Genomic DNA, 72,089 nt, shown 5'->3' on the forward strand with positions numbered 1-72,089 from the left:
CATAAACTTTATTTACAAAATGATTAGGTTAAAACAAAGTGAATATATGTATTTAAAGTATTTAAGAAAACACTTAAAACATACTATTTTAAACCTAATAAAAAATATATGAAATAAATAATATTTTTATGATTTTTTTATTTATTCACAAAATAGGTATATTAAATGATAAGTGTGTGAAAAATGAAGTGAAAATAAATTAATTTGATAGGTTAAATAAATATGTGAAGTTTGTGAGAAAATGAAAGAAATTGTGTGTTAAAAAAAAAGTTTTGGCCCTTGGAGGGTTTGAACCCACGCCCTCTAGGTCACACACTCAAAACAAACACCACTGAGCCAACGCGCGTGTGGTGATAGTAACTTGCATTCATTTGGTTATGTTTCAAAACAACTAGTAAATCATTGAAAAAATAAAAGAATCAAAAAGTCTGGGGCGAGGGGGATTCGAACCCCAGACTTGAGGCATGATGAGACTAAGGGCGTATGGGAGGCCACTAGGGCAAGTTTGTTCAGTCGTTTAAGGAACGCATACCATTCAAAATAAAATAAACTTTGGCCCCAGATTCAAATTCTGCGCGCCATGGCCATAGTCATCTTCTTCCTCGAGCTCAAAGATTTTTTAAAATCCTAACTCTCTGGTTTCTCAACTAAATGACATGATGTAAACATCAATCTTGTTCTAAATTTCCTCACGAATCCAGATATATAACTAACATTTATTTATATGAACTATAGCTACCTAATTTCTCAGAAAACTCTAAGAACATATAAACCCTAAATTTGAAATTAAATGACAAACAAGATGAATAAATGCAAGATGATAGAGGGTTTTCAATCCTCTGATGATGCTAAACAAGATAGAATCGAGCTTTAACTCAGTGAGTGCTTAAATTAAAGAGGTGAAGTTCAGAAACTTACCTCTGAAAATGGAGGTCGTGAGGATGATTGAGAGCACCTGGGTTTGAATGAATGATCTCAATAGCTTCCTTGAGACTCAATGATGCTAACTGAATGCTTATTGGAGCTTGAATCCTCCTGAATTGCTCTATGGACCTCCCTCGATTTCAGCTTCAAGTGAACATGGAGGTTGTTGAATTTGGAGTTACAGATGAGCTGCAGCCATCTGGTTAGCTTCACTATGACCTGAGGAGTGTGCCTGGATGATTGGCTTGACTTGAAACCTCCTGAATCACTCTATGGACCTCCAACTGCAAATGCTCCAAAGTGAGAGCAACAATGGTGTTCCTCTACTTACAGAAGTGATCCAGGTGCTTGGATCACCTCAAATGACCTCCCTTGAGATGTTAGAATGCTCACTTTCCAAAGATAAGCTCTGGTTTGAAGAAATCGATTCTTCTTGCCAAAGAACTTTGAAAAACAATGAACATGAGAAGAGAAAGAGAAAGCAAGGAATATGGTTGCTTTGGTGTGTTTTCTGAATGAGAATGAGGCCTCTATTTATAGGCAAATGTCTCAGTACTGATTGGGAGAGTGAGCTTGCTTAGTGAAGCAAGTTTGGTTTCTTAGCCATGAAGGAATTCAAAGAATATTCCAAGTGCAATGATGAGCTCTTTGATACCACTCCCTAGCCATCGGTTTTGCTTGATCTTAGGGGACCAAATGGCTGCAGAAATGAGCTCCAATTGGTTGGGAGAAGATTCCTTTGATGAATCACCAATTTGTCATAAATTCAAAAATGCAATCATTACATAATCACATGCCTTTGTTTTTGGGAATCTTCTCTAATCCTTATGCAATGATGGAAATTGATGTATGGTATGGTTTCAGATGCATTAGAGGTCGTGTAGCATCACTTAGTGAAGCAAAATGCACAAAATTGCAAAGTTTCAAATTGTACATGACCTATAATTTTACTTCATGAGGCCAACTTTGAACAAGCATAACTCCTAGCTCAAATTGAATTTGGAGAAGGTTGAACACAATTTGGAAAGCCCTAAACATCTACTTCAAATCATTAGTTTGGAGTTTCTTCAGAATCCTTTGGCAAATTTGTGAAAAATGAGGCCAAAGTTGGAAGAAAACTAGGTTAAAACACTTAGAAAAATTTCTAAGTGTTTCTGACCTAAAACTCCAAAATTTCCAAAACTCTTAAATGATTGATCTTTTGAAAAAAGTTCCTTTGTAAGATGTTGTTTTATTTGGCAAGATCTACAACTTTCATGTTGGAAGTTTTTTGAGTTGTGTAGGTGAAATTTTGAGTTCTCACCATGCCTTAAAAAACCCTAATTCCCGACTTTTTGCTCCTTGATGAATTTCTTTGAATTTCTTTGGTCAATTGACTTCATTATCCATATATTGTTGATATTGATCCTTAAAAGTCATGGTTTGACCAAAAATCTCAAAAGTCAATGATGATCCTTCACAGTTGACTTTTCCCTGACAAAGTGAATTTTTGGGCTTTTGTGAAGAAACAAGATCTTCTCCTCAAATGAATGATGTAAATGGATTATATTGAGGTAGTAGAGATTCTTGAATCATGTCTTGAGTTTTGGATCCATGCCCTGATTAAAAGTCAACCATCTTGGTGAATTAGGTCAAAACCCTAATTTGTCGACCATGTGAAAATAATGACTGTAGACTTTGAATTGAGGTGTGATGTCCAGTGGATCTTGTCATATGGGTTATTTGAAGATGATTGATGTCTTTGAATGATCCCCTGGGGCTTTTTAGGGTTTCCCAAAGGTGATCCCTGGTTTTAGTCCTTGATAGACCCCAAACCCTAGTCTGTTGATCTGAGTAATCATGTACTTAGATAACTGGGTGTCTTAATCAATCATAGGTGTAATAATGAGGGTTTTGAGTCTTATGCTTGTATTAGAGACTAATCCTCCTATTGATTGATCCTTTGCCTGAGTTTTCTTGTCTTTGAACACCCTCGATTGAATGTCAGGCTGCTCTGGGTACTTGCTTTGACTTGATGAAAATCCTGAAGATATGTCATCTCAGGGGGGTCAAAAATTAGGGTATGACACAAAGGTTGTCTAAGATCCTCCCACCGTTTTTGTCTAGAACTTTTGAATATGGGACTTGCCTCCATCATAGCCACTACTTCCACTTTTTTTTCATCAACAACTTCCTCTTTATCGCAAACAGACGAGCTCAACACTCTTTCCAAAGGTAATTGTTGTATTTTCAAAGAATTCTCATTAGTACAGATTTGATCAATCACCTCAATATGTTGACTAGTTGCTATATCATCCTTGTACTTCATGGTGTTGCGCACATCAATCTTTAGCTCTTCATCATAAACTTTCAGAGTCATTGTGCCTTCTTCAATGTCTATCAAACATCGCCCTGTCTCTAGAAATGGCCTTCCTAAAATAATAGGGATCTCCTCATCTTCCGGCATCTCTAGAATTACAAAATCCACTAGGAACACGAATTTGTCAATTTTCACAAGCACGTCTTCTACTATCCCATAAGGTCTTTTAACAGAGTGGTCAGCAAACTAGAGTGTCATTCTTGTATCTTGTACGTTACCTATCCCCAATCTCTTGTAGATTGGCAACGGCATAAGGCTCACACTTGCTCCCAAATAAATTAGAGCTTTCTTGAATGACCTATCCCCAATTGTACAAGGAATAGTCACGGAACCTCGATCTTTCTTCTTCACCGGAATCTTCATACCCTGCAAAATAGCACTACACGTTTCGGTTAAAATAATAGGGTCACGATCGATGGTTCTTTTCTTGGCGATGATGTCCTTCATAAATTTTGCATAAGTAGGAATTTGTTCTAATGCCTCCAAGAATGGAATATTAATCTCCAGCTTCTTGAACATCTCCAAGAACTTTTCAAAATTCTTCTCATGTTGCCCTTTTTTCTTGTTCCTTATCGGAAAAGGAAGTTTTACTGCCGGCTTTTGTTTTTGTTCAACCACCTTCTCTTTTGGTGTTGGTTCCATCACCACCACTTCCTCAGCTTCTACCTCATTTTCTCTTATCTCTAAGTCTACCTCCAACAATGGTTCCTATTCCTCGTCATTATTTTCAACTACACCTTTCCCTTTTCCGCTCCTAGTAACAATAGCGCTCACATTATTATGATCTTTAGGATTGGTAACTGTGGCACTTGGTAACGCGCCCGGCTGTTGAGAGTTTGCTAACTGCTGTGCTATCTGACTCATTTGAATCTCTAGATTTTTAATGGAGGAACCCGTATTCCGGAAATTACTCCTTGTTTCTTCTTGAAACTGAGAGCTTTGAGCTGCCATTTTTTCGATGGCAATCTCCCAATCTGCTTTTCTGGGGGCCTGTTACTGAGGTTGTTGATAATGTTGTTGAGGAGGTCTATACTGTTGCTGCGACTGTTGACCTCGATATGGAATAACCCCTTGTTTAGGAGCACTCCCTGGTTGGTCCTTCCATGAAAAATTCGGATGATTTTTCCACCCCGGATTGTAGGTATTTGAGTAGGGGTTGTTTTGTTTCAAGAAGTTTATTTCCTCCACTTGCTGAGCTGTAGCAACACACTGAACAGTAAAATGAGGTCCTCCACATATTTCACACCCTACCGGTTGACTTGCTTGAGCCGGTTGAACTTGTGCTACTGTTTTTTTTCAAGACCCATCTATTTCAATCTCCGCTCAACTTTCGCAGCTACCTGATCTTCTATTTTCACAACTTGCGTTGACAATTTCATATCCACTAATCCTTCAGGTTGGCTAACACTACGGTCATATAACTCCAACTGTTCATTGGCCGCAATAGCTTCTATGATTTTTTTAACACCATTGGCTGTTGAAAAGTTGGATGAGCCACCGGATGCTGTGTCAATCAGTTGCTTAGTCTTCATTTTAAGACCATTCAGAAAATTCTGCATTTGTTCAGTGACATCCATGTTGTGAGTTGGGCATGCCACCAATAACCTCTTGAATCTCTTATAAGCATCTCCAAGTGATTCTCCTTCCTTCTGTTTAAAATTAACAATATCATACCTCTTACGGATATAAACAGCAGCAGGGAAATACTCATTCAGAAAGGTAGACTCCATTTGTTGCCATGTGGTAACACTCCCAGCAGGTAATGAGTAGAACCACTCTTCAGCGTCATCAGCTAACGTGAATGGAAACATAACCAACTTCTTGGCTTCTTCAGAGTGTCCTTCTATCTTCAGAGATGTTGTCATAGTAAGAAACCTTTGTAAATGCTTATTAGCTAGCATCTTCATTTATTCTTCCTGAAAATGGTTTCTTCTCCAGTTGTCGAATCGTTGTTGGGTGTAGCTAAAAGTGAGCAACATCGACCGGTTGATTTACAATTGTCATTCGTCCAGCTGGAGCATTTGCTCCACCATAATCACCTAACAGCCTTTCTGCGGGAGCTGCCATTGTTTCAGCCTCTGAATCTGAATGCTCAGAATGAATAGATAGGATTTCCTCGTTATAAGATTCTGAGTTTGTCAGAATGTCTTCTAACGCTTCCAATCGTTCTTGCTTTGCTTTTCGAAGTATAGCTCGTAGTGATCGTTCTAGCTCTGTGTCAAAAAGAAATTCTGCTGAGGCCTTACCTCGCATAAAAAGATTAGACGATTGTTAGTAATAAGCGAATGAAATATCAGAAATATGAAATAACAGAAAAAAATAATTTTAGTTGCAGAGCAACAAAAATTCAATTGAACTATTCTTCAACTTATAATTTGGCAGTCCCCGGCAACGGCGCCAAAAACTTGACCGGTAAAATAGCAAGTGTACTATTTTTACCAATGTAGTAATAAGTGGATTAATTTTCCCAAGTATCGAATTCGCGGACTGCGTAGGAATTATATGTTTTAGAATAGTGCCATGGAATAAAAAGTCATCGGGGTATTTGAATTTGATTATTTACTTGAAATGACAGTATAAGTAAAATAAAAGGCTTAAATGTTTTGACTAATGAAAAAGTATGAAACTAGTTAGGATAGATGTATGAATTGCTCTGTAATGAAATAATTACCAATTAACAGATTGACTTTAGAAATTCTCGACTATCGACACCGACAATTGATTTTCCCTAATTCCTTAGTGAAAAACCTCTTGAGATTAAAACCCTCTTTCAATTCCTTAACAAGATAATTTTATGTCAAGATTCTATAAGACATAGCCCGGATAATTTGATCGCTACGTATCAAACCCTTATTCCTAAGTGATTCTTAATTATAGCGTTATGATTAAAAAAGCATTGAGGTAGTTTGTCCGACAAAACCCCAACCGTAAATCAACACACATATTTTCCAATATATTGAAGCAATAAGAACTTTTAATCATAAACTGAATTTCATAAAGATAATCTGAAAATAACGATAAAGATTATTCATTACATCACATGATCCAGGGACATCAATCCCAACAAGTAAGAGTTTAGCTACTCATGGCAATTATCAAGATAACAATGATTAAATATGAAGACATTACAATTGCTTGAATCAGAATTGATCTTCAATCGCGGATGCTCTTGAAGATTTCTTCGCTCCAAGCCCTAGTGCTCTCAATCTCCTTTTTTCCCGTTCACCGACTATCCAAAAAGTGATTTTTTCTTTCCAAACGGTGACTAAATAACTCTCAGCAAATAGTCTCTTCTGAAAAGTCCATCATGCCCTCCCTTAAGTGACACATTCCAACGATTTAAAACATAACTTTTTCTGCGCACACGTCTGACACGGCCGTGTCATGGGACACGGGTGGCCGTGTCAGACCTCTGACTTATTGGTTCCAAGTTTTTTTGAAATATTTTCCTTCAGCAAGTGTGACACGGCCGTGTCACATGACACGGGTGGCCGTTGTCATACCCCAATTTTTGACCCTAAGATTACACATCATTTATCAAGAAGTTTTAACTTAGAGTTCTACTGGTGATGTTGTGCACAATTCATCTGCAAGGGAATCATCGAGCACCCAAGTTTTATTCTTGTATATATTGTTTTGCTAACCAAAATACCAAAAATATTGCCTTGTGCTTTTGTGTGTTTGTGCTTTGTAGGTACCAAGTCAAAACATCCATCAAAAGGAGCATGGGAAGCATGGGAAAATGAAGGCAAATTTCAGATTTTGAAAAGTGTTGACATCATTTGCAAGCATGGGAAGCATGACTTGGTTCTCACATTTGATTCTCTACATCATTTTATCATGAACCCTCATGTGATTGCATCAAGACCATTGGATCTCTTTTTTGGCTCCAAATCCTTTTCCCAAGCCTAATTCTATTTTCCAATCCTAACTCCAAGCCACAAAATTTCCCAAGCCTAAGTGCTATAAATTGAGGCACTCCCCTCTTCATTTTTCAAGCTTTGATAGCCAAGAAACTTATTGCAAATTCTCTCCTCACCTCTTCCAAACCCATCACTCAAAGCTCTTTTTCTTCCACACAAATTAGTGAGTCACATCTTGAACCTCACTAATTTAGAGCTAAACCTCAACATAAACACTACTTTTCTTCATCAATTGTGAGAGATCAAGGCTTGTGGTTGTGTGTTCTTGAAGAAGATTCAAAGTTTGTGAAAGATTTGGTAAAATTCTAGATCCATTCCATAATTCAAGATGTGATCCATTGTTGTTTATGCTTGATGCACCTTTGGTGCTATATTGATGTGATTTGCTTGCTTACTTGATACATTTTCGTGCACAAATTGATCCAAGATCACAAGGTGTTTGGTTTTATGTTTAAACAAGTTTTCTTCTCTTTATTTGCTGTTTTTTTGAAAATTGTGTTGTGCAAATCGATTTACATCTTGTGCAAATCGATTTACACAACTGAAAACTGCGCAGATTTTGAAAACAGAGTTATGCAAATCGATTTACACTCTGTGCAAATCGATTTACACTGGGCAGAATGCTGATTTTTGTGGTTTTTGACTTGTTTTTGGTTCTAACCCATCTTCTACTCCATTCTTTTGATATTTTCTTTGAATCACAAGTTAGAGGCCTAATTTCTCTCTAATTTCAATGGACTTAGGGCGTCGATAGGATGAGAATCCAAATCCGCAAAATTAAGTGATTGAAATTATGGATGAAAGGAGCTTTTAATGTGGTTCCATCTTTTGTTCCTTTTTATTTTGATCGATGAAAGTCTTAATACCTTGAGAATTCTTATGGAATCTTGGTAAAGACTAGATCACTCACCATTTTTCTTTTCGTGCGGTATTGTCATACCCCAATTTTTGACCCTAAGATCATACATCATTTGCATCTCAATCATTAATCAAGATCACAATCTTGAGATTTCATTTTTCGGTGTTATGTCTGCTTCGTCTTTGAGGGGAACTATCAAGCACCTAATTTTCTTTAATTTGTTTTATACTAACCCAAATACCAAAAACATTGCTTTGTTTCTTTGTAGGCTTTTGTTTTGTAGGTACCAAGCCAAGACATGCAATAAACAAGGCATTTTTCACATTTTTGACTGATGAAATCGATTTCCCTACTGGGTAAATCGATTTCCCTGCAGCAATCATCAACAAAATCACATTCTGGACAGCATGAAATCGATTTCCCTCCTGGGTAAATCGATTTCCCTAGTGTATTTTGCGCCAAATTCTCTTCTGGAATAGAGTGAAATCGATTTCACTCCTGGGGAAATCGATTTCCTTAAGGCGAAATTCAAAAAAATATAAGGAGGGAAGCTTGACATCATTTTGGCACCTTTTTCTTTGATTATTTTTGATCATTTTACCAATTTTCCACCTCATCAAAATAAACCCCATTTTACCACTTTTTACCATTTAATTGCCACTTTAATCACCAATTAAACACAAGCTAATTACCAAATGCAAAAAGACCAAACTACCACTACTCTTGCTCTCATCCTATAAATAGAGGCCACTACTCTCTCATTTCTCAAGCTTGGAGAGCCAAAAAATTGCTTGCAAATTCATTTCTCACCCTTTCCAAAACCCTCACCCAAAGTTCACTTTCATAAGATTAGTGAGATTCACATTGAATCTTGCTAATTTTGAACTAAGCCTCCTACATTTCACTCTTTTCTTTGTTTGATCATCTCCAAAATTGAAGGATCTACACACCTTGTGCTTGCTCTTGAAGCTACTCCAAAATCTTTGTTCAAGAAGTGGTAATTTGCTAGATCCATGATGTAGATCTTTATTGCTTGTGTTCAATGCATCTTTGATGCTATATTGATGATATTTGCTGGTTTTGTGATGGAAATTTCGTGCTCAAGTTGATGTGTGATCATAAGGTGTTTGTATATTTGTTCAAATCAAGTTTCATGCCTTTAAATGCTGTTTTTGCTGAAATTTACACTGAGGAAATCGATTTCCTTAAGGCTGAAATCGATTTCCTGCTGAACGTAACTTGTTTTTTTTGAAAACTGCACTATGGAAATCGATTTCCCCCTGCATGAAATCGATTTCCAGCAGGCAGAATGTGGTTTTTTGCCTTTTTTATGCTTGTTTTGGTTTCCTACTTCCTCCACTTCATTAATATCATTGGATCTTGGGTGTTGATAGGTTTGAAATGACCTAATCCATCAAGATGGATGAATGATATTAATGATAGTGTGAGTTGATTATCTTTATGCATTTTATCTTCTTCTTCTCCTTTTTTTTTCTTTTGATCGATGAAAGTCTTAATACTTTGAGAATTCTTATGGATTCTTAGTAAAGACTAGATCGTTACCTATTTTTTTTTCGTGCGGTATTGCTTCCGGAAGGCGATCTATATATCGTTCTTCTCGCATGCATTAGCACATAAAGTTTTGACCGGCCTCGTTGTAGGGTGATTTCTACATAAATCACTTGGCGATCTGCTTAACATAGCGCAATATTTCGTGTCCCGAATAAAAAGATCCAACATGGAAGAGAATTGTATGCGGTTGATTTATGACTTATGGAAATTTATCGTGTAGTCGCTATGATTTTATCAAGCTTCTGATAAGTTTCTATTGAATTTAAATCCGAGTACATCCTTCACTCACCATAGGTCTTCCTACTAACTTTGATAACATACTTGACAAGTTTCAAGATGGTTATCTTTAACATCTAACAACTAACTTTAATTTCCGCACCTTTATTATATTGCTCTTTATATTTCTCGCTTTATCGCATTATTTTATCATTTCATCATATTTACATTCCGCCATTTTCTCTTTGTCCATTTGGACGTTTATAATTCCGCTATTTTCTCTTTGTCCGCTTGGACATGTGTTTATGCTTCCGCTATTTTCCTTTTGTCCACTTGGACCATACTTTACTTTTATGCTAAAACACTAATAAACAACCAAAATCTAAAAAACACATAAGGCTCTCTTTGGACTATTGGTTACTATCCCTAGCATTTTGGAGATTCGGACTTATGGACCTAGTGCCTCTGGACTCTTATTCTGTTATTACTCTGCTGTTATTCTGTCTGTCTGGCATTGGATTGTTGTCTGTTTGTATGTGCAGGTATTTCCTTGAAAGCCCTTGATGGTTAATTCCAAGGCATTGAGATAAGGATTTTACCCGAAAAAAGCCGTTACTCTGCCCGATTTTCGTCAGAATTTTAATGTGCTTAATGCAAAGTGGTGCTAAGACAATAAGTTCATCTGGATCCCCCAAGTGTTAATGTGTTGGTATTGATAATTCCAAAGGATGGGAAATCTACCTTGACTCTTAATGTCAAGTGTTGGCTTCTTATTTCGGTTAGACCGTTCTTTTCCTTAGCTTTTATTTTACGCAATAGGATAGCCTCTTCATCTCCTCCCACTTCTTAAATTTTCAAAATCTTCTCCCTTTTTCAAAATATTCTTATGTTTGCAACCTTTTCAAAACTTTTCCTTAAAAAATATCTTTTGCCCTTAGTGGCCTTTTTCTTCAAAAGTTTAGACACCGTTAATTGTCAAAACGAGTGGTTATACCCCACGATTTTGAAATTGATTGATATAATGAGATCTTTTCCGCGTGAGAGAGCTAGTGGCATACTCGTTGATTTTATCCGAGTTGGAGCCCTTCTTTCATTTGCGATGCAAAGAACTCATTTGTTCTCATGCTCAACTTCAATGGCTGAGTATTTCTCTCCGACGACGATAAAGTGTTTATTCGTTTTAAAAACGTTTTTCCCTTTAAGCGGAACTACATTAGCTCTGACTTCTCCATTGCACCGAGGAGGTATGTAGGCCCAAAGCTAAACGCTTTGCCGAGCTTATTTTAAAAATAAAACAAACCCTTTTTTAGCACACACGACACAGATTTTCAAAAAGGTTCCTGTGGAGTACCACAGATATGAGGGGTGCTTAAAACCTTCCCCTCATATAATCAACACCCGTACCTGAGATCTCTTTCTTGTTTTAAAAACAAAACTTTGGGTTTTTCGTTCTTTTCCCTTTTCCTTTGAAAAAATAAAGCGCGGTGGCGATTTCAAACGGAATATTGATTCGAGTCAATCCCATGGCTTCGATATCAGATTTTCCCCGCTATAGGTATTGCTTTCGGAGAGTGATCTACATATCACTTCTCTCGCATGCATTAGCACATAAAGTTTTGACCGGCCTCGTTGTAGGGTGATTTCTACATAAATCACTTGGCGATCTGCTTAACATAGCGCAATATTTCGTGTCCCGAATCAAAAAGATCAAATATGGAAGAGAATTGTATGCGGTTGATTTAAGACTTATAGAGGTTTATCGTGTAGTCGCTATGATTTTATCAAGCTTCTGATAAATTTCTATTGAATTTAAATCCGAGTACATCCTTCACTCACCATCGATCTTCATTACTAACTTTGATAACATACTTGACAAGTTTCAAGATGGTTATCTTTAACATCTAACAATTGACTTTAATTTCCGCACTTTATTAAATTGCTCTTTATATTTCTCGCTTTATCGCTTTATTTTATCATTTCATCATATTTACATTCCGCCATTTTCCTTTTGTCCATTTGGACACTATGTTTATGTTTCCGCCATTTTCTTTTTGTCCACTTGGACCATACTTTACTTTTATGCTAAAACACTAATAAATAACAAAAATCTAAAAAACACCTAAGGCTCTCTTTTGGACTATTGGTTACTATCCCTAGCATTTTGGAGATTCGGACTTATGGACTTAGTGCCTCTGGACCCTTATTCTGATATTACTCTGCTGTTATTCTGTCTGTCTGGCTTTGGATTGTTGTCTGTTTATGTGTGCAGGTATTTCCTTGAAAGCCCTTGATGGTTAATTCCAAGGCATTGAGATAAGGATTTTACCCAAAAAACAGCCGTTACTCTGCCCGATTTTCGTCAGAATTTTAATGTGCTAAATGCGAAGTGGTGCTAAGATAATAAGTTCATCTGGATCCCCAAGTGGTAATGTGATGGTTTAGTATTGATATTCCAAGGGATGGGAAATCTACCTTGACTCATAATGTCAAGTGTTGGCTTCTTACTTCGGTTAGACCGTTCTTTTCCTTAGCTTTTATTTTACGCAATAGGATAGCCTCTTCATCTCCTCCCATTCTTAAATTTTCAAAATCTTCTCCCTTTTTTCAAAAACCTTCTTATGTTTGCAACCTTTTCAAAACCTTTTCTCTTAAAATATCTTTTGCCCTTAGTGGCTTTTTCTTCAAAAGTTTAGACACTGTTAATTGTCGAAACGAGTGGTTATACCCCACGATTTTGAAATTGATTGATATAATGAGATCTTTTCCGCGTGAGAGAGCTAGTGGCATGCTCGTCGATTTTATCCGAGTTGGAGCCCTTCTTTCATTAGCGATGTAAAGGACTCGTTTGTTCTCATGCTCAAGATCAATGGCTGAGTATTTCTCTCCGACGACGATAAAGTGTTTATTCGTTTTTAAATGTTTTCCCTTTTAAGCGGAACTACATTAGCTCTGACTTCTCCATTGCTTCGAGGAGGTATGTAGGCCCAAGGCTTAACGTCTTGCCGAGCTTATTTTAAAAATAAAACAAACCCTTTTTTAGCACACACACAACACAGATTTTCAAAAAGGTTCCTGTGGAGTACCACAGATATGAGGGGTGCTTTAAACCTTCCCCTCATATAATCAACACCCGAACCTGAGTTCTCTTTCTTGTTTTAAAAACAAAACTTTGGGTTTTTCGTTCTTTTCCCTTTTCCTTTGAAAAAATAAAGCGCGGTGGCGATTTCAAACGAAATATTGATTCGAGTCAATCCCATGGCTTCGATATCAGAATTTCCCCGCTACAGAAAAATGGCGACTTCACTGGGGATCCAGTTTTAAGTGTGTTAAGCCTATTTTTGTTTATCTGTGTGTTTTTACTTGTATATACTGTTGTGTGCTTTGTTTGTTTACTTTCTTTTTTTTCTTTTTGGTGCTCGATGGTTCCTCTGTGATGAGATAAAGTTCTAACCCGAACTTTGGTGAGTAACTTGAGATAGGAGGTGGTAAGACCAATAGTCGCATGTCAGGAGCAATCCTTACCATGAGCGTCATATGGTGGAACCCCAATCAGTGGAGGCCTCATGGAAGGTAGTAGAGGTTGTTACGAACCATCGTGATAACGCTATTACTTTCAATAGTGAGTGTCCGTAGAAGCTGAATGGCCTAGAACCTTTTTAACCAATCTAAGCCTTTTTAGGATGTAGTGCAGAAACAAGATCAAGTACCAATTTGAGCTTGTTGTCATGCGATACTACGCTCAGACGAGGTCTTTTTAGGCATATTATTGGCGCCCATGAGCAATTGTGCGTGCCAGTAATATCCGATAGAAGATTGAAAACTCTGGGAACCTTTGTAGAACCCGATTGGCAGGTATAAAACTCCCTAGATCACACCTTGTGGGATGGGTAGACCCATGGCTCCATGCTCGTGACGTTGAACCTTTGAACTTGGACTGTGTGACCTTTTTGTGTGATTTGTTTGATTTTGTGTGCTCTTGATTGTGGTTGATGCATAAACCATGCATTCATGCATTCATAAAAATGACCTTCACAAATGGTTTTCAAGGAACTTAGAGACTTTCTTTGTAAACATCACAGGTACCATGGATCAAAAGAGAAGCATCAAGAAGTACACTTTCAGGAATTCAAGTGCAAAGGAATTGAAAGAGCTAGCAACTTTGGTTCCTAATCTTGACAACTTCAAAAGCCGTTATGGGAAATTGATCTCTATCTTGAAGACCAAAGTGGAAAAAGGGATTCTTGAGACTCTTGTGCAGTTTTATGACCCGGTTTATCATTGTTTCACCTTTCCGGATTACCATCTTATGCCCACTTTGGAGGAGTATTCTTATTGGATTGGTTTGCCGGTTACGAATGACATACCGTTTAGTGGTCTGGAGAAAGAGCCTCAGGTTGATGAGATAGCAGAACTCCTTCAGTTGAAAATATCAGATGTGAAAGCAAACATGACCAAAAAAGGAGGAATTTGGGGGTTGACTTCTAAGTTCTTGATTGGAAAGGCTTCTATGTTGGCTAGTAAAGGAAGTATGATTGCTTTTGAGACATTTTTGGCTTTGCTCATCTATGGTTTGATACTCTTTCCCAACATTGACAATTTTGTCGATGTTAATGCTATTCGGATCTTCATGATTGGGAATCCCGTTCCTACTTTACTTGGGGATACTTATCATTCCATTCACCATAGGAATGATAAGAAAGGTGGACTTATCAATTGTTGCACTCCTTTGCTCTATAAGTGGTTTATTTCTCACTTACCTCAAGCTAAGAGTTTCTTGAACAATCCGGATGGTCTCTCGTGGTCTCAAAAGATCATGCCTCTTACTAATGGGAATATCCATTGGTACAATCCTGCTTATGACATTGGTGAGATTATTGATCGTTGTGGAGAATTCCCTAATGTACCTCTTCTTGGTATACAAGGAGGAATTACCTACAACCCCATTCTTGCAAGACGTCAATTTTGCTATCCCATGAAGGAGAGACCTGCTAGTATTCTTGTGTCAGGAATCTTCTATCTTAATCAAGATGGAAATTCGGATATGAGAAATCGGTTTGTGCGTGCTTGGCACCATGTTGATAGGAAGAGACATTTGGGAACGAAACAATGTGTTGCTCTCAAAGACTACACTGATTGGGTTCAAGCTAGAGCTCATACTTTTCAAATGCCTTATTTACTTGAGGAGCCTTCTCTACCCATTACTCCACCATTATCTGTCACTACTCCTATTGAAAGTAGTGAGAGGCATCTAGAGCTCGTGGATAAGATGAGATTGGAAAGAGATGCTTGGGAGAAGAAGTTTCATGCTTTGGAAATTGAGAATAAAAAGTTGAAGATACATTTGAAAGAAAATGATGAAATGCTTGATATCCAAGATGGTTGGTTGATGGAGAAGGATGATCAAATCCGTCATCAAGAAGAGTTGCTTCAACAACATGGAGAAAAGCGAAAGAGACAACAAGAAGATTCAGTTGCATGGAAGGAAGTTGCTGATAAGCTGATGGTCGAGAATGCTCATTTGAAGGCCTTTTATGAAGATGAGTTGGAGAAGCTCCGTAGGAAGCTGCAGAGAGGAGTTGGATCTTCATCAGAAGTGTTCCCTTCTAGTTTCTAGCTTTTCCTTTATTTTGTAATTTTGGATCTTTGAATCCTTTTGTAAGCTTTTCTTTTATTAATGAAGAATATTGTTATGTTTTATGTTTTTTGCTAATGTTTACAATCAATGTCTTAAAGTTCCTTGAAAACCAATAATAATAAAAATCATTTGCATTGCATTTCATGCATCATTCTGCATTTTTGTCTTGCTTCCAAGAGTATTCCCGAGGTCTTATTCAGTGTTCTTCATACAGAATCAAGCTGTCTCACCGGTATAATACTCGAGCTAACTGCAAGAAAAAGATGGAAGGTCTTGAACAAGAGAATCGTGAGCTACGTGAAGAGGTTGTTACTTTGAGATCTGGTGTGGATCGTCTCACTGCTCTGGTTGAGACATTGATGGCTGCTCAGAATCAGAATCAGAATCAGGTTCCTCCTCCCAATGCCCAAGCACACGGTCAGACCACTATGATTTCTGAAATTGCTGCTACAACCATTCCTGCTGTTCCTGTTGGTGCTACTCAGCAACGTATGCCTAATGGATATCCCTGGGGCATGCCTGAAGGTTATTTGTCTGTTCCTGAGATGACTCGTCCGTTGACTCCTGTTATGGTCAACACATCTCCTATTGTTCATACTGGTCCTTTTGTCCCAGAGCCCATTTATGATGCTGCTCCAAGTGAAATTCATGACAGAATGGATGGTTTCCAAGATCAGTTTGAAGAATTGCAGAAAGAGATGAAAGCCCTGCGTGGGAAAGAACTGTTTGGAAAGAATGTGCATGATCTTTGCCTTGTTCCCAATGTGAAAGTGCCTGCTAAGTTCAAGCTGCCTGAATTTGAGAAGTATAAAGGAAATTCATGTCCTCAGGCACATCTGGTGATGTATGTAAGGAAGATGTCCACTCACACTGATGATCAACGTCTGTTGATTCACAATTTCCAAGATAGTTTGACCGGAGCTGCTTCTAAGTGGTATATGGGCCTTGATAGCACCCATATTCGCACTTTCAATGACTTAGCTGGAGCGTTTGTGAAACAATACAAGTATAATGTGGACATGGCTCCTGATAGAGATCAATTGCGAGCTATGATGCAGAAAGAGAAGGAATCCTTCAAGGAATATGCTCAAAGATGGCGTGAGGTTGCCGCCCAAGTGATTCCTCCGATGGAAGAGAAAGAGATGACTAAGATTTTCCTTAAAAATCTTGGTCCGTTTTACTATGAAAAGATGATTGCAAGTGCTCCTGTAGATTTCACCGAAATGGTGGGTATGGGTGTCAGGTTGGAAGAAGCTGTGCGAGAAGGTCGTCTGGTTCGGAGTGACAATTCGTCTGGTGGTGCGAAGAAGTATGGTTCTTCATTTCAGAAGAAGAAAGAATCAGATGCTAATGCTGTTTCTCATGGGAGGAATAATCGATTCAGAAATCAATCTCAGCAAGTGGCGTCAGTTACTCCTGTTGTGAATTCAGTGCCTGTGGCTCCTGTTAATCAACAACCAGTAAGGCGGAATCCGTATCCTCAAGTTAATGTTGATCCTATCCCCATGACATACACTGAATTGTATCCCGCTCTAATCCATAAGAAACTGGTTCAACCAAGGTCACCACTTCCTGTTCCAGAGAAACTCCCTTGGTGGTACAAAGCTGATGCCACTTGTGCTTTTCATCAGAACGCTCCTGGGCATGACCTTGATAATTGTTGGCCTTTGAAGAATGAAGTTCAGAGATTGGTCCGTTCTGGAATGCTTTCTTTCCGTAATATTGGCCCTAATGTGCAGAACAATCCGTTGCCAACTCATGAAGCGTCTGCTGTGAATATGGTGCATGGATGCCCTGGGAAGTATAAGATTTATCGGGTGGAACACATCAGAGGATCATTGGTAGAGATGCATGCCACTCTGTGTGAGTATAGTCATTATGAGCATAATCATGCTGCTTGTAGGATTTGTTCAGTTAATCCTCGAGGGTGTTACGTTGTGAGAAGAGATTTACAAGAGATGATAGATCAAAGGCTCATTGAGATTCTGAGGGATAGGGATGAAGATGATGTCAATGTGATTGAACCATGCTTTGAAATCCCAGAATGTGTAGAGATTGGTTATTATGGCAAAGCTGCTGTAGAACCTCTTGTGATATGTTTGCCTGGATCTGTACCTTATAGTTCCGATAAAGCTGTACCCTACAGATACAATGCCACCATGTTGGAAGCTGGAAAAGAAGTTGAGATTAAGCCTCTGTCTTCTGTTGAGAATATAGCAGATGTTAGTAGAGTGACTAGAAGTGGACGAGTTTTTACTCAACCTCAAACAGTTTTGGATGTCCAGAGGAATCCTACTCAAGTGCCTGTGAATGATGTGACAAAAGTGAGTGTTGGATCATCTTCAGGAAAGGAGATGGATGAGATTTTGAAGCTTATCAAGATGAGTGATTATAAGATTGTGGATCAGTTGCATCGCACTCCATACAAGATCTCTATAATGGAGCTGCTGACGAGTTCTCCTGCTCATAGGGATTCTTTAATGAAGATACTTGATCAAGCCTTTGTGGATCATGATGTGACGCTGGATCAGTTTAATGGGGTTGTGAGTAATATCACTGCATGTAACAATCTGAGCTTCAGTGATGAAGATTTGCCTGAGGAAGGGAGAAATCATAATTTGGCTTTGCATATCTCTGTCAGTTGCAAAGAGGACTCAATGTCCAACGTGTTGATCGATACTGGATCATCTCTGAATGTCATGCCAAAATCTACTCTTGCTAAGCTATCTTATGGTGGCACACTAATGAGATTTAGTAATGTGATTGTCAAGGCTTTTGATGGATCGAAGAAATCAGTGGTTGGAGAGGTTGATTTGCCTATTAGTATTGGACCGTTTGTCTTCAAGATTACTTTTCAAGTGATGGACATTTTCCCTGCATACAGTTGCTTACTGGGACGCTGTCATACCCCAATTTTTGACCTAAGATACCACCTCATATCATTGCATATGCATCATTTGCATCTCTAACAAATTGCATAGCTTGTGTTTGTTACTTGTGACTCAACAGGATTTAATCAGGAAATCACTCATCAGTACAAGTAACAATCAATTAGGGTTTTGTTCTCCCTTCATCTCAAAAGAACCATCTTCATCAACAATCAACATTTGGTCCTCAGAGATTCACTTCAACAAGCTCAACAGCTTTGAATCGACTGAATTAGGGTTTTGCCTGAAGATAGCATACTCCTGACTTTTGCTCAGAATTTGACCTAATGGCTTGGGACATGATATCAAGACCTCAAGTGCATCATTTTTACCTAATCCATTGGCTCATAACATCTCCTACACAAAGATTGATCAGACAAATCCTCAGATCAGGGTTTTGAACTATCAGGGACTGAAATCAGGGATCACATTTGGGAAACCCAAAAAATCCCCAGGGAGTCAATCAAAGGTTTCAATCATCCTCAAATAATCCCTATGACAATATCCCATGGAAATTGCATCTCAATTCAAGGTCCACAGTCATCAATTTCATCAGGTCGACAATTAGGGTTTTTGACCTAATTCACTGAATAACTGACTTTTTAATCAGGACATGGTGCCACAACTCAAACCATGGCTCAATATCCTCTAATGCTTCAATATGATCCATTCATACCATTCATTTGGTGAGGATAGCCTGTTTCATTTGAAATCTCCATAAACGCGATTCGTCTGAAAAAAGTCAACTGTACAAGATTGCCATTGACTTTTTTTTGGTCAACCATGACTTTTAAAGTTTTAAATCATCAATATATGATATGAGAAGTCATTTGATCAAGAAAAATCAAGAAAATCAATCAAGAATCAAAAAGTCAAAAGTTTGACTTTCATACTTAGAAAATTTTTCTAAGTGTTTTTCATGGTTTTTTCCAAACTTTGAAAGGGAATAACTCAAAATTTCACCTACAAACTGAAAAAAACTTCCAACATGAAAGTTGTAGATTTTGATCCAATAAACAACTTTGACACATATAATTTTTTTCCATAAGATCAACCATTTAAGAGATATGGAGCTTCAAAGTTGGCATCTTTTGAAAAATTCACTTAAAACTTCATTTTTCTCAAAGTTCATGGATCTTTTTCACCCACTTCCTTAAGGATCTTGAAGAAACTTTCAACTAGGGTTTTGAAGTGTGTAACATGAGCTTTCCAAAATGTCCAAGAGCATAAAAAAATTTGAAGTGTAGCTATGGTTTTGAATTTTGCCATTAGTGAACTTTTCACTTGAAATTTCAAGTCATTTTGCCAAAGTTATGAGCCAAATTGCCAAATGGACCAAGTAATGATACATAGAGGCAATAATTGGAAGATATTTTCTGATTTGAGACAGATGGGAAAGAGATAAGAAGCATAGCCAATTTTAACCATGGTTTAGTAACTTTAACCATATGCATTTAATGGTAAGATTCCTTTCTATCCTTTAAGTGCCAAATCACCAAAGAAGAAGCAAGTTGCAAAGCTCTGAGTTCAGAATGTTTGGCCTATAAATAGAGGTGCAAATCACTCTTCAATTCACACCAAAACCTCACAATTATAGGTTTTCTCTCTTCTTTCTTGAATTGCAAGTTTCATAGTTTTCAAAGAGGTAGAAAACTCAACCTCCAAACCCTTGAAGTTATGGCCAAAGTGATGGTTCTAGCAACTCATAAACATCATATGGGATGTGTTTGAACCACTCACACACCCCAAATTACCCCAAAACTCAGATTCACTCTTCAACCTCCATATGAACACATAAAGAGCCTTATCATGCCAATCTTCATTCCAGATCATTTCTGTACAAATTAACACTTCCAACACCTCACATATATCACATATGAGCTATCCAAACACTCATCATCAACCTGAAACATCAGAATCATAGAGCTCGATTCACACTTGGGCTTAACTGCAGATCGGGTACCTCCAACTACTCCAGGTGTTTTCAATTCACTCCAAGCATCCAGACACCTTCCCTAAGGTTCATTGAAGCTGTCCAGATCAAGCAACAACATGTGTAACACCTCCTCTGCAAAATTCAATCTCCAGCTTGGCCGTTTTTGAGGTAAGTGCTCATGAACTTCAAACTCTATCATACATGCATCATAAATGAAAAACTAAGTTACCATCTTGTTTCTGCACCATCACTGAATAATAACCCTCAATCAATTGCATCATATCATGATCATACACGATTTCACAAAGATTTGTCATATTAGGGTTCTTCGTGTTCATCAGAGAATTAATCATCTTAGAGCAAAAATAAATGAAATTAAAGGGCACCATCATGTTCCTTGTGAAAAACCGAGTGAGATAGACCCTTTGATCGATCAAAACAACGCAGATTTGAAGGAATTCAAAATTCAGTTAGGGTTGTGTTCTTGGCGCCAGATTTGGTTTGGGAAATTCAAACATTGGTTTTAAAATATAATAAACTGAAGGCGTATCATTAACAAGCTGCGCGCGCAGCTCAGTTGGTTGTTGTTTTGGCTGGTGAGAGAGAGGTCACGGGTTCAACACCCTTAGGGACCAAAACCTTTTTTTAACACTATTTTTCTTTCATTTTTTTAACAAACTTCATTAATTAATTTAACTAATCAAATCAACTTATTTTTTCTTCATTTTTTGAACACTTCTTATTTAATATACATATTTTATGAATACCAAAAAAAAATCACCAAAAAATATTTATTTGATACATTTTTAAATAGGTTTAAAATGACATATTTTTAAATGTTTTTAAATACTTTTAAATACTACTTTTTCATTTGATTTTCAAACCTAATCACTTGTAAATATTTTTTGTGATCAAACCCTAATTATCTAAGTGTTAATTGAGAATAATCTTTTGTTTATCTTGATTAAATTGACTTCTTTCAAAATTCAAATCGTTTTAAAACGAGCGATCGCGATTCTTTTCAAAAACGATAAACCATTTCTTTTTGATTTTCAAAGGAAACTTTTGATTAAATCTTTTTAATTGATCAATTGATTTTCAAAACGATGTGGGGCCTCTCGAATATTAGAGAGTATAAGTCCCTTTCGTCTTTCTTTGTACAGAAAACTTTTTTCCAAAACTTTCAAACAGTTTTTTTAACAACAAATCACACATCTTTTTCAAACCATCCACCCTGTTTTATGAAAATAAAACAGGGGCCTCTCGAATATTAGAGAGTATAAGACCCACTCCTTTTTCCTTTTATACAGTTTTTTTGTACAGAAAACTCTTTCAAAACGATACTTTTCAAACTGTTTTCAAAACGACGAAACGACGCGTCTGTAAATAAAACAATCAACCATGTTTTTATAAAAATATCACGGGCCTCCATGTAGGTATAAGTCCCAAGCCCTTTTGTACATACCCACTCCAGTACATGAAATTAGGTATTTCATTGTACGCCATTTGTACATATCTCGATCAGTTGTTTTTTAACTTTGAATAACAAACCAAAAATGAAGGTTTTCTTTAAATCTTCCCAAAAATATCATGGGCCTCCATGTAGGTATAAGTCCCAAGCCCTTTTGTAAATACCTGTTTACATAGCTGTTGAATAAATTCAAGTGGACTTCTCCCCGAGTGTGAGTCCCGAGCCCTGTGTATACAAATGGATCATGCTTACAGGTATATTTCCTTCATAAACTCCGTTATATACACACACTTTGTCATATATATAATTGTTCATACCTGTTCATGTTTGTTCATACTTGTTCATGTTTGTTCATATGTATGATTGTGTTATTATACTTGTTCAACTTAGTACAACACTAGGTTCCCCATAGCCTCCTATTGGGCTTCGTGCAAAGAATCTCCCTAGTTTAGGTTAGGACATAGAGTATGGTTTCCCGGTGAAATCGCTCTAAGAGCTCAAACCAACTATACCATGCCTCCCCTTGGGCTTTGTACAAACGAGTGACCCTCCCATAGCCTCCTCTTGGGCTTACAATGCAAGGACCCTGGATTGTCCCTCCCATAGCCTCCTCTTGGGCTTACAATGCAAGGACCCTCAGATAGCCTCCTCTTGGGCTTCGTACAAGGACCCACGGGCTTCTTATAAGCATCCCCCAATATCCAAAACCAAATACCCTAGGAGATTAGACATTTTTCATCTCTATGCTAGGAGTATCTCTTATATATCATCACAAATAATCAATCAATCAAAATCAAACTTTTTTGCCACAAGGCTGGCTAATCAATCAAACTTCTTTTTGCCACAAGGCTGGCTAATCAATCAAACCTTTTTACCACCGTACTGGATGATTAATCAAAGTTTTTGTCACAAGGCTGACTTCATTGAAACTTTTGCCACGAGGCAGGCTGATTAATCAAAACTTTTTGTCACAAGGCTGACTTCATTAAAAGTTTTTGCCACAAGGCTGGTTAAACAAACAAAAAAATCAAACAGATGTATGTGATGATATAGATTAGATACATCTAGCATTTAGACGACATTTGTCTATTTTCCTTTGCTTCCACTAGCATAAGTGGGAACTACGATTGCTCTGACTTTCTCAACATCCCTTTGAGAATACGTAGGCACAAGGTCGATCCTTGGCGAGCAAAACAAAACAAAAAAACCATTCAAACCTTAGCACCCGTAGACCCGAGCTACAGATGCTCTGATTCCCTCTAAGGGATATGTATGCAGAGGATCGCGATGATCTTTGCGAGCATAATCAAACAAACACCTTAGGTCCCACCTATTTCACAAGAACCTCTCAATAACATGGAATGAAAAACAAAGCAAAGAAACCTATAGAGTACTATAGATACGTTGGGTGCTAATACCTTCCCTTCGTATAACCAACCCTCTTACCCAAGATCTCCCCCCACTTTTAGGTTATTGCAGCTTTTTTCCTTTTCCTCCTTTGGAAATAATAAAAAGTTTGGTCGGTACAAAAGAAAAATCATTTTTTATGAGCACTCGAGCCCAAAGAAGGCATCAGGTGTCTCATCCCACAAAAAAGAGGAACAAAACGGTTTTTCGCCCGCGACAGAAAAATGGCGACTTCACTGGGGACCATCTTTTTACTGTTTCCAAAGGAAGGGTTATTTCTATTTTCTTTATTTTTTCATTTCATTTTTTGTTATATGTGTGGTTCTTGTTCTGTTACTTGTGTGGTTCTGTTACAAGTGATACATTATGGACAAATCCTAACCCGGATTAAGTACACATAAGAAATTAGGTGGAGGGTATAGTCATGTGCAGGCGCACGTGAGAATCCTTCCGCTCAGTGGAGGTTCCTTGTTGGTAATATATGTTTAGCATGTTTCGTAGCGAAGACATTATTACTTTCATTGAACTGTAGAAGCTGAGAGACCGTAGAACCCCAACCCATCCTGGCCTTATTAGGTTGTGGTGCAGAAACTATTCAGGTGAAGACTTGGATTAGTTGTCATGCGGAGAACCACACTCAGACGAGTTTTTCTTGAGAATATTACTGGCTCATGAGTTTAATTGTGGAAGGCCGGTAATATCCGAAAGAAAAATGTAGACTCTGACGTATCAGTAGAACATGTCATGCAGGTGATTAACTAGATCTATCCCATTTTTGGTTCTCTGACCTCATGCTCGTGACTTTGGACCTTTGAACCTATGCGTTACCATGTTTGTGTTACCATGTATGCGTTACCATGTTTGTGTTACCATGTTTGTGTTACCATGTATGCGTTACCATGTTCGCGTTACCCTGTTTGCGTTACCATGTTTGTTTCACCATGTTTGAATATGTGGCATCCACGCATCCATGCATTCATACATTCATTAAAAAACCCATCTTTTTCCATAAAAACATGATTTTTCCAAAAAAATTTAGAGAATTTTCTTTGCAAACATTATAGGATTGAGTTATGGAAAAAAGGTATACCAAAAAGTACGGTTTCAAAGCGCCTGATGTAGAAAGACTGATAGAGTTAGCATCTTCTGTACAAGATCCTTCTAATTTTAGGAAAAGTTATGGGAAGATTTTGCCTATTTTGAACACTCATGTTGATGAAGGACTTCTCAAAACTCTGGTTCAGTTCTATGATCCCGTCTACCGTTGTTTTACCTTTCCAGACTACCAGTTGGTACCGACCTTGGAAGAATATGCCAATCTTTTGGGTATTCCTGTGTCTGACAAAATACCCTTCAATGGTTTGGAAGCCATTCCTAAGTCACACGTCATTGCAGCAAGTACCCATTTGAAAAAGTCTGAAGTAGAGAGTAATTGGACTACCAAAGGAAACCTCCCGGGATTAACCTCACACTTCCTGATAAAGAAAGCCTTTGATTTCATCGAAACTGGTAGCATGATAGCTTTTGAAGCTGTACTAGCCTTGCTCATCTATGGGTTGGTTCTGTTTCCCAATGTCGACAACTTTGTTGATATCAATGCCATAAAAATCTTTCTAATTGGAAATCCCGTTCCGACTTTGCTTGGTGACATGTATTTCTCTGTCCATCATAGGAATCGCCAAGGCGGTGGAATCATTGTATGTTGTGCACCTTTGTTGTTCAAATGGATTGTTTCACACTTACCTGAGTCTCCTATTTTCACGGAAAACCGAAAAGGTTTGCGTTGGCCTCGAAGACTTATGTCTCTTACTAATAATGATATTCATTGGTATACCTTGGCTCGCTGTGGTACAGAAACCATTGATAGTTGTGGAGAGTTCGCCAACGTACCCCTCATTGGTACACAAGGAGGAATTAACTATAATCCGGTCCTAGCCCGACGACAACTCGGGTATGCAAATTCAGTTAAACCTGTTGGTCCCTCAGTGGAAGGATACTTCTACCGAGAAGGGGATAATCCTAAAAGGTTGAAAGCAAGAATGATGAGAGCTTGGTACGACGTCCGATGGAAAGAAAAAGGTGAGGAAAGAAATTGCATTGCCATGGACGCTTACACCTGCTGGGTAAAGAAAATAGCAAAGGAGTTTCAAATGCCTTATACTTATGAAAAACCCATGTTTCCTGCAGTGTCTCAACGACCCAACATTCCCACTATGGAGGAATACCAAGACACTTTGGCTAAGATGAGGATAGAAAAAGATGCTTGGGAAGAAAAGTTTCGTAGCACTGAGATGGAAAATAGAAAGTTGAAGAAAAGAGTGAAAGATCACGAAGAAACTCTCTATTATCAAGATGGATGGCTCATGAGTAAAGATGAGAAGATTCGCCAGAAAGACGCTGCAATCAAGAGGTATATCAAAGAAAGCAAAAAGAATCTTGAAGGCTCGACAAGCAACGCTCCGACTCCTGATGATTGGAAGAATGTTGTTGACAAACTGAGGACCGAAAAGGCCGAATTGAAAGCTTACTATGGGAAAGAAATCATGAAGCTCAAGCTGCACAATGCATTTGGTTCTTCGTCTGATGAAGATGCTTAGGATTTGTTTAGCTTTTTTATTTATCATTTGCTTTTGTAAGGAGCTACGCTCCAATGTTGTAACATTTCCCATTATTGCAATAAAAAAATGAATGAATAAAAGATTTGTTTGTGTTCAAATGTTTGCAAGGAAATAATCTTTAAAATATTTGGAAAAATCATAAATTTCTTTTTGCATACATCATTCTGCATATCGAGTCTGTTGTATAGAGTCTCATCTTTTGGATCTTTCTCCAATAGATTGTCAAGCTGTCGCGTCTCAAAGTTTCTCGACCGCGCTCGCAATCAGATCACAGATACAATACTCGTTCAAGCAGAAGAAGAGTAATGGAACACTCTGAACAAGAGAATATTGAGCTTCGTGGTACAGTGACCACCCTTCAGGAAAAGTTGGAAAGTCTCACTACTCTGGTTGACTCCTTAATGGCCGCACAGAATCAGCCGCCGCCACCTAACAGCCAAGCGACGGTAACATCTGAAGTCACTACTCCGGTTTCTACAGTTGCATTCGGTATTCCATCTTTCTCCATGCCAGAAGGTTGGGGCCCGCCTTTCAGCTTTGGTACAGGTTTCCGTCATAATTTCTCTGGGGTTCAAACAGCTACAACTGAAGCGCCTGCTGCACAAGGTTCGGCTTTTATTCCACATTCAGGGGTAACTTTTTCCCAAATCACTATGGCACTTTCTCAACCCACTATGACAGTTCCGACCCCTACGGTTCACACTGTTCCCTACGATGGAAATGAGATTTATCATGATCAAGGTGATAGCACGAATCAGCGTAATCTTGTAGAAGATCTCCAAGAGCAGTTTAACAAGATGCAGCTAGAAGTTAAAGCTATCCGTGGAAAAGATTTGTTTGGAAAGAATGCCCAGGAGCTATGTTTGGTTCCCAGTGTACAAATACCTGCTAAGTTCAAGGTCCCAGACTTTGAAAAGTACAAAGGTAGTTCTTGTCCACAAAGTCATCTTGTGATGTATGCCAGAAAGATGTCTACTTATGCAGATAATCATCAGTTGCTTATCCATTACTTTCAAGACAGTTTGACCGGTGCCGCACTGAAGTGGTACACGGGCTTGGATAGCACTAATATTCGAACATTCAATGACCTAGGTGAGGCCTTTGTCCGACAATACAAGTATAACTCGGATATGGCTCCGGACAGAGATCAGCTTTGATCCATGGCTCAGAAAGACCATGAAGCTTTCAAAGAGTATGCCCAACGATGGAGAGAAACTGCTGCTCAGATTAATCCACCGTTAAAAGAGAAAGAGATGACAAAGATCTTCTTGAATACTCTCAGTCCATTTTATTATGAACGCATGATTGCTAGTGCTCCAAGTGATTTCACCGAAATGGTAAACATGGGGATGCGTCTAGAAGAAGGAGTCCGAACAGGACGTCTAACTAAAGAAGGTGGATCTTCCAGCGGAACCAAAAAGTTCGGAAGTGGTTTCCCAAAGAAGAAAGAACAAAGTGTTGACATGGTATCCCAAGGGAGGCCAAGAGGAAACGTCAATCGTCAGCGACAGGTTGCTTCTATCACACCAGTCGTTAACACAGCACCGAATCCGGGGTTTACTCCGCAATTTCAACAACAACAGCCTCGACCACAGGTTCAGCAGCTTAACAATAATCAGAATCGTGTACAAAGAGCTCCACAGTTCGATCCGATTCCAATGACGTACACAGAATTGTACCCTGCTTTGATTGAAAGAGGTCTTGTTCAAACTAAAGCACCACCACCAGTACCTGAGAAACTCCCATGGTGGTACAAAGCTGAGGTCTCATGCCCTTATCATCAAGGAGCACCTGGCCATGATCTCGAGCATTGCATAGCCTTGAAATATGAAGTTCAGAGGTTGGTTAGATCTAATCTCCTCTCTTTCAGAAATTTGAATCCAAATGTGCAAGCAAATCCGCTGCCCAATCATGGAGGGCATGTTGTAAACATGGTGTACGGATGTCCTGGTCCATACCGAGTCTATAATATCAATTTCTCAAGAGCTGATTTGGTACAAATGCACGCCACTCTCTGTCGAGGGCCGAGTTTTCGCCAGCATCACTATGGTTCCTGTAGAATATGTTGTGTGGATCCTCACGGGTGTTCGATTGTGAGAAGAGATCTCCAAGTTTTGCTAGATAATGGTACTATTGAGATCTACAGAAATAGGGATGAAAATGAAGTTAACATGATAGGATGCTATCCGCATGAGCTTTTAGTCTCAGATATCAACTCGGAAATGCCTACAGTTAACGTCATCGTTCCTCATTTCAACATGCCTGAGCGCATGGAAGTTACTTACAACAAGCCGAAGGTTCCTATTGCTCCTTTGATCATCTGTCTACCTGGACCTGTTCCTTATGACTCTGACAAGGCAGTTCCATACAACTATAATGCAACAATGATAAAGAATGGACAAGAAGTTCCTTTACCAACTCTCTCATCTGTCGTAAACATCGCTGATGTGAGTCGAGTAACAAGAAGTGGACGTGTGTATACTCCACTACCTCCAAAGCAGCCTGTTGCTCCTGCAACCGGGCAAAATCCTGTCAATGCACCAGTAGGGAATCCTGTGGAAACTCCTGTCAGTAATACAAACATTGATTTAGGTCAATCCAGTGGAACCAATGTGAATCCTGACTTTGATGAAATTTTGAAACTTATCAAAAGAAGTGAATACAAGATTGTGGATCAGCTTATGCAGACTCCTTCGAAGATCTCAATACTTTCATTGCTTTTAAATTCAGAAGCCCACAGGGAAGCCCTGATGAAGGTCTTAGATCAAGCTTTTGTAGATCATGATGTGACTGTTGACCATTTTGATGGGATAATAGCCAACATAACAGCTTGTAACAATTTAAGCTTCTGTGATGAAGAACTCCCCGAGGAGGGCAGAAATCACAATCTTGCTCTGCACATTTCTATGAACTGTCAGTCAGATTCTTTGTCTAATGTGCTGGTAGACACCGGATCTTCCTTGAATGTTATGCCAAAGACAACTCTTGCTCGTTTGTCTTACCAATGAATGCCTATGAAATTCAGTGGTGTAGTAGTCAAAGCGTTTGATGGATCGCGAAAATCTGTTATTGGCGAAGTCAACCTTCCCATGACCATTGGTCCACATACATTTCAAATCATCTTCCAGGTCATGGACATTCAAGCTGCTTATAGCTGTCTGTTAGGACGACCATGGATTCATGAAGCAGGGGCAGTAACTTCTACGCTTCATCAAAAGTTGAAGTTTGTAACAAATGGAAAATTGGTAACAATAAGTGGAGAACAAGCCTTGATGGTGAGCCATTTATCCAATTTCTCTTTCATAAGTGCTGATGATGTGGAAGGAACGCCGTTCCAAGGTCTCTCTTTAGAAGACGAATCTTCCAAGAAGAAAGCATCGATCTCTTCTTACAAAGAGGCAGTAAAAGTAGTGAAAGATGGAACTACCACTGGCTGGGGGCAAGTTGTGATCCCTACCAAGAATGAAACCAGAGTAGGTCTCGGATGTTCACCAACATTCTCAAACTGCACCAAGAAGGATGAAACACTTCGTCCGATCAAGGAAACATTCATAAGTGGAGGATTCCTTAACCCAATTCCTCAAGAGGTTAATGTCCTTATCGAAGAATGCATCGAAGAAGGTCTACCTGATCCTGAAGAAGAATGGAAATGTTATCTCAATGACTCGGGATACATATCTCAGGAAGAACCATATCCTCCGTCAGAGAAACCCAAAGGCAAAGAAACTGAGCCTGTTCCTGCAGAAATCTGGGACACCTTGGGACAACCAAGTGGAAAATATGATTATATGGTGAAATATACTGCGCCTGAAAGTTCAAAGATTGCAATTGAAGATATCCAACCAACTGGATGGGGAGATTCCTTTGAATATGATAGTCAACCAAAAGAGGCTCATCAGCCCTGTCAATTTTCTCAGCAGCCTGAAATTACTGAAGATTTCAGCTTCAACGCATCTACCAAGATTTATAATCCTGAAGATGGTTATTATCACATAAATGCCATTTTTGAAGATGAAGGGGAAGATGATCCCGCAACTGACTCGGAAAGTGTCGCTGACAATGAGTCTCTTCATCCTGAAGACTGGGAAATACATCCTGAAAATTCTGAAGATTGTGACTCATCTTATGCTCTTCAAGAAGTAGAAGAAGACCGTTTCAACTCTACAAAGAACAAGGGTGACAAACCAGGGCCTTCAAATCCTGCTCGACCAGCAGTCAATGTCAATACTGGAGATAATTCTGAGGAGAATTTTCCTGAATACATAATACACAGAGGAGTTCGTTGCTACTGGAAGGCTGTCGACGTTCCGAATGTTGTTCGCCGCTCAAAGTAATCACCTCGCTGTTATTTTGACCTCCTGCCTTGCCCAAAGCAGAGAGATGTTTTATAGGGCTTTGCTTTTAAATGTTCCGCCCAAATAACTTTGTGTATAGGGCTTTGTTTTAAAAGTTTCCCTCTTTGTCCTGCCCAAGACAAATGAGTTTGTGTTTAGGGCTTTGTTTCAAAAATGAATCATAAATAAAGTGTCATTTTGAATTCCCTACATTGTATGTTTTATTTTTTGCTTTTTTCTGGAAATGGTAATCCTAAAAAACCAAAATAAATAAAAAAAAAACTTTTTCAAAAAAAATCTGCATACACTCTTGCATTCATAAATTTTCTGAAATAAATAAAAATCATATGTGCAGATTAACTATTGATAAACCCATTGAATGCAATAACCCTATGCCCTCTCCCAACTTTGAGTTTCCTGTGTTCGAAGCCGAAGAAGAGGAAGAAGAGGAGATCCTGGACGAGATCTCTCGATTACTTAAGCACGAGGAAAGAGCCATTCTGCCTCACAAAGAGCCTTTAGAAAAGATCAACTTGGGTTCTGAAGAAGACAAAAAAGAAGTGACCATTGGATCGCTGCTTGATGCTGATATCAAGAGTAAGTTGACAGACCTTCTCAAAGAATATGTGGACGTGTTTGCCTGGTCCTACCAAGACATGCCTGGGTTGGATACCAATATTGTTCAGCATTACTTGCCATTGAAGCCAGAATGTCCGCCGGTTAAGCAGAAATTGCGAAGGACTCACCCTGATATGGCTAACAAGATCAAAGTGGAAGTTCAAAAACAGCTCGACGCAGGTTTTCTTGTCACCTCTGAATATCCTCAATGGTTGGCTAACATAGTGCCAGTTCCGAAGAAAGATGGTAAAGTTAGAATGTGTGTTGACTACCGTGACTTGAACAAGGCCAGTCCAAAAGATGACTTTCCATTACCACATATCGACATGCTGGTTGATAACACCGCTAAGTTCAACGTCTTTTCCTTCATGGACGGGTTCTCCGGTTATAATCTGATCAAGATGGCTCCCGAAGACATGGAGAAGACATCTTTCATCACCCCATGGGGTACCTTTTGCTACAAAGTGATGCCGTTTGGATTAAAGAATGCAGGCGCAACTTACCAAAGGGCAATGACTACTCTCTTTCATGACATGATGCATAAAGAAATTGAAGTTTATGTGGACGACATGATAGCCAAGTCCAGCACAGAAGAAGAACACATTGAATACCTTTTGAAGTTGTTTCAACGACTAAGGAAATATCAGCTTCGTTTGAATCCTAACAAATGTACTTTTGGGGTTAGATCTGGAAAACTCTTGGGTTTCATTGTCAGCCAAAGAGGAATTGAAGTGGATCCCGACAAAGTCAGAGCTATTCAAGAGATGCCTGCACCAAAGACTGAAAAACAAGTAAGAGGATTTCTCGGACGATTAAACTATATCTCCAGATTTATCTCTCAGATGACTGCTACTTGTGGGCCAATTTTCAAGCTTCTCCGCAAAGATCAAGGGGTTGTATGGACTGAAGATTGCCAGAAAGCGTTCGACAGTATCAAAGAGTACCTGTTAGAACCACCAATATTGATTCCTCCAGTTGAAGGAAGACCATTAATCATGTACCTTACTGTGTTGGAAGAATCCATGGGTTGTATGCTTGGACAACAAGATGAAACCGGTAAGAAGGAGCATGCTATCTATTACCTGAGTAAGAAATTCACAGACTGTGAGTCTCGTTACTCCATGCTCGAAAAAACGTGTTGTGCTTTGGCTTGGGCTTCAAAACGTCTCCGCCAATACATGATCAACAATACTACTTGGTTAATCTCCAAAATGGATCCGATCAAGTATGTCTTTGAGAAGCCTGCCTTAACAGGAAGGATTGCCCGATGGCAAATGCTGTTATCCGAATATGACATTGAATACCGTGCTCAAAAAGCGGTCAAAGGAAGCATTCTCGCCGATCACTTGGCGCATCAACCAATTAATGAATATCAATCTCTCAAGTTTGACTTTCCTGACGAAGATGTCATGTACTTGAAGATGAAAGATTGTGACGAACCGTTACCTGAAGAAGGTCCTGACCCTGGATCAAGATGGGGCCTAATTTTTGATGGAGCAGTAAACGCTTTTGGAAATGGAATTGGGGCAATCATCATCACTCCCAAGGGTACTCATATCCCGTTCTCCGCCAGATTGCTATTTGATTGCACCAACAACATCGCAGAATACGAAGCTTGTATCATGGGTCTCGAAGAAGCCATTGACTTAAGGATCAAGATCCTCGACATATATGGAGATTCAGCCCTCGTGATCAACCAAATCAAAGACAAGTGGGAAACTTACCACCCTGGCTTGATTCCCTACAGAGATTATGCAAGACGTCTGTTGACTTTTTTCAACAAGGTTGAATTGCATCATATACCTCGAGATCAGAATCGAATGGCAGACGCCTTGGCTACTCTATCTTCCATGTTCAAAGTCACTCACTGGAATGATGTGCCTAAAGTCAGAATCACGCGCCTTGAAAGGCCCGCCTATGTATTTGCAACTGAAGCAGTCATCGATGATAAACCGTGGTTCCACGACATCAAACGCTTCCTTCAAACTCAAGAGTACCCGCTTGGGGCATCAAACAAAGATAAGAAAACTCTAAGGAGACTTTCTGGCAGTTTCTTCCTGAACGGAGATGTGCTATACAAAAGAAACTTCGACATGGTTTTGCTCAGATGCGTGGACAGACACGAAGCAGACATGTTAATGCATGAAGTGCATGAAGGGTCCTTTGGAACTCATTCAAACGGGCATGCAATGTCCAAAAAGATCTTAAGAGCAGGTTACTATTGGTTGACAATGGAATCTGATTGTTATAAACACGTGAAGAGATGTCACAAGTGCCAGATCTACGCAGATAAGATCCATGTGCCACCGACTCTACTCAACGTTCTCTCATCTCCATGGCCTTTCTCCATGTGGGGTATCGACATGATTGGAATGATCGAACCGAAAGCTTCAAATGGTCATCGTTTCATCTTGGTAGCCATTGATTACTTCACCAAATGGGTCGAAGCAGCATCTTACGCCAATGTTACAAGACAAGTGGTTGTGAGGTTTATCAAGAATAACATCATTTGCCGATATGGTATTCCCAGCAAGATCATTACTGACAATGGTTCAAACTTGAACAACAAGATGATGAAAGAATTATGTGAGGAATTCAAGATTGAGCATCATAACTCTTCTCCTTACAGGCCAAAAATGAACGGCGCCGTCGAAGCTGCCAACAAGAACATTAAGAAGATCATCCAGAAAATGGTCGTCACTTACAAAGACTGGCATGAAATGCTGCCATTTGCTTTACATGGGTACCGTACTTCAGTGCGTACTTCGACAGGGGCAACTCCCTTTTCTCTAGTATACGGCATGGAAGTTGTGCTCCCCGTAGAAATTGAAATCCCATCAATGAGAGTCCTCATGGAGACTAAGTTATCAGAGGCTGAATGGTGTCAAAGCAGATACGATCAGTTGAATTTAATCGAAGAGAAACGTATGACTGCTCTATGCCATGGACAGTTATACCAAGCAAGGATGAAACAAGCCTTCAACAAAAAGGTTCGACCTCGTGAATTTCGAGAAGGCGACCTCGTGCTTAAAAAGATCTTGTCTTTTCAACCAGATTCTAGGGGCAAATGGTCTCCTAATTACGAAGGCCCATATGTTGTCAAAAGAACATTTTCTGGCGGCGCCATGACTCTTGCAACCATGGATGGTGATGAATTCCCACATCCTGTGAATGCTGATGCAGTCAAGAAATACTTTGTCTAAAAAAGAAAAGAACAGCTCGGTAAGTCGAAAACCCGCAAAGGGCGACTTAGGCAAAAATGAGCGTCTCAGTGGACTGAAAACCCGAAAGGGCGGTCCAGGCAAAAATTAGAGACAATAAACAGAAAAAAATTCATCCTGGTAGATTGAAAACCTGAAAGGGCAATCTAGGCAAAAATTAGGGATTAATGACAAAGTAACTGCATCAGTCCGTACTTCGTCACCTGAGGAGTCTTCTTCATCAAAGGATCTTCAATCAAATCATCGCCAATCTGAAGCGACAAGCACAGTTGGAACTCAAAGTTGTTAGGGAATAGTGGTTATTGCTTTCAATGTAGCCTTTTCCGCATAATTACCATTTCCAACTTTTGTAAATACTCCATGGAATCACGCCTTTAGCTGATTTCCATCCTATTAAATAAATTTGAGCCTTGTGCCCATTTGTTTGCAATCTCTAATTTCTTTTAGCTTGCAAAATGACACTTTAATTGTGTTATTCACTTTTGAAAGAAAAAAGAAAAAAGTTTTAAATGAATTTACTTTCCTTTTTTCAAAATAAAAGCAAAACTTTCCTTTGAGTTGTGAACAACAGAAGGAACATCAACAGCTATCTCCATGGGATGAATCAAAGATTATGACAAGAAGCTCTTCTATCCCCAGTGAAGAAGCTCTTCTATTCCCAGTGAAGAAGTTCTTTTATCCCCAGTGATGAAGATTTTCCATCTCCAGTGAAAAGGTTCTTCCATCTCAATAAGGAAAAATGCTTATCTTCCCCAGAGAAGTTTAAAACATGCAACACCATTCATCACCTGTGTTATCTACACCGTGTTGAAAAACATTTACCAAGTATCTGGTTGTATTGCGACGTCGGTCCTTCTCCAGTATATACTTCATTGTCTGTCAGTATTGTCAATATGCATGCTACATTCATGACATTCATCATTCATAACATATTTGCATTATTTATGCATTCTTGCATTTTTCAATGTTTGCTATGAAATCACTTGTTTAGGATATATCTATCCTCAAAAAAAAAAAAAAAAAAAAAAAAGGGAAAAAAAAAAGAAAAAAAAAAGAAAAAAAAAGAAAAAAAAGAAAAAAAAGAAACAGGTATGGGCGTGTCATCTCTCCAGTAGGTTGTCACCCATAAGCAGAAATAACATCCTTTCTTTCTCCAGTTCCCCACTGAGATCATTCCTCGTGGAAGAAGGTTGCTTCAGTTTCTCCTCTCCAAAACGAAGGAGAAAATCCCCAGTTGAGTTCATTCCTCATTGGGTACAAAGTCTTGTTTCACTGTCTCTTTCCAATTCATTCTTGGTTAGAACCCTATCTTTACCAGAGATTCAAACTCCGATTCCTCAAATAGAGTCGTGAAAAACATACCATAAGCAATAGCCTCATCATCTGAGCAGCTTATGTTTCTTTCAAAAAATTTCCTCTCAAGGAAATCAATCATGAAGACCATTTGACAATCAGGGCCTTATTACTGTTCACAAGGCTGAATAACCAGTAATTCCCCTAGCAAAGTCTCCAGGATCATTTTTTCACTCGGCTGATAAATGATCACGTCTTCAAAACCACTATCACGAGGCTGATAGTCGGTAACCTTTTTGTTCTGGTTATATTATTAACATGTCTATCACAAGGCTGATAGTCGGTAATATTAACCGAACCTTTGAAACTCTTTTTACCTTGTCAAGTCTATCACCATGCTGATAGTCGGTAACACAGTTTCATACCTTTCACCTTCGCATTATTAAACAAGTCTATAGTCGATAATGTTGATAGGTAAGCTTTTCTTACAAAGCTATCATTCCCCGGTGAAGTCTCTTCCACCCTATCAAAACGAAGATTTTCAATCTTCATGTCTCAGGTTGAAGAAACTTAAATAGGGGCATCTGTCATACCCCAATTTTTGACCTAAGATACCACCTCATATCATTGCATATGCATCATTTGCATCTCTAACAAATTGCATAGCTTGTGTTTGTTACTTGTGACTCAACAGGATTTAATCAGGAAATCACTCATCAGTACAAGTAACAATCAATTAGGGTTTTGTTCTCCCTTCATCTCAAAAGAACCATCTTCATCAACAATCAACATTTGGTCCTCAGAGATTCACTTCAACAAGCTCAACAGCTTTGAATCGACTGAATTAGGGTTTTGCCTGAAGATAGCATACTCCTGACTTTTGCTCAGAATTTGACCTAATGGCTTGGGACATGATATCAAGACCTCAAGTGCATCATTTTGAACTAATCCATTGGCTCATAACATCTCCTACACAAAGATTGATCAGACAAATCCTCATATCAGGGTTTTGAACTATCAGGGACTGAAATCAGGGATCACATTTGGGAAACCCAAAAAATCCCCAGGGAGTCAATCAAAGGTTTCAATCATCCTCAAATAATCCCTATGACAATATCCCATGGAAATTGCATCTCAATTCAAGGTCCACAGTCATCAATTTCATCAGGTCGACAATTAGGGTTTTTGACCTAATTCACTGAATAACTGACTTTTTAATCAGGACATGGTGCCACAACTCAAACCATGTCTCAATATCCTCTAATGCTTCAATATGATCCATTCATACCATTCATTTAGTGAGGATAGCCTGTTTCATTTGAAATCTCCAGAAACGCGATTCGTCTGAAAAAAGTCAACTGTACAAGATTGCCATTGACTTTTTTTTGGTCAACCATGACTTTTAAAGTTTTAAATCATCAATATATGATATGAGAAGTCATTTGATCAAGAAAAATCAAGAAAATCAATCAAGAATCAAAAAGTCAAAAGTTTGACTTTCATACTTAGAAAATTTTTCTAAGTGTTTTTCATGGTTTTTTCCAAACTTTGAAAGGGAATAACTCAAAATTTCACCTACAAACTGAAAAAAACTTCCAACATGAAAGTTGTAGATTTTGATCCAATAAACAACTTTGACACATATAATTTTTTTCCATAAGATCAACCATTTAAGAGATATGGAGCTTCAAAGTTGGCATCTTTTGAAAAATTCACTTAAAACTTCATTTTTCTCAAAGTTCATGGATCTTTTTCACCCACTTCCTTAAGGATCTTGAAGAAACTTTCAACTAGGGTTTTGAAGTGTGTAACATGAGCTTTCCAAAATGTCCAAGAGCATAAAAAAATTTGAAGTGTAGCTATGGTTTTGAATTTTGCCATTAGTGAACTTTTCACTTGAAATTTCAAGTCATTTTGCCAAAGTTATGAGCCAAATTGCCAAATGGACCAAGTAATGATACATAGAGGCAATAATTGGAAGATATTTTCTGATTTGAGACAGATGGGAAAGAGATAAGAAGCATAGCCAATTTTAACCATGGTTTAGTAACTTTAACCATATGCATTTAATGGTAAGATTCCTTTCTATCCTTTAAGTGCCAAATCACCAAAGAAGAAGCAAGTTGCAAAGCTCTGAGTTCAGAATGTTTGGCCTATAAATAGAGGTGCAAATCACTCTTCAATTCACACCAAAACCTCACAATTATAGGTTTTCTCTCTTCTTTCTTGAATTGCAAGTTTCATAGTTTTCAAAGAGGTAGAAAACTCAACCTCCAAACCCTTGAAGTTATGGCCAAAGTGATGGTTCTAGCAACTCATAAACATCATATGGGATGTGTTTGAACCACTCACACACCCCAAATTACCCCAAAACTCAGATTCACTCTTCAACCTCCATATGAACACATAAAGAGCCTTATCATGCCAATCTTCATTCCAGATCATTTCTGTACAAATTAACACTTCCAACACCTCACATATATCACATATGAGCTATCCAAACACTCATCATCAACCTGAAACATCAGAATCATAGAGCTCGATTCACACTTGGGCTTAACTGCAGATCGGGTACCTCCAACTACTCCAGGTGTTTTCAATTCACTCCAAGCATCCAGACACCTTCCCTAAGGTTCATTGAAGCTGTCCAGATCAAGCAACAACATCTGTAACACCTCCTCTGCAAAATTCAATCTCCAGCTTGGCCGTTTTTGAGGTAAGTGCTCATGAACTTCAAACTCTATCATACATGCATCATAAATGAAAAACTAAGTTACCATCTTGTTTCTGCACCATCACTGAATAATAACCCTCAATCAATTGCATCATATCATGATCATACACGATTTCACAAAGATTTGTCATATTAGGGTTCTTCGTGTTCATCAGAGAATTAATCATCTTAGAGCAAAAATAAATGAAATTAAAGGGCACCATCATGTTCCTTGTGAAAAACCGAGTGAGATAGACCCTTTGATCGATCAAAACAACGCAGATTTGAAGGAATTCAAAATTCAGTTAGGGTTGTGTTCTTGGCGCCAGATTTGGTTTGGGAAATTCAAACATTGGTTTTAAAATATAATAAACTGAAGGCGTATCATTAACAAGCTGCGCGCGCAGCTCAGTTGGTTGTTGTTTTGGCTGGTGAGAGAGAGGTCACGGGTTCAACACCCTTAGGGACCAAAACCTTTTTTTAACACTATTTTTCTTTCATTTTTTTAACAAACTTCATTAATTAATTTAACTAATCAAATCAACTTATTTTTTCTTCATTTTTTGAACACTTCTTATTTAATATACATATTTTATGAATACCAAAAAAAATCACCAAAAAATATTTATTTGATACATTTTTAAATAGGTTTAAAATGACATATTTTTAAATGTTTTTAAATACTTTTAAATACTACTTTTTCATTTGATTTTCAAACCTAATCACTTGTAAATATTTTTTGTGATCAAACCCTAATTATCTAAGTGTTAATTGAGAATAATCTTTTGTTTATCTTGATTAAATTGACTTCTTTTAAAATTCAAATCGTTTTAAAACGAGCGATCGCGATTCTTTTCAAAAACGATAAACCATTTCTTTTTGATTTTCAAAGGAAACTTTTGATTAAATCTTTTTAATTGATCAATTGATTTTCAAAACGATGTGGGGCCTCTCGAATATTAGAGAGTATAAGTCCCTTTCGTCTTTCTTTGTACAAAAAACTTTTTTCCAAAACTTTCAAACAGTTTTTTTAACAACAAATCACACATCTTTTTCAAACCATCCACCCTGTTTTATGAAAATAAAACAGGGGCCTCTCGAATATTAGAGAGTATAAGACCCACTCCTTTTTCCTTTTATACAGTTTTTTTGTACAGAAAACTCTTTCAAAACGATACTTTTCAAACTGTTTTCAAAACGACGAAACGACGCGTCTGTAAATAAAACAATCAACCATGTTTTTATAAAAATATCACGGGCCTCCATGTAGGTATAAGTCCCAAGCCCTTTTGTACATACCCACTCCAGTACATGAAATTAGGTATTTCATTGTACGCCATTTGTACATATCTCGATCAGTTGTTTTTTAACTTTGAATAACAAACTAAAAATGAAGGTTTTCTTTAAATCTTCCCAAAAATATCATGGGCCTCCATGTAGGTATAAGTCCCAAGCCCTTTTGTAAATACCTGTTTACATAGCTGTTGAATAAATTCAAGTGGACTTCTCCCCGAGTGTGAGTCCCGAGCCCTGTGTATACAAATGGATCATGCTTACAGGTATATTTCCTTCATAAACTCCGTTATATACACACACTTTGTCATATATATAATTGTTCATACCTGTTCATGTTTGTTCATACTTGTTCATGTTTGTTCATATGTGTGATTGTGTTATTATACTTGTTCAACTTAGTACAACACTAGGTTCCCCATAGCCTCCTATTGGGCTTCGTGCAAAGAATCTCCCTAGTTTAGGTTAGGACATAGAGTATGGTTTCCCGGTGAAATCGCTCTAAGAGCTCAAACCAACTATACCATGCCTCCCCTTGGGCTTTGTACAAACGAGTGACCCTCCCATAGCCTCCTCTTGGGCTTACAATGCAAGGACCCTGGATTGTCCCTCCCATAGCCTCCTCTTGGGCTTACAATGCAAGGACCCTCAGATAGCCTCCTCTTGGGCTTCGTACAAGGACCCACGGGCTTCTTATAAGCATCCCCCAATATCCAAAACCAAATACCCTAGGAGATTAGACATTTTTCATCTCTATGCTAGGAGTATCTCTTATATATCATCACAAATAATCAATCAATCAAAATCAAACTTTTTTGCCACAAGGCTGGCTAATCAATCAAACTTCTTTTTGCCACAAGGCTGGCTAATCAATCAAACCTTTTTACCACCGTACTGGATGATTAATCAAAGTTTTTGTCACAAGGCTGACTTCATTGAAACTTTTGCCACGAGGCTGGCTGATTAATCAAAACTTTTTGTCACAAGGCTGACTTCATTAAAAGTTTTTGCCACAAGGCTGGTTAAACAAACAAAAAAATCAAACAGATGTATGTGATGATATAGATTAGATACATCTAGTATTTAGACGACATTTGTCTATTTTCCTTTGCTTCCACTAGCATAAGTGGGAACTACGATTGCTCTGACTTTCTCAACATCCCTTTGAGAATACGTAGGCACAAGGTCGATCCTTGGCGAGCAAAACAAAACAAAAAAACCATTCAAACCTTAGCACCCGTAGACCCGAGCTACAGATGCTCTGATTCCCTCTAAGGGATATGTATGCAGAGGATCGCGATGATCTTTGCGAGCATAATCAAACAAACACCTTAGGTCCCACCTATTTCACAAGAACCTCTCAATAACATGGAATGAAAAACAAAGCAAAGAAACCTATAGAGTACTATAGATACGTTGGGTGCTAATACCTTCCCTTCGTATAACCAACCCTCTTACCCAAGATCTCCCCCCACTTTTAGGTTATTGCAGCTTTTTTCCTTTTCCTCCTTTGGAAATAATAAAAAGTTTGGTCGGTACAAAAGAAAAATCATTTTTTATGAGCACTCGAGCCCAAAGAAGGCATCAGGTGTCTCATCCCACAAAAAAGAGGAACAAAACGGTTTTTCGCCCGCGACAGACGCCCATGGATCCATGAGGCTGGGGCAGTTACTTCGACTCTCCACCAAAAGTTGAAATTTGTGAAAGATGGAAAGATGGTCGTTGTGAATGGAGAACAAGCTTTGTTGATTAGTCATCTCTCTTCGTTCCGTACCATAGAGGCTGATGAAGTAGTCATTGGAACTGCATTCCAAGCCCTGTCTGTTAATGATGAATTCAAAAAGGATGAAGCTTCCATTGCCTCCTTCAAAGATGCTCAACTGGTAGTTCAGAATGGACATTCAGGAGTTTGGGGACAAGTGGTGAGTCTGCAAGAGAACAAGAATAGAGCTGGTCTGGGATTTTCTGCCTCAGACAAGTCTGTGTTGAAGCCTAAATCTGCTTTTCGTCCTTATTAGGAAATGTTTCATAGTGCTGGGTTTCTACATCCGACTCCTCCAGAAGTGAACGCTATTGTTCAAGACGAACCAGAGCCAGAAGTGCCAAACTTTGTGACCCATGGAAAGATGATTAAGAATTGGATCACCATTGACATTCCTGAGTGTACTCATGCTTCAAAGTAATTTGCTTTTATGTTTTTCAAAATCCTTTCATTCTGCCCAAGATGAAAGTGAAGTTGTTGGGGCTTTTTCCTGTTTGTTTTAAACATTAAAATCATCAATAAAAGTCATTTTGATTCTGCATATACAAGCTTTTATCTTTTTGCTTTTTCTGGAAAGTGGTAACACAAAAAACCTTAAAAAATGTTTTCATTCTCCATAATCTGCACGATTACATGTTTGCATATATCTTTCCTTTTTTCGGAAATAATAATCACTTGTGCAGATTAATCAATAAAACCGTTGAAAGTAATGACCCTGCACCCTCTCCTAACTTCGAGTTTCCTGTGTATGAGGCGGAAGAAGAGAGTGATGAATGTATTCCTGATGAGATTTCCCGACTTCTTGAGCACGAGGAAGACACCATTCAGCCATATAAAGAGCCGTTAGAAGTCATCAACTTGGGTTCTGAAGAGGATAAGAAGGAAGTCAAGATTGGGGCACTGCTTGGTCAAGATGTTAAGAAGAGGATGGTAGAGCTTCTTAAAGAGTATGTTGACATTTTTGCGTGGTCCTACCAAAACATGCCTGGGTTGGACACAGATATTGTGGAGCATCGTTTGCCGTTGAAACCTGAATGTCCTCCTGTCAAGCAAAAGCTAAGAAGAAGTCATCCTGATATGGCGGAAAAGATTAAGAATGAGGTCTTGAAGCAGATAGATGCAGGTTTCCTTGTCATTTCTATATATCCTCAATGGATTGCCAATATAGTGCCTGTTCCGAAGAAAGACGGAAAAGTTCGCATGTGTGTTGATTATAGAGATTTGAATAAAGCCAGTCCGAAAGATGATTTTCCTCTACCTCACATTGATATGTTGGTAGATAGCACGGCAAAGTTTGAGGTTTTCTCCTTCATGGATGGTTTTTCAGGATACAACCAGATTAAGATGGCACCTGAAGACATGGAAAAAACAACATTTATTACACCATGGGGGACATTCTGTTACAAAGTGATGCCTTTTGGGTTGAAGAATGCTGGTGCGACGTATCAGAGGGCCATGACCACTCTTTTCCATGATATGATGCACAAAGAAATTGAGGTCTATGTGGATGACATGATTGCCAAGTCCCAGTCAGAGGAGGGGCACATGGAAGATCTTTTAAAGTTGTTTCAGCGTTTGAGAAAGTATCGTCTCCGCTTAAATCCAAACAAATGCACTTTTGGTGTCCGTTCTGGAAAATTATTAGGTTTCATTGTCAGTCAGAGAGGAATTGAAGTAGATCCTGATAAAGTCAAAGCAATTCAGGAAATGCCAGCACCAAAGACTGAGAAACAAGTGAGAGGTTTCCTCGGACGTTTGAATTATATCTCCAGGTTCATTTCCAATATGACTGCTACCTGTGAGCCAATCTTCAAGTTGTTAAAGAAAAATCAGGGATGTGTGTGGAATGAGGATTGTCAGAAAGCTTTTTACAACATCAAAGAATATCTGCTTGAACCTCCCATTTTGCTCCCTCCAGTCGAGGGAAGGCCTTTGATTATGTACCTCACAGTGCTTGAAAATTCAATGGGATGCGTGTTGGGTCAGCATGACGAGTCTGGTCGAAAAGAGTATGCAATATACTACCTTAGCAAAAAGTTTACCGAGTGCGAAACAAGATACTCGCTGCTTGAGAAAACTTGCTGTGCTTTGGTGTGGGCTGCTCGCCGACTAAGACAGTATATGTTGAACCACACCACCCTATTGATTTCCAAAATGGATCCAATTAAGTATGTATTTGAAAAACCTGCATTAACTGGAAGGATTGCACGCTGGCAAATGTTGTTATCAGAATATGATATTGAATATCGAGCTCAGAAAGCTGTGAAAGGAAGTGTGTTGGCAGAGTATCTCGCTCACCAACCAATTGATGATCGTCAATCTATCAGAATGGACTTCCCAGATGAAGATATAATGTATTTGAGATCCCAAGATTGGGATGAACCGTTGCCAGAAGCAGGACCAGATCCTGAATCCAAGTGGGGTTTAATTTTTGATGGAGCTTCTAACGTTCATGGCCATGGAATCGGCGCTATTATTGTCACTCCGCATGGGTCACATGTACCTTTCACTGCAAGGATATGTTTTGATTGTACAAATAATATTGCTGAGTATGGAGCATGCATCATGGGACTTGAAGAGGCCATTAATCTGAGAATTAAGATTCTTGATGTTTATGGAGATTTTGCGCTTGTGATTAATCAGATTAAAGGAGAATGGGAAACTCATCATCCTGGCTTGATCCCTTACAAAGATTACGCCAGAAGGTTGTTGACGTTCTTTAACAAAGTTGAATTCCACCACATCCCTCGAGATGAGAATCAGATGGCTGATGCATTAGCCACATTGTCCTCCATGTACAAAGTGAACTTCCATAATGAGGAACCTCAGATTACAATCAGGCGTCTTGATAGACCCGCTCATGTATTTGCAGTTGAGGAATCAACAGATGAAAAGCCTTGGTACTTCGATATTAAACACTTCCTTCAGACTCAAGAATACCCACTTGGGGCATCAAATAAAGATAAGAAAACTTTGAGGAGATTGGCTGGTAGTTTCTTCATCAATGCTGATGTTTTGTATAAAAGGAATTATGACATGGTTTTGCTCAGATGCGTGGATAGACACGAAGCAGACATGATGATGCATGAAATCCATGAAGGTTCTTTTGGTACTCATGCCAATGGACATTCGATGGCTAAAAAGATGCTTAGAGCAGGTTACTATTGGCTGACAATGGAATCTGATTGCTAGAAGTTTGTAAAGAAGTGTCACAAGTGTCAAGTGTATGCTGACAAGATTCATGTGCCTCCGACACTTCTCAATGTTATTTCTTCTCCATGGCCTTTTTCTATGTGGGGTATCGATATGATTGGCATGATTGAACCCAAGGCTTCGAACGGACATCGATTCATCCTGGTAGCAATCGATTACTTTACCAAGTGGGTAGAAGCTGCTTCATATGCTAATGTGACAAAGCAAGTTGTGGTCAGATTTATCAAGAACAACATCATCTGCAGATATGGTGTACCGAGCAAGATCATTACTGATAATGGCTCAAATCTGAACAACAGCATGATGAGAGAATTGTGTGAAAGTTTCAAAATTGAACATCACAACTCTTCGCCTTATAGGCCAAAGATGAATGGAGCTGTTGAAGCAGCAAATAAGAGTATTAAGAAGATTGTGCAAAAGATGGTTGTTACGTACAAGGATTGGCATGAGATGCTCCCATTTGCTTTGCATGGGTACCGTACATCTGTTCGTACTTCAACCGGGGCAACCCCCTTTTCTCTGGTTTACGGTATGGAAGCAGTGCTCCCCATTGAGGTTAAGATTCCATCACTGAGAGTTTTAATGGAAACCAAGTTATCTGAGGCTGAGTGGTGTCAGAGCAGGTTTGATCAATTGAATTTGATAGAAGAAAAAAGAATGACGGCTTTATGCCATGGTCAGTTGTACCAGAAAAGAATGAAGAAAGCTTTTGATAAGAAGGTTCGACCTCGTGTATTCAGAGAAGGCAACCTCGTGCTCAAAAGGATCCTGTCTTTCACCTCCGATTCAAGGGGCAAGTGGACTCCTAATTTTGAAGGACCATATGTTGTTAAGAAAGCCTTCTCTGGCGGTGCATTAATTCTTGCAACTATGGATGGAGAAGAGCTCCCCCGTCCCGTGAATGCTGATGTAGTCAAGAAATACTTCGCCTAAAAACAATAAAAGAACAGCTCGCTAAGTTGAAAACCCGAAAGGGCGGCTTAGGCAAAAAAGAGCGTCTCGGTGGATTGAAAACCCGAAAGGGCGGTCCAGGCAAAAATTAGAGACATAAACAGAATAAAATACCCGGTGGACTGAAAACCCGAAAGGGCGGTCCAGGCAAAAGTTAGGGATTCATGGCAAGTAACTACATCAGACAAGACTTGATCATCAGCAGTCATTTGTTTATCATAAAGAAGTTCAACACATTTCAACGAAAGCCTTTGCTTAGGAATTCCAAGTTGAGAGAAAGGACGGGGTCATTACATTTCAATGTACCTTTTCCACAAAATTACCACTTTCCAAACTTTGTAATCATCCATGGGGTCTTGCCTTTTGCAGGCTACCATTCTATTAAAAAAGTTTGAGCCTTTACCCTTTATTGGCAATCTTATTTCTTTCATATCTCTCAAAATGTCATTTATTGTTGATAGTAATTTTTGAAACAAAAAGAAAATTGATCTCAACAAAATCCTTTTTTTGAAATATATAGAAGGAAGTTTTACTTTGATTCATGAGTGCATTAACAAGGAATGGATATGTTGATATATTCATGTGCAAAAGAAGAAGAATGTGTTCCACTCAATGCACCTTTGGCCTGGTTCGAATATGGTGTAGAGCTCAACTGTTTTGTTCTCTCAACTCCAATGTTCCCTAGTGTTGGGTAGCATTTATTCTGAAGCCATCAAAAGATTGTTATAGCAGTTTCTGCTCTGGTGTTTTGCTTGAGACATGCTTGATTATGTTATCTTCGTACTCCATCTCTTGAGTTAATTCTTGTGTTAAGTTTTGGCAGCATATGCATCATTAACATGCATCAAAAACAGTCATACATTCACATTTGCTATCATGAAGTTTACTGTCAAACAGATTGCTCTTTCATTTAGAGTGTCTTAAGCAGAAAAAGCTCACTTTCCTTGAAAATTCCCACTGAATTTGTTTCTAGGTGGATAATATGTTTCAGTTATTCTGTTCAGATGTCTGCGAACAGAAGACTAGTGAGTTCCTCTCTCTCACTTAGTCCAGTCTTTTTGGCAGTTTCTTTCCATTTGGTCATGGATTGAATTTTGATTGCTGGACGATGAATATTGAGATTATGCATTTGTGTTTGCATCCTCAAATCATTAAAAAGTATTATTGATTGCTCTTCACCATCATTGGTACAATGGGGCATCTCTTCACCTTCAGTGGAACGTTGGTGTATTTTGTTATCTTCATCGTCAGTGGTACGTCGATGTATTTCTCTTCAATACCTTCAGTGGAACGTTGGTATGTGTCATCGTTAGTGGTACGGCGATACATCTCTTTCTACCTCCAGTGGGACGTTGGTAGTTCACCTTCAGTGGAACGTTGGTGTATTTTGTTATCTTCATCGTCAGTGGTACGTCGATGTATTTCTCTTCAATACCTTCAGTGGAACGTTGGTATGTGTCATCGTTAGTGGTACGGCGATACATCTCTTTCTACCTCCAGCGGGACGTTGGTAGTTCACCTTCAGTGGAACGTTGGTGTATTTTGTTATCTTCATCGTCAGTGGTACGTCGATGTATTTCTCTTCAATACCTTCAGTGGAACGTTGGTATGTGTCATCGTTAGTGGTACGGCGATACATCTCTTTCTACCTCCAGTGGGACGTTGGTAGTTCACCTTCAGTGGAACGTTGGTGTATTTTGTTATCTTCATCGTCAGTGGTACGTCGATGTATTTCTCTTCAATATCTTTAGTGGAACGTTGGTATGTGTTATCGTTAGTGGTACGGCGATATATCTCTTTCTACCTCCAGTGGGACGTTGGTAGTTCACCTTCAGTGGAACGTTGGTGTATTTTGTTATCTTCATCGTCAGTGGTACGTCGATGTATTTCTCTTTAATACCTTCAGTGGAACGTTGGTATGTGTTATCGTTAGTGGTACGGCGATATATCTCTTTCTACCTCCAGTGGGACGTTGGTAGTTCACCTTCAGTGGAACGTTGGTGTATTTTGTTATCTTCATCGTCAGTGGTACGTCGATGTATTTCTCTTTAATACCTTCAAGTGGAACGTTGGTATGTGTTATTGTCAGTGGTACGGCGGTACATCTCTTCATATCATCAGTGGTACGGTGGTATATCTCTTCCTACCTTCAGTGGGACGTTGGTAGTTCACCTTCAGTGGAATGTTGGTGTATTTTGTTATCTTCATCGTCAGTGGTACGTTGATGAATCTCTCGATAATACCTTTATTGGAACGTTGGTATGTATTATCGTCAGTGGTACGGCGGTACATCTCTTCATATCATCAGTGCTACGATGATGTGTTTTTTGTTAACGGAAGATTGGCATTCTGATTCAGGATGCATATTTTTCTCATCCCCAGTGAAAGAGGATGCCCCCTTTATCATCTCCAGCGAAAGGTGATTGTTTTACCCTCTCTGGTGCGAAATGTTTCCCCAGAGAAGTTTCTTTTCCCACCAAAGTTTTGTCTCTCCAACAAGGTCTTGCCTCTCCCCAGCGGAGTTATGCCAGCAAGACATTTTGTTTTCCCCAGCGGAGTTCCTTTTACTCCCCAGTGTTGTCATGTTTTATCCTCACCATATGCATTCATCAAACATTGCATAGCATCTTAGGTTCAAAAATTGTGTTTTATATATTTAAGTCTCTTCGATTTCGTCAAAACGAAGATTTCCAATCATCGTATCTCCGAATCGAAGAAACTTAAATAGGGGCATCTGTCATACCCCAATTTTTGACCCTAAGATTACACATCATTTATCAAGAAGTTTTAACTTAGAGTTCTACTGGTGATGTTGTGCACAATTCATCTGCAAGGGAATCATCGAGCACCCAAGTTTTATTCTTGTATATATTGTTTTACTAACCAAAATACCAAAAATATTGCCTTGTGCTTTTGTGTGTTTGTGCTTTGTAGGTACCAAGTCAAAACATCCATCAAAAGGAGCATTTTTCAACATTTTCACTATGCAAATCGATTTGCATAAGGTGTAAATCGATTTACACAACTGTTTCTGCACCAGATTTGCTTCTGCCATCAGTGCAAATCGATTTGCATAAGACAGCAATCGATTTGCATAACTGTTTTTGCCCCAAATTTTGCCTTTTTCAGCTATGTAAATAGATTTGCATAAAGTGCAAATCGATTGCACCAGTGCGAATCTGGAAAAATGAAGGCAAATTTCAGATTTTGAAAAGTGTTGACATCATCTGCAAGCATGGGAAGCATGACTTGGTTCTCACATTTGATTCTCTACATCATTTTATCATGAACCCTCATGTGATTGCATCAAGACCATTGGATCTCTTTTTTGGCTCCAAATCCTTTTCCCAAGCCTAATTCTATTTTCCAATCCTAACTCCAAGCCACAAAATTTCCCAAGCCTAAGTGCTATAAATTGAGGCACTCCCCTCTTCATTTTTCAAGCTTTGATAGCCAAGAAACTTATTGCAAATTCTCTCCTCACCTCTTCCAAACCCATCACTCAAAGCTCTTTTTCTTCCACACAAATTAGTGAGTCACATCTTGAACCTCACTAATTTAGAGCTAAACCTCAACATAAACACTACTTTTCTTCATCAATTGTGATAGATCAAGGCTTGTGGTTGTGTGTTCTTGAAGAAGATTCAAAGTTTGTGAAAGATTTGGTAAAATTCTAGATCCATTCCATAATTCAAGATGTGATCCATTGTTGTTTATGCTTGATGCACCTTTGGTGCTATATTGATGTGATTTGCTTGCTTACTTGATACATTTTCGTGCACAAATTGATCCAAGATCTCAAGGTGTTTGGTTTTATGTTTAAACAAGTTTTCTTCTCTTTATTTGCTGTTTTTTTTGAAAACTGTGTTGTGCAAATCGATTTACATCTTGTGCAAATCGATTTACACAACTGAAAACTGCGCAGATTTTGAAAACAGAGTTATGCAAATCGATTTACACTCTGTGCAAATCGATTTACACTGGGCAGAATGCTGATTTTTGTGGTTTTTGACTTGTTTTTGGTTCTAACTCATCTTCTACTCCATTCTTTTGATATTTTCTTTGAATCACAAGTTAGAGGCCTAATTTCTCTCTAATTACAATGGACTTAGGGCGTCGATAGGATGAGAATCCAAATCCGCAAAATTAAGTGATTGAAATTATGGATGAAAGGAGCTTTTAATGTGGTTCCATCTTTTGTTCCTTTTTATTTTGATCGATGAAAGTCTTAATACCTTGAGAATTCTTATGGATTCTTGGTAAAGACTAGATCACTCACCATTTTTCTTTTCGTGCGGTATTGCTTTCGGAGAGTGATCTACATATCGCTTCTCTCGCATGCATTAGCACATAAAGTTTTGACCGGCCTCGTTGTAGGGTGATTTCTACATAAATCACTTGGCGATCTGCTTAACATAGCGCAATATTTCGTGTCCCGAATCAAAAAGATCAAATATGGAAGAGAATTGTATGCGGTTGATTTAAGACTTATAGAGGTTTATCGTGTAGTCGCTATGATTTTATCAAGCTTCTGATAAATTTCTATTGAATTTAAATCCGAGTACATCCTTCACTCACCATCGATCTTCATTACTAACTTTGATAACATACTTGACAAGTTTCAAGATGGTTATCTTTAACATCTAACAATTGACTTTAATTTCCGCACTTTATTATATTGCTCTTTATATTTCTCGCTTTATCGCTTTATTTTATCATTTTATCATATTTACATTCCGCCATTTTCCTTTTGTCTATTTGGACACTATGTTTATGTTTCCGCCATTTTCTTTTTGTCCACTTGGACCATACTTTACTTTTATGCTAAAACACTAATAAATAACAAAAATCTAAAAAACACCTAAGGCTCTCTTTTGGACTATTGGTTACTATCCCTAGCATTTTGGAGATTCAGACTTATGGACTTAGTGCCTCTGGACCCTTATTCTGATATTACTCTGCTGTTATTCTGTCTGTCTGGTATTGGATTGTTGTCTGTTTATGTGTGCAGGTATTTCCTTGAAAGCCCTTGATGGTTAATTCCAAGGCATTGAGATAAGGATTTTACCCAAAAAACAGCCGTTACTCTGCCCGATTTTCGTCAGAATTTTAATGTGCTTAATGCGAAGTGGTGCTAAGATAATAAGTTCATCTGGATCCCCAAGTGGTAATGTGATGGTTTAGTATTGATATTCCAAGGGATGGGAAATCTACCTTGACTCATAATGTCAAGTGTTGGCTTCTTACTTCGGTTAGACCGTTCTTTTCCTTAGCTTTTATTTTACGCAATAGGATAGCCTCTTCATCTCCTCCCATTCTTAAATTTTCAAAATCTTCTCCCTTTTTTCAAAAACCTTCTTATGTTTGCAACCTTTTCAAAACCTTTTCTCTTAAAATATCTTTTGCCCTTAGTGGCTTTTTCTTCAAAAGTTTAGACACTGTTAATTGTCGAAACGAGTGGTTATACCCCACGATTTTGAAATTGATTGATATAATGAGATCTTTTCCGCGTGAGAGAGCTAGTGGCATGCTCGTCGATTTTATCCGAGTTGGAGCCCTTCTTTCATTAGCGATGCAAAGGACTCGTTTGTTCTCATGCTCAAGATCAATGGCTGAGTATTTCTCTCCGACGACGATAAAGTGTTTATTCGTTTTTAAATGTTTTCCCTTTTAAGCGGAACTACATTAGCTCTGACTTCTCCATTGCACCGAGGAGGTATGTAGGCCCAAGGCTTAACGTCTTGCCGAGCTTATTTTAAAAATAAAACAAACCCTTTTTTAGCACACACACAACACAGATTTTCAAAAAGGTTCCTGTGGAGTACCACAGATATGAGGGGTGCTTTAAACCTTCCCCTCATATAATCAACACCCGAACCTGAGTTCTCTTTCTTGTTTTAAAAACAAAACTTTGGGTTTTTCGTTCTTTTCCCTTTTCCTTTGAAAAAATAAAGCGCGGTGGCGATTTCAAACGAAATATTGATTCGAGTCAATCCCATGGCTTCGATATCAGAATTTCCCCGCTACAGCCGTGTCACAACTCTGTCTCGCCAAAAACCACCTTTCCTTCACTCGAATCGTGCCCTGTTCCTGCAACACTAAAACACTACCAATACAAGATCAAAAGCGAGTGAAAAACCAACAAAAACTAGAAACGATAACACATCAAACTCAAATATGAAAATAAGCAAAACTAAAAAGAACAAGACCAAAATGACTTAAATTACCACCGGATGAAGTGTTTTTCCATTAATCAGAACATAGAAACGAGGTGAAATTGGTGGCCGATCAGGTAGCATGGTATGTGTTGGAAGAACACCAATATCTAGTATTAAAAAGTCAAAGTATTTTCATATAGTTAATTTTATGTTGTTTTCACCTGTTGTTTTTATAAGCTCTATGTCTCTCATGCCAGTAGATATGTTCGAATAAGTCAATTCAAACAGGTTAGAATTTCGTGATGTAGCATTGACTAATGGATTTTCATAATATTTCAGGGTTTGTGAATTGAATGCTCTACTACTGTTTCTGTTAGCAATATTCAATGCTTGGAGTGAAAGTTGAATTAAGTGGAAACTACCAAGTTGTCATAGAGCATTTAAAAGCACCTTCAAATTTGACCTCTTTGACAGCTGAAGTTGTTCATTTGATGATGGAATGAATCAGACACTTGAATGCCCCTGCCCCTATTAAACTCTTAAATTCGCTTCAGGGAACGAGCTGCTTGAAGACAAACCTGGGTTTCAAAACACCAGGTGAATGTTTCTTGTATGACCTGGTGTGAGGCTGCATATTGGAGGTATTCGATGATCTTCCTGTTATTGATCATACATTTTATGGTGAAAATTTTCTCTTACAAACATGAATTGGGGCGAATTGAGATGGTGGTTGATGTTGTATATGCTATCGAAAAAGTTTGCTATTATCTTCGAAGAAAAGACATCGAATACTTCTATTAACAAACAGCATGTTATGTCCTTTCTCACTTGTTTGCAGACGGCTGGAGGGAACCGAACATAGTTTTTCTTCTGATTTCGCAATCGTCATATATAAAATGAAGTGGTTGCTAACTAGTGTTGGTGATTTCAGCTGCCCAAAAAAATGCATTTTATATGGTCCAAAGTGGGAGTCTATAACTTCTATAGCTTGTCTCCCCTTCATTGATAATGGAATACAACAATACAAGGCGGAGCTGAAGAGAATTAATGTTATTACTGAACTAAAAGATGGATTGGGGTTTATGGATGAATGTCTAAATTTTCCTTTGGATCCCTCCAGCATTAGTCCCGAAAGTGTGTTTTCTTTACAAGAATGCATCCAGCTGCTAATGCGAGATAGAAAGTTTACAATTGAAGGTGATTTTAGAAAAAGATTGTTCGAATTTCATTGCAAACTATGGAGATCCTTTCATGGTAGTGGCGTGGACAGCTTTATCATTCGCAGTAGTATCGAGTAAAGTAACTTGCAGAGTGAACATGATGAGCTAGAGACTAAGTTCTTTCGTAGACGCACAAAACTCGGAAGGTAATAATTTTTAAATCTGATTCCATTATTTTTCTTACAAGTTGCAATGTGAAATTAATTAATATAGTAATAATGCATTGATGTGTGTTTGTTGTGTTAGGTTGAAGGTTCAGCTTTCTGAGGGAACTTGAAGTCCAGTTAATGTCAGGCATCCCAAGCGAATTGCAAATTCCATTCTCATTGTAATTACCCTTTCTTTCTCACTATTTATTATTATTGTTGCGGAATTGGAAGTTAGTTTTGTCCTCATTTTATTTCAGGGAGACGGTGGAGAAGAAGATGTGGATGCAGTTACTGGCTAAAGCGGTCATTCTCATGAAATTGATAATGAAATTGAAAATGTTTGCACCGATATCACTGGTAGTAACTCTAGTGGGTCTGAGAATAGGGTATTATTGTCGATTTTTGGGGATAAGCCTACTCCTAGATTCAATGTAATGTCTATATCTCTCTTTTTCCCATTCTTTTCTTTAATTGTTGGACTGTAATGAGAGTTAGATAGTTAGTTGTGGATGAATCATCTCTCAACTGTATTAATGTTAATATTTGTATTATTGTATGTTCATTGTGATTTGTGAATAGCATGTTGCTGCTGTCATTGGGAATAAGATCATAGTGGTCGGCGGAGAGTCTGCTACCGGATTGTTAGATGATGTGCAAGTATGGTATGCCTAAATTGCTGCTAACAACATAGTTGTGTGACTATTCTAATTATCATTCACATTGACATTAGATTTTTGTTCCTTTCTGAAAGTGTCATTTGATGTGAATGTGGTCTTGGTGCTTTTTCTTTTTCATTCTCAGATGCTAAGTTTTGGAACATTTTCATGGATCACGGCATCATCAAAGCTTTACTTGTCTCCGATCAGTCTGCCCCTAAAGATTCCCGCATGTATAGGAAAATGACAGATTTTAAATATTTTTTTTCAAACTTTCATTAAACACACAACTATCCAATATAAAAATATTTAAAATATTAGAGTTTCTAGTCATATTTATATTGATTTTTATTTTTGACACTAATCTGTGTAAGATTTAAATAAAGATGCACTTTAATTTAACATAATGTATCCCTTGTCACCAATTTATCAACATCACCACTTGATCAATTTTTCTATTAGTCATCTTTCACCTAAGTAGTTTATATGTTCGACTGTTTCCATTTCCACTAAAAACATATCAAATATCTTTGATGTCTCAGGCGTACGATGATATGAAGTTGGACCGGCCCAAGAGAAATAAAAAAATATCTGTTTTACTTAAGGATTACTATCATTAACTAGGTGCTGTTAGTAATTTTATTAAGAGTTTTTTTATTGTAATTCTGGCCCATAAACTTTAGGCCCATTAGTAGTCTAAACCCTAGCTATTTATATTGTAATTTCAGCTTTGAAAGAGTTATCAAGAAAGTATGAAGTTTGTTTAATGTCAATTTCTTTTTATGCCATTTAGATCTAAATTTAACCTAGCTATATCTAACATTGGTGCTTTCATCTCCTTCCTCTCATCCCTCCCATGGCTCCCCCTAAGCCTCCCAACCCTTCTTCTAAAGAAATTTTAGAAGAAGCCCTTCAAATCACTACCTTAAACCTAAACAATGCAATGCAAGAGACACAAGAGCAAATGGATGTAAGATTCCACCAAATCTCTACAGAATTATCCAACCTCCAAACAAGGTTTGATAATGACAAAAGTGTGGAAGACTCTAGATTTGACTCCCTCATGGCTGCCATTAACAAAATTTCTCTTGCAAAAGAGCTGCAGCGAACCCCTCATATTCCTTCTGCTACTGTTCACGGAACAGCCACAACAAGCAGATCCGCTACTGTTCACGGATCCGGGACCACTGCTGGGTCCGCTACTGTTCACGGAACAGTACCTCCGGTCACCTCAACTACTGTTCATGGAACAGCAATCACTTCAGGTATGCTACAGAACCCACATTCTATTTCTAGGGTTCCTCCACCTCATTTTCAAAATCTGTCACCAACACACACACCCTTAAGAAATTCTACAACTTTTTCAACTACACACCCCCAGCCAACACCTAACCGCTACATTAATTCTCACACCTCCTCAACCTTCGTTCCATACCCCCCTATTCCAACTATCCTATCATCCTCTCAACCTTTCACTATACCTTTTTCCCAACAACCCCCATTCTCACAATTTCCTTCCCAACACCCTTATCCCAATCTCTCCCATATACCACCATTACCAACAGCTCGTACCCCAAAACTCGAATTACCTATGTTTGATGGTTCAGGACCTCTTGATTGGCTTTTTCAAGCGGAGCAATTTTTTAATTTTTATAATATGCCTCCGGAAAACCGTTTATCATTAATATCCTTTTATATGAAAGGTGATGCCCTTAGTTGGTTTAAATGGATGCATAATAGTCATTTATTATCGGATTGGGCCTCGTTTACAAGAGCTTTAGAGTTGCGTTTTGGCCCATCTACTTATGACAATCATCAAGCAGAATTGTTTAAGTTAAAGCAAGAAGGAACAGTGGTTGAGTATCAAACAAAATTTGAACAGTTGGGCAATCAAGTGGTGGGCCTACCACAAGATGCTATCCTGAATTGCTTTATTTCTGGCCTTAATGTTGATATTAGAAATGAAATGGCAATTCAAAGACCCACAAATATCTCACAAGAAATTGGGTTAGCTAAATTGATTGAAGCCAAACTTAAAGATTCTAAGCCTAAATTCTCCAAACCCTATGTTACCCCATATCACAAATCAACTCCTAACCCATCTGCTGCCCCAACCCAAAAACACCCATATAACACTCCAGCCCACTCCACATTTCCTAAAAACCCTTCCACCCAACAACCTTCCAATCTGCCCATAAAAAAAATTATCTCAAGCCCAAATCCAAGAACGACGAGCCCAAGGATTGTGTTTTAATTGTGATGAAAAGTTCATTCCAGGACATAAGTGTGCTACAGGCAGATTCTTAATTCTATTATGTGATGATGAGGCCATAGAACATCATCAATTGTTGGATGAACAACAAGAAGTTGTTAAAGAGACAGAGCCAGAAGATACTTATTTTCAATTGTATACTCAAGCACTAACAGGTCAATTCTCTCCTCAAACTCTCAAATTTCGGGGAACTATTGGTGGATTACCAGTTATGATTTTAGTGGACACAGGCAGCACCCACAATATACTACAACCTCGCATCGCCCAGCACCTTAATCTAAAAACTACTCCAATTCCCCAATTTTCAGTTATGGTGGGAAATGGCTCTCACCTTCAATGTGAAGGTATTTGCAACAATGTCAAATTGATTTTAAAGGAACAACAGTTTCAATTGCCTTTCTACCTCCTACCTATTGAGGGAGCTGATGTAGTCCTAGGTATGGCTTGGTTAAGGACACTTGGAACCATTCAAGCAGATTTCTCTATTCCATCAATAACCTTCAACCACAATAACTCACCAATGACCTTACAAGGAGATTCTGCCACACTTCCCAAACACACCACCTTTCACCAATTTAAACAACTTGTCAACCAAGACTCGATTGCATCACTACATCTCATGATTTTTCAACCCAGCCCACCCTCTCTTTCAAACACCTAACCTTCCCTTCTAGAAAAACTTCCCACAAATACTGCACCTCAAATTACCAAACTACTTCACAAATTTTCCAAAATCTTTCAAAATCATACAAGTTTTCCCCCACCTAGACCACATGATCACCACATAAACTTACTTCCTAACACCCCACCAGTCAACGTTAAGCCCTATAGATACCCTCACTCCCAAAAGACTACTATGACTACCATCATTAATGACATGCTTAAAGAAGGGTTGATCACTCCCAGTCACAGCCCTTTCTCATCCCCAGTTTTATTAGTCAAAAAAAAGGATGGCACTTGGCGATTTTGTGTTGACTACCGAGCTCTTAATGCGGTAACAGTTAAAGACAGATCCCCCATTCCCACAATAGATGAATTGCTAGACGAACTTGGTTCTGCTTAGTGTTTTACCAAATTAGATCTACGCTCAAGTTATCACCAGATCCGAATGGCATCTCAAGATACACATAAAACGGCTTTTCGTACTTTCGACGGACACTATGAATTCTTGGTCATGCCCTTTGGCTTGACAAACGCACCCTCTACTTTCCAATCAGCAATGAATGATCTTTTGAGACCTTACTTAAGAAAATTCGTTTTAGTTTTTTTTGATGATATCCTAATCTATAGTTCTAATTTTACTGACCACCTAGCTCATTTACAGATTATTTTTGAGTTACTAATGTCCAATTTTTATGTGGTGAAGTTGTTTAAATGTGTGTTCGCAGTTTCTAAGGTTCATTACCTAGGACATGTTATATCTCAAGGGACAGTAGCACCAGATGCAGAAAAGATTAAGGCAATTTTGGATTGGCCTCAACCGCGTTCTCTCACGACACTCAGAGGTTTTTTGGGCCTTACCGGTTTTTATCGCAGATTTGTAAAACAATACGCCTCTCTCGCCGCTCCCCTCACCGATTTGCTACGATCCACTAAATTTGTTTGGAGTACATCAGCGGCCGCAGCCTTTACAGAATTACAGAAACGAATGACCGACATGTCGGTCTTATCACTACCAGATTTTACAAAGAAATTTGTGGTTGAAACAGACGCTTCAGGGGTTGCCGTCGGTGCTGTGTTATCCCAAGATGGTCATCCGATCGCCTTCTTCAGCAAGAAGTTATGCCCGCGTATGCAAGCTGCTTCAGTGTATGTGAGGGAGATGTTCGCTGTAACAGAAGCGATTAAAAAGTGGCGTCAGTATTTAATAGGTCAAGAGTTCAATATCTACACAGATCAAAAGAGCTTGCGCAATCTATTGCTACAGAAAATTCAAACCCCAGAGCAACAGAAATGGGCAGCTAAGCTGCAAGGATTTAATTTTCAAATATTTTACAAACCTGGTAAGTCTAACGTAGTTGCAGACGCTTTGAGCCGGAAATACACTGCGGAAGAGCCCATGTTACTTGCCTTGTCATCCCCCATTCCTGATATCCTCTCCAGTTTGCGTGAATATTATGCCACAAATGAGTCAGGAAAGAGTTTGATCAGAAGACTTATTCAAAATGATACTCAGACTGATTATACATTCTCAAACGGATTGTTATTCTACAAAGCCAAGATTTTTATACCTGATTTCCAACAGATCCGTCCAAAGCTCCTTGCTGAATTTCACGCAACACCAACAGCAGGTCATTCCGGTCTAAAAGCAACCCTTTCACGCATTTCTGCTTCCTTTTGCTGGCCAGGTTTATACAAAGAGACAAAGAACATGATTCAGAAATGCAGCGAATGTCAACATAACAAGTATCTAACACAGAAAAAACATGGACTACTTCAACCATTACATGTCCCTAAACAAGTGTGGGAAGACATCTCGATGGACTTTATCACACATCTCCCAAACTCCTTCGGTCACACAACTATATGGGTTATTTGCGATCGTCTTACAAAATCTGCTCACTTTATCGCCATGCCTTCTCATTTCACAGCCCAGGATCTTGCTAAACGCTTTATAGTTGACGTTGCTCGTCTTTACGGTCAACCGAAGTCGATTGTCTCCGACAGGGACCCATTATTTCTCAGTACCTTTTGGAAAGCATTTTTTAAAGAACAAGGTACAATGTTAAGATACAGCACGGCATATCATCCCGAAACCGATGGGCAAACGGAAGTTATAAATAGATCGATTGGAACGTACCTCCGCTGTTTTGTCAGCACCCAGCCACGGAAGTGGTACAAGTTTCTTCACCTTGCAGAATATTGGTACAATACTTCACATCATTCGGCCATTCAAATGACTCCGTTCCGGGCACTCTATGGTCGCGACCCACCCTCTTTGGTTGATTATGTTGAGGGATCTGTCTCAGAACCGGCGCTAGAAGAACTCCTGCAACAAAGACATGAGATATTTAAAACTCTAAACCACAATCTACAGAAAAGCCAGATCCAGATGGAGAAACAAGCAAACACAAAGAGAAAGGAACTTACTTTTCAGGTCGGAGACCGTGTCTTGCTCAAGTTACAACCGTACCGCCAACAAACCATCCATAAACGATCCTCTCAGAAGCTGACTTCACGATATTTTGGGCCTTTTACCATCGTCAAACGAATCGGACAGGTTGCCTACATGTTGGATCTCCCATCCTCCTCTCGTGTTCATCCCGTTTTTCACGTGTCCCTGCTCCGTCCTTACTATGGTGATGACTCCTTGCAAGATTTTCGCCACCTTCCACCGTCGCATCTCTTTCCGATTCATCCGGATCTGCAAGCGCAAGGCAACACGTTAGACTCAGACAAGACAACAGATTCACAAACAAAAGACAATACGTTAAACACTCACCAACATCCTTCACGTGACCAGCTTCAAGCTTCAAGGGATGATGTGTACTTTCAGGAAAACTCAGAAATTTTTTTGGATAAAGAAGAGTGGAAGCAGAAAGAGTTAGCGGAGAGAAATGGAAGTCAAGAGAAAAATAAGAATGCTAAGTCTTTGAAGCAACTTATGCCCTCCAATAACTGTGATGTTAACGTTACTTTGCCCAGAGTTAAAGTACAAAATGGCCCCACTTTGAGTGAGATTTCAATTCAACACAAGGCTCGAGGTACCCTTTCACGTGAGTCCACAGCTGTTACCAGCGTTGCTTTTCCAACACACAAACAGCTGTTCCCAACTCACAAATCCGCGGCGCCTCCTGGGACAGACACGTGTCCCACGCGTGTTTCCACAAACCCTAATGTCTTCACTTCTGTACCCGGCCCAAGTCCTTGCAGCAACAATCAAAGGCCCACTCAACTTGCACCTCCCAATTTGAACCTTGAGGACAAGGTTCTTAATGGGGCCATGAGTATTGATATGAAGTTGGACCGGCCCAAGAGAAATAAAAAAAAATCTGTTTTACTTAAGGATTATTATCATTAACTAGGTGCTGTTAGTAATTTTATTAAGAGTTTTTTTATTGTAATTCTGGCCCATAGTCTTTAGGCCCATTAGTAGTCTAAACCCTAGCTATTTATATTGTAATTTCAGCTTTGAAAGAGTTATGAAGAAAGTATGAAGTTTGTTTAATGTCAATTTCTTTTTATGCCATTTAGATCTAAATTTAACCTAGCTATATCTAACATACGATCAATTCGATTTGCAAGTGGGGCATTAAACCAGCCCTCAAAGTTCTAAGCTGAATTGAAAATAGTTAGGAGAAGAAAATTGAGAAGTGACCAAAATTCTCATTGAGCAGTGACCAAAATTCTCAACCTAAGTATCAATTAATTATGGGGCTGGTTAAATGTTTGCACGGTGTAGAGCAGAGTACATGCAGTGTTACTAGTACCTACTGCAGTTGTATTATTACCTTGGAATGTTACCTTTTATAGTGGGTCTGTTTTGATGTAGTATGTGAAATTTTAACAAAAGAGAAAACAAATATTTTTGAAATACTTTGGTTGTCTAATAGTCTCTAATTTATTAACTTTATTTGAAAATTTTACTTTAATGATAATTACTTTATCTCTCTAAACAAGTGAACTTCTTATTGAAATGAAAATTTTACTAAAATAGGGTGTAAATGGAATTAAATATAATATAATTTGTTCATTCCTAAATGGTGTATTTACACCTGATTTTTACTAAAATAGGGTATAATTAAGAACGTATTTACACCCAATTTTTATTAAAATAGGGTATAACGTAAAACGTATTTACACCCGATTTTTATTAAAAAGGGTGTAATTAAAAACATATTTACACCCGATTTTTATTAAAATAGGGTGTAACGTAGAACGTATTTACACCCGATTTTTATTATAATGAGTGTAATTAAGAACGTATTGACATTTGATTTTTATTAAAATAGGGTGTAATTAAGAACGTATTTACACCCGATTTTTATTAAAATAGGGTGTAAACTAGAACGTATTTACACCCGTTTTAAACTGGCGTAAATTCGTTAGACATTTCTCACCCGGTGGATATACACCCGTTTTTTATTAAAAATAATGGATGTAAATTTAATAAAAAACGGGTGCAAATTATCCTTTTTGTACTAGTGAAAGATTCTGAATGTCATATATTGGAGGAGTTTCCCCTTGCAAAATCTTAATCATTGAGCCATGTGATGGGTTGTCCTTCACATTATTTGACATTTCGAATAAAAATCTAGCATCTGAATTGTTGTATGTAAAAAATTTATAAATATATACTTCACTCTTTTTCACTCTTTCCACATTCTTTCGTTCTTTTTCCACTCTACTTTTTTTTAGAATGATCAAAATATTATATTAATAATTAGGTGAAAGACACCAAAATACAAATAATCCCAAAGTACAACGAGTGTCTTGAGGACTACCACGAAAAAAAATTAATCCAACAAAACAAACAAGAAAAATGTTGCAACATGTAAAACAAATCAAACAAGACAAATCTGACAAAGGAAGTGCCCAAGTAGCTAATGACCAACCCAAATGAACCATGTTAGTGAAGGAAAATCGAGATATAAAATACAATGGAACTTTTTTCCTTAATCGATCCTTACGAATGAGCAAATGAGCAAGATCAGTGATAGATTGGCTACCTCTTATGGGGATTAGCTATTGATGCAGAATTAGAAGAACGATCACGAGAACTAAACAACAATGCCTCTACTTAGGCCATACGAACAAAGTGCCTTTAATCTTAGTGTTTGATACTATGACTGAAGATCTTGAGATTGAGAGAGACAGAGAGCGAAATTTCAGCTAGGGTTTCACAAATGAAATTTCATCAAGTAAGGAAACTTTAGTATAAGGGTCTATTTGTAGAAGCGCTTACAGTGCATCATGCCTCACGTAAGTGCATCATGCCTTACAGTGTATTGTATTACACTTAAGTGCACCGTACCTTACCGTGTTATTTATTCTACTTTAGCACATTGTATCTTATGGTGTTCTATAACTTACTTAAGCTCCACAGAGCATATCAAATGCGATGTATCTCTAATATATATGTCCTTATGTGTGTGACCATGTATGTTCTTGTGATGTTGGAAGGTATATTAAATAACACATTAAATATAATAATTAGTGACTGTTATCTATCAATACAACAGTGATTCCTTACATTCTATGTAGTATTCTCATGGTGGGTTAATCCAGTATAAGTATTACTGCCAATACTCATACCTATGTGAAGACTTGATCACTCGTTATCCATGATCTTTGAGATTTGATCATTACTCTATCCCGATAATACTCTTAATGCTTTAGTGTTATCCCACTTCAAAATAAAGCTAGACTATGGATACATTAAGAATAATTTCCTTATGTTTAATGTGATCTAATGATTAAGTCACACTAAATGTTTCATTAAATAAACTAGCTATTCTTAGGACTTTATTATTTTGAAAAAACATACATAATAAAGAAGTACCTTATTATTATTATAATTTATTATTAGATTATTTGATACAAGTATCAAGTTAAATATAAAATTATTTCCCTATAGGTATTACACTTACATTTACCCACTAGCACTAAAGCCAATCAAGTTTACACCTAATACTCATATATCTAGTATGATCATCATGCTTTTGGTGTGCAAGAGGCTTTGTCAACTGGTGAAAGACATTTTCAAGTGTTGGTACTATGCATATATTTATATCTCATATATCTATTCTCTCTAGAATAAGATGATACCGCCTAAGTACGTGTCTGTATCATTGGTGAGATTTATGCTTCTTAGCTTGTGCGATAGAACCATTATTATCACAATAGAGATCAATGAGATTAAAAACTCTAGGGACTATGTTAAATTCACTAATCAATTTCTTCATAGAAATAACTTCCTAACCTGCATTTGAGGAAGCAATATACTTGTCCTCGGTTGTAGAATCAATCATTTTATCCAGATTTGAACTTTTCCAACTTACAATGCCCCCATTTAAGCAAAACACATAACAAGATTAAGATCTAAAGTTTTCCTCATTTGTCTTGAAGGTAGGATCAATGCATCCAATTATGGTGAGATCTTTTTGACCTCCATATATAAAGAATGAGTCCTTAGTCCTTTTTAAGTACTTAAATATATTCTTAAAAGTAACCTATTGAGCATAAATATGATCAAACTGATATATACTCACTATACTTAAAGCATGCGAAACATCTTGTCCAATACATGTCAATTTCTTTTTAAAGACACACTTACTGTCTACAGGATTAACTCCTTAAAGAGGATATACTAAAGTAAAAACTAAATTTGTGAACATGGAAATCATTTCATATATCATGGTCTTTAGACACTTCTCGGACTCTGGACCATTGATGGCCTCTTGGTAGGTCACATGCTCATTTTGATCCATGAAAAATAAATCATCTTGATCAATTACGAGATATCCACATCTCTTAGGTTGGTGACGTATCCTGGTTGACCTACGTCATCCTAATAATTTCTTTGAAAATATAGTCCTTTTTCATGAATACTCTAGTTTGAGCGAGAAATATTTTTCCCTCAAAAGGATTGTAGAAGTAATACACTATTATTTCTTTAGAAAATCCACAAAGAAGCATTTGTTATATTTGGGCTCAAAATTAGTTGAATTTTCATATAAAACATATTGTGTCTTCACAACCCTAAATCTTCATATAAGACATATGCGGTATCTTACCACTTAATCCCTCATATTGTGTCTTCATAGTTTTTTGGTATGGAACACGGTTAAGTGTACAAGCCATTGTCAATAGAGAATGTCCCCAAAAGGAGCTTGGAAGATCGACATGACTCATCATGGATCTGACCATGTCTAACAAGGTTTGGTTACTTCTCTCAGATACACCATTCTATCACGGTGTTCCAGAAGGATTAATTTGGGATAGAATCCTACACTCTTTAATATGGTCTTTAAATTCTATGAGTAAATTCATTACCTCGATATAATCTAAATGTTTTAATATTTTTTTCTAGTTGGTTTTGTACTTCGTTTTTGAATTCCTTGAACATTTCAAAGGATTCATATTTGTTTCATTAATTACACATAACCATATCTACGGTAATCATCAATCAATATGTATAAAGGCCAAAAGACATTAGTCCTTTCAACTTTTTTTGATTAGAAAACAAAACAAAACAAAGCAAAGACTAAAAAACAATAAAAAGTCATAATTAATAGTGCAAGGTCTTAATCTTCACAAAGGAGAACCACTCCTTAAAAAGCAACAATAGTTCAGCTAAAAAACCCAATAGAATTTTTGGTTTGAATGCGGATGAATCTCAAAAAGTGGATAGGATCACTCTATTATTTGTAAATCTTAAGCAAGGTCTTGAATAAATATGAATATCTTGAGAATAAGAAATTCAATCTTGCTAAAACATATTCGAATTAATTTTTTTTTAGACTAAAACAAACATAAATACTCAAATAGTCAAATCTCTAACCAATTCTCTTTTTTTCTAACTAAACCAACTCTTTCTAAATATATATACAACAACAAAAGCCAAAAAATTTAATACAGATCATATATACAATGTCACAACATTCTATCTCAAATATTTGATGAGTCTTTATAGGAATCTTAGTCCAAACCTTTTTCTAAATCTGAATTTTAATTTCGATAAATTGTTGTTGTTAATTTTTTTTGTAAGCATGAATATATTGATTGGAGAACCCAAGTTCTGAAAATTGATACAAAAAAATCCCGAGCTAAGTGTCGAGAAGAAAATTACACGCCAATTGAATCTTACGATAACTAAAAAGAGAATTTCTACAAAACTCGTAAAAATTACAATTGGGTTGGGTAATTTTCCCAACAAAAGCCCATCTCCACACCGAAGTTTTCACCTCCTAAACAATATCAGAAATGTTCTACGAATCTCCCCTAAAAACGATCCCATTTCTCACCGTCCATATAGTCCATCAAACCGCCAACTGTAACACCCGAGGCCGAAGAAGGCGAGGGGTGGTTGTACCGCATATAACACCTGAGGCCTATGAGAGGGCAAGGGTGGTCGCCACATCGAAATGAGAGGGTTCCTAAGGCTGTGCAGGTATGGGACTGCATGGTTGAAGGAAAGCTTATAAGGATTGATGGGTACTACCTATATCAACAAGATGCATCTTCTTTTCGGTAGCCCGTTATCTGAGAACTCCACAGTTAAGCATGCTTGACTTGGAGCAATTATGGGATGGGTGACCTTCTGGGAAGTTTCCCGGAAAGCATGTGAGTGAGGTCAAAGCATGCTGAAAAGACCCGTGTTGGTGTGTGGGGTCAGTCGATCATCCCGAAAGCAGACTGGGATGTTACAAATGGTATCAGAGCCAGACCTCTCCCAGTACGATGTGGTTCGAGGACGAACCATGCGGAAGCTGGTGGGCATGTAACACCCGAGGCCGAAGAAGGCGAGGGGTGGTTGTACCGCATGTAACACCTGAGGCCTATGAGAGGGCAAGGGTGGTCACCACATCGGAATGAGAGGGCTCCTAAGGCTGTGCAGATATGGGACTGCATGGTTGAAGGAAAGCTTATAAGGATTGATGGGTACTACCTATATCAACAAGATGCATCTTCTTTTCGGTAGCCCGTTCTCTAAGAACTCCACAGTTAAGCGTGCTTGACTTGGAGCAATTATGGGATGGGTGACTGATCGGTCACCATTTCTAGTAAGTTTCCGCATCTTTTTCCGACCGAAATTCGCAATCTTGGTAATACTAAGTGGCATTGTCATATGTTTTTGAATTAAGTTCCTTGTTTTTCGATTGTGTGACGTTGTTGCATGTTAGTGTGTTTTGAGTATTATTCAAATGCCGTTTTATGCGTTGGTTGTTAGTTTGTGTGTGGCCAGGTTGATGCACGGGAAAGGTAGAGACTTATGGCGAGCACGAGAGGAGAAAGTAGCCAAAAGAGCCAAAGTTGAGGTCAACACGGGCACCCGTGTGCATGCACACGGGCCGTGTCAAAAGATGGCTGGAAAGATGTTTTTGGGACGCAAAACAGAGGTTTCACACGGGCACCCGTGTTCCTGCACACGGCCCGTGTGGAAAGATGCGTGGAAAGGCAATTTTGAGAGCTGACCAGAGGAACAACACGGGCACCCGTGTTCCTGCACACGGACCGTGTTGTTAGGCGCGGGCAGATACTCAAGTTTTGTAATTTTGGAAGCCTGGATCTCATTAAGGGTATTTCGGACCTTTCGGATACTGAGGAAGTGAGCCAACACTACTAAAACCTAACGGGAAGAAGGGTGGAGGCATCTTGGATCATTGAGCATAGAGAATTACAGAGAAAGAAGAGTCAAGGGTTTTGGAAGAGATCTTCAAGAGCACTCGCGATTGGAGATCATATCAACCGATAATTTCTTGTAATGACTTCAATTACTCTTGTTATTTTCTTAAACACTATGAGTAGCTAAACTATTTTATGCTAGGGTGATGTCCCTAAATCTTTTCATGTAATGACTTGTTAAAACCGTTGTGATGAATTTGATGTTTTTATAATTTGAGTTTATGATTCAAAGATTTTCATGCTTCATCATATTGGAAAATATTTTGTTGATCTGTGATTAGGGTTAGTCGTGACACACCACTCTAATGCGTTTTGAATCACAACATTACCGGTAAATCACTTAGGAATAAGGATTTCACCATAGTGATCATTCATTCTAGATTACAATGCGTAATGCCTTAATACTAAAATCAATTATTGAGGAATTGAAATTGACTTTTAAGTGTTAATAAGTTTTTCACTAAGGAATTAGGGAAAACTATTTTATGGAATTGATACTCAATTATAGTCACATCTTTTCTTGAACAACGGTGTTCTCAAGGAGTTACATAAGATTTATACATCAACCTTAGCATGCCTTCTCATTTGTGAACCAAATCATCATTTACTTGTCGTTTTTTAATTATAAACAGTTAGTAGTTTTATCAAGCAAAACAAAAACCAATCATAGCTTTTTGTTCAATTGAAATTTAGTCCTGGCTTATATTTTATCCGCAGTCCTTGTGATCGATACTTGGATTCAACTCCATTTTAATAACTACATCGGTAACAAAAGTAGTACACTTGCTATTGTCCGATCAAGTTTTTGGCGCCGTTGCCGGGGACTGCCAAACTATAAGCCGAACTTTAAGTCAATTGAAATTTTGTTGCTCTGCGACCAAAATTTTATTTTTATCCGTTATTTTAATTTCATTGCAGTTTTGTATCTGTTCTAACTGTTGTCTAACTGTTTATGCGAGGTCAGACCTCAGCTAAATTTTCCTTTGACACAGAACCAGAAAGAGCTCTGCACGAGAGACGCCGCAAGGCAAGAATTGAAAGACTGGCAGCACCAAGTGCAAGTCTTAGTGTTCCACATCAGGAAAGCGACGACGAAGTATCTGTGCATTCGGAGCACAGCGACTCTGACTTTGACAGGGAGGTAGTTCAGGAACCAGTTAACATGGCTGGAAATCAACCTCCTGCGGAGAGATTGTTAGGGGACTATGGAGGGGCAAATGCTCACCCCAACCGGATGACTATTGTTAATCAACCCGTAAATGTGGCACATTTTCAATTGCATCCATCCACCATTCGCCAGTTAGAGAGCAAGCCGTTCTCCGGAAGAATAAACGAGGATGCAAATAAGCATCTTCAGAGATTTCTCACTACGACAACTTCGTTGAAGATCGAAGGTCATTCAGAGGAAGCCAAGAGACTTGTTATGTTCCCGTTTACACTTACTGATGACGCAGAGGAGTGGTTTTACTCACTTCCGACTGCAAGTATCACGACATGGCAAGAGATGGAAACGACATTCCTCAATGAATATTTTCCTGCGTCAGTGTTTATCCGAAAAAGATACGATATTGTAAATTTCAAACAAAAAGAGGGGGAATCATTGGGGGATGCATACAAGAGGTTCAAAAGGTGTTTGACTGCATGTCCTACTCATAACATGGACGCTACCGAGCAGATGCAGAATTTCGTAAATGGGTTGCGACTCAAGACAAAGCAGCTTATTGATACCGCTGCTGGTGGTTCAACCAATTTTGCTACAGCCACAGTTATGAAAAGGATCATAGAGGCAATTGCTGCTAATGAGCATCTTGAGTTGTATGATCGAACCATGAGCCAACCGGAGGGAAAAATTGATTTGAAGTTACCAGAGCAGGTTGTTAAGATGGAGGATCAGATTGCTGCAGAGGTAGAGAGAAGGTTAAAAAAGATGAATATTGGAACTCAGACAGTGGCACAGGTGGAACCAGTTAAAGCGGTTCTTTGTGAAATATGTGGTGGACCGCACTTTGCTATGCATTGTGTGGCAACTCGAGAACAGGTTGAGCAGATTCATATGTTGAGGCAGAATAATCCTTATGCCAACACATATAATCCGGGGTGGAAAAATCATCCGAACTTTTCATGGAAAGACCAGCAAGGAAACGTCCAGAAGCCGGTTCAAGGACAACAACCATATCAACCTCAGACTCAACAATACCAACCACAGGGGCAACAATATCGTCCGCAACAACAACCATACCAACAACCTCCATATCAACAACAATTCCAACATCATCCTCAACAATTTCAACAACAGGTACCAAAGAAAGAAGATTGGGAGATAGCTCTTGAAAAAGTGGCAACCCAAAACTCTCAGTTTCAAGAAGAGACAAGAGCCAACCTCAGGAACACCACGGCTTCAATTAAAAATCTTGAAGTTCAAATGGGTCAAATAGCACAACATCTCACTCTGCAGGCACAAGGAAACTTTCCGAACGAAACTGTGAAAGATCAGAAAAATCTAGAGAAGATCAATGCTGTTACAACAAGGAGTAAAAAGGTGTTAGAATCGGAAAAAGAAAAAGAAGAGATAGATGACCCTATGGTGATAGAGGTAGACTTGGAAATAAGAGAGAACCCAAGAAAGCCAGAAGTGGTGATACCACCGGTTAAACCAGCTGAAGAAAAAATTAAAAAAGATGCTGAACCGGTAATTAAACTACCCTTCCCTTCAAGAGTAACAAAGAAGAATTCAAAAGAGAAAGACTTTAAGAAGTTCACTAAATTGTTCAAAAGGTTAGAGGTGAATCTACCTTTTTTTGAAGCACTTGAACACATGCCTTTGTATAAGAAATTTATGAAGGAGGTGTTGGCGAAAAAGAGATCACTAGGAGGAGAACCAAAAATTGTAATCGAGAAGTGTGGTATAGTCTCTTCAGCAAGAAAGATCCCAATTAAGAAGAAAGACCCTGGGGCGGTGGCGATACCATGCACTATCAAGAATATAGCATTTAAAAAGGTACTCCTCGATTCTGGTTCTAGTGTGAGTTTAATGCCTTTATTCATTTTCAAAAAGCTTGAATTAGAAAAGATTAGTGAAAGTAAGACACAGTTAAGGTTCGCCGATCACACCGTTAAGAAATCCTACGGAGTAGCTGAAGATGTACTAGTGGAAGTTGATAAGTTTGTGTTCCCTGTTGACTTCCACATCATGGACATTCCGGAAGATGAAGAAACTCCTATACTTCTTGGGAGACCCTTTTTGTCAACAGGCCGTTGTAATTTTGACATTGAAAAAGGGACGCTAACGCTGAAATCATTTGATGAAGAAGTAACCTTGAAGATGTTAGGAGTCAGGAAACATAGGTCAGATGTGAATGAGAAAACCTCAACTGGTATGACGGAAGGTGAACAAGAAGACAAAAATCTTAAAAATCTCCAAGAAAAAGTTTCTAGCATAACCTCTATGATGGAACCAACTTATGTAGCTGTCAAAAGTCCTAAGAAAGCTAAAGAAGTAGAGAAAAATGTGGGAAGCAAATTGAAGAGAAAAGTTATCCAGGCTTTTCATCTTCATGAGTTCGCGGTTGCAGTAGTGGCAAGCAACAAGGTTTGGAAAAGGAAATACCCTCCATAATAAAGGGTAATGGACCGTCGAGCCATGCGACGTTAAACTAAGCGCTTCGTGGGAGGCAACCCACGGTTTTAATAATTACTTTTTCTGTTTGTTTGTTTTATTTTCAGGAAATAAAAGAGAGCATCTCTAGTGGAAGCTAGGAAGTGATCATTGGAATGCAATACCTCTGTAAGCAACCTCTCCAAGGCTGGTTCTAAAACATTGAGGACAATGTTTAGTTCAAGTGTGGGGGAGGTTCTTATTTTATTTGCTTTATTGCGTTGCTTTCCGTTTTGAATTCATAGTTTAGTTTGTTTAATTTGAACCATTGTCTTTTGTCTTTCTGTTATTGTGTGTATTTCAAGTTTGTAGTGCTGCCATGGTGTTACCAGGTTGGATACAAGTCGGAGGGGGGCAAATGAATAGATAGTGGTTGAACAACACATCTCACACTTGATCTCTACAGGCACCACGGAAGTTGACACAATCAAAGAAAAGAAGGTAGGACGCAATGAGGAGACACTGAACCAAGAGAGAGTATGGTGAACTTTAGAGGAAAGGAAACTGCAGGACACCTAGAGCACTTTGAAGCATGCAAGCTTAACCGACCCGGTAAGATGTCAGAGCCAAATTTATAACATCCATATGAGAGTCCAGTCAGGTATGGCACTATTCACTTTGATTTTGCGTACGTTCTCATAACACACGCACACTACGAAAGCGCACACTGAGGCAAGTTTTTTTGTAAACCCCGAGCCTTTCTAGCCATCCCGTATGCATTATATCATTTGTTCCCCTTTTGAGCCGTAATGTGTATTTTGTTCATTGTTGTTAGTTATTTTTCTTTCCACCCGCATTCCCATCATTCATATTATCGCTCGGCATTTATAGTAATCATTAGAAGGACACTAAAGAATCTAAGTGTGGGGTTGTAAACAAAAAAAAAAGAAAAGGGGCAAAGAAAAAAGAAAAAAGAAGAAAAAGAAGAGAGAAGATGAATATGGATCTTGTGAAAAAAAAAAAGAAGAGGTTTTAAAAATTCAAAGCAAGAAAAATCTTTACCTTTGCCTACTTTTGAGAAAGACCAAATAAGGTCCAAACCCCACTTTTACGATTCAAATCAGTTTGAGTGGAGAAGTGAATCCAATATAAATGCCGAGCACCAAACCATTTGTTATCCCGTTCCTTGTTTACCCACCAAACCAAAGCCACGTTACAACCCTAAGACCTCATAAAGTGTGTGTAATCTCTGTGTGTAGTGATTTGAGAATTTATTCAAAGTTGAAAGTAATATGCATGCCTCGATACTATGAGTGTAGACACTTTAACCCGGAGAGATTTTGTGAGAGTGTGAAAAGCTTGCAGGTGAAAAACGTGCTCGAAAGTGGGAATGCCGTTGATAGTCTGAAAAAGGAAACCTTAAACTCGATTGCTAAGTGAAGGAATCTTGCGAAAAACCTGGTTGTGTTGTGGAGAAAAGAATCTCGTTGGTGACTTTTGTTTTGCCTCTATACATCACTTGAGGACAAGCAATGAGATAAGTGTGGGGTTGTGATCGGTCACCATTTCTAGTAAGTTTCCGTATCTTTTTCCGACCGAAATTCGCAATCTTGGTAATACTAAGTGGCATTGTCATATGTTTTTGAATTAAGTTCCTTGTTTTTCGATTGTGTGACGTTGTTGCATGTTAGTGTGTTTTGAGTATTATTCAAATGCCGTTTTATGCGTTGGTTGTTAGTTTGTGTGTGGCCAGGTTGATGCACGGGAAAGGTAGAGACTTATGGCGAGCACGAGAGGAGAAAGTAGCCAAAAGAGCCAAAGTTGAGGTCAACACGGGCACCCGTGTGCATGCACACGGGCCGTGTCAAAAGATGGCTGGAAAGATGTTTTTGGGACGCAAAACAGAGGTTTCACACGGGCACCCGTGTTCCTGCACACGGCCCGTGTGGAAAGATGCGTGGAAAGGCAATTTTGAGAGCTGACCAGAGGAACAACACGGGCACCCGTGTTCCTGCACACGGACCGTGTTGTTAGGCGCGGGCAGATACTCAAGTTTTGTAATTTTGGAAGCCTGGATCTCATTAAGGGTATTTCGGACCTTTCGGATACTGAGGAAGTGAGCCAACACTACTAAAACCTAACGGGAAGAAGGGTGGAGGCATCTTGGATCATTGAGCATAGAGAATTACAGAGAAAGAAGAGTCAAGGGTTTTGGAAGAGATCTTCAAGAGCACTCGCGATTGGAGATCATATCAACCGATAATTTCTTGTAATGACTTCAATTACTCTTGTTATTTTCTTAAACACTATGAGTAGCTAAACTATTTTATGCTAGGGTGATGTCCCTAAATCTTTTCATGTAATGACTTGTTAAAACCGTTGTGATGAATTTGATGTTTTTATAATTTGAGTTTATGATTCAAAGATTTTCATGCTTCATCATATTG

General features: G+C 38.5%; 1 pseudogene; it reads left to right on the forward strand.

Moving 5' to 3' along the window:
* Positions 1-5,851: 5,851 nt before the first annotated feature.
* Positions 5,852-41,280, forward strand: LOC131620175 (uncharacterized; annotated as a pseudogene).
* Positions 41,281-72,089: the final 30,809 nt, after the last annotated feature.

Source organism: Vicia villosa, linkage group LG7, assembly GCF_029867415.1.
Source record: "Vicia villosa cultivar HV-30 ecotype Madison, WI linkage group LG7, Vvil1.0, whole genome shotgun sequence".
In the NCBI taxonomy this organism is placed as follows: Eukaryota; Viridiplantae; Streptophyta; class Magnoliopsida; order Fabales; family Fabaceae; genus Vicia; species Vicia villosa.